At 45.1% G+C, this 64,795-nt stretch overlaps 1 protein-coding gene across 3 annotated transcripts; it reads left to right on the top strand.

Annotated features, from left to right (window-relative positions):
- Nucleotides 1-6,006: 6,006 nt before the first annotated feature.
- On the top strand, nt 6,007-34,795 carry FGD2 (FYVE, RhoGEF and PH domain containing 2). 3 transcript variants are annotated; one of them, XR_013230399.1, is made up of 16 exons: nt 6,007-6,264; nt 10,246-10,567; nt 11,851-11,931; nt 13,431-13,579; nt 15,471-15,627; nt 16,189-16,327; nt 16,894-16,952; nt 17,040-17,186; nt 19,905-19,997; nt 21,622-21,701; nt 21,790-21,820; nt 22,894-22,986; nt 23,297-23,431; nt 23,681-23,827; nt 29,050-29,189; nt 30,256-30,391. XR_013230399.1 is itself a non-coding variant. In XM_077334334.1 (16 exons), the coding sequence occupies exons 1-16, from the start codon at nt 6,197-6,199 to the stop codon at nt 30,466-30,468; spliced, it is 2,058 nt and encodes a 685-aa protein (XP_077190449.1). In that variant the 5' UTR covers nt 6,007-6,196; the 3' UTR covers nt 30,469-34,795. The 3 variants fall into 3 exon arrangements, 2 of the variants coding, with proteins under 2 accessions (XP_077190449.1, XP_077190450.1); XM_077334334.1 differs by having other exon boundaries at nt 29,046-29,189; nt 30,256-34,795; XM_077334335.1 differs by lacking the exon at nt 6,007-6,264 and adding an exon at nt 8,258-8,672 and having other exon boundaries at nt 29,046-29,189; nt 30,256-34,795.
- The last annotated feature ends 30,000 nt before the right edge of the window (nt 34,796-64,795 follow it).

Genomic DNA, 64,795 nt, shown 5'->3' with positions numbered 1-64,795 from the left:
GCGTTCCATGCAGTGGGCTGTCGGCGCTCTCTAGCGGCCGTCTCCGCCGAGTAGCTGGCGTTGGTTTGCCCGGCTCGTTTCGAGCTAATGAACCATTGCGATTGCTGAGCAGCAGCAAATGTTACATGCACTTTGTGCTCCAAAATGCAAAGGAAGATGGAGGCAAGAAGAAACACATGTTAATGCAACCAATAAATAAATACATTATTCAGCGTGCAAGCACTTGTGGGGGGGAAAGGCATTTGGTTGAGGCCAGGCGAGGGAGAGTGGGTCTCTCCAGGTATAGGCCCCATAGGCTGGACATCGCCATAATATTCCCCCCCCCCGGGTGTGAGTACGACGATGGCTGCAACTATAGAATGGGGGGGGGGAGGGGAGTGGGTTTTGCCGGCAAAATGGGTTTGTATGTTTTATGCGGGTTTTAAATTCCCAGGCATGGCCTGGGAGTGGCGGTAAACAAATATAATAAGCATAAATAAAGCAATAGTGGAAAAATTCACTCTGTTCACTGCAATGAATGCATGAAGGTGTTTGCACTCGCACAATGCATGGAAGAACTGGCTGTTGGCAAGGCAAGTAATCAGTAAAATAATACGAAGATCAGAACTGGCATACTCTAACAATTAAAGGATAGGGGGAAACCGCACAGATTATCTAAATACAGCAAAGCTTCAAACACTAGCAAAAATTATTAAGCCCAGCATTCTCAGATGCAGATCATGTACAATAATTTTGCAATTTGCACCAGAACTAATTCAAAAACACTTATCTCACATCCCAACTCACACAACATGTATATCAGGGATATACATGTTAAAGAAAGCCCTCCTGGCACTGGCAATAACGTTTTGGTGGAAATAAAAAAACTAGTACGTTTTGATCTGCAGTTTGGAAAACACTTTTTGTCAGTTGCTAGGGTTGCCTGGTCCTCCCTGGCCAATAACAGGTGATGGAGTCTGCAAGGATGCCAGACCCAGGTTGAGAAGGCCCTGGAGATTTGGAGATAGAACCTGGGGAAGACAGGGGGCCATTCCGCACCAGGATCTATGTAGCAAACTGGTTTCGGAACGATAAAACGCCATTTTAAATAGTGGAATTCGTCATTATGCATACCTGCCTTTGTAGTGGAATCCAGTTGTGTTTCTATTGTTTCCCACAGGTTTCCGGTCTCGGCAAAAATCGCTAGCCAGGAAGCGATATTGCCGAGCTTTGTCCCGCCCCTGGCCGTCAATCAAATGAGCAGCGAATGGGCAGCCGTTATCATGCTCCCGAAAAGCCCCTTTCCCTTTAAGGAAGGTTAAAAAAAAAAACACGTTGCAACGAATCTGCGTTGATTCGTTGCAACGGAGAGACCCATCTAGCTAGCAGGTGGTGTTTGAGCTGCCGTTTCATCGTTGCCACGCTCCCCCTGAGTGAAACCCCCCCCCCCCGCACGGGCGCGATTTTCGGCCGAAAATAGAGTGAAAAATAAAGGGAAAATAAACCAGCAAACAGAGCGGTGTGTTGCTTGGTGCTTGGTGACTTAAAACAGCTCTGGGGAGGGACTGCAGCTGGGGAAGCCTCGCTGGGTAAACGAAGGCTCGCCGGTGCGTTGATCTCCGCTGGCTCCGAGAAAAAAAAATGGCGAGCGCTTCGCCGGAAGATCAGAGGAGAGAGCCAGGGGGAGGGACTTTGCAGAAACTGCAACAACGGTAATGCACAGAACTTTCCCGCTAGTGTTGCAGATTGGTTGCAAGAGTGTAGCGCTTTCCAGAGGGTGAATCCACTTTTTGGGATTTCCCTGAAAGTGCTACAACGAAGCGCTTTTTGCGGATCGGTTTCAGGAGTGTGGCAGATTGTCAACGACGTTGTGCATAACAGCAAATTAGTAGCAATTTCAATTTGCAACCATTGTGTAATTTTGAACGAGTGCGGAATGGCCCAGGGAATTCAGTGGGGTGCAGTGCTGTAGAGCAGGGGTAGTCAAACTGCAGCCCTCCAGATGTCTGTGGACTACAATTCCCATGGACATTCGCTGGCAGGGGATCATGGGAATTGTAGTCGTTGCACATCTGGAGGACCACAGTTTGACTACCCTTGTTTTAGAGTCTACCCTCCAAAGCATCCCTTTTCTCTAGGTGAACTGATCTCTGCTGGAATACATGATGGAAGTAGAATGGGTCTTTGCTTTGTACAAACCCATTACAAGTGCCTCCATGGTTGTAGCAGCCCCTTCCAAATGGCTTTGACAAAATGCTGTATGTACAACTGAATATAACGGGGGAGGGTGGTGTTAAGCCTCAGAAGTTCTTAAAAAAACAGCTCTCTTTATTAGAAGCAACAGCAATCAACTCCAACTATACCAAACAAGAAACAAAGGACAAACCCCCAACTTCTACATTCAGATGGGCTGCCAAGAATCCTGACTGGCCCTTAATAGAGCCTTCACACTGGTCTATAAACTTCTTGAGTTTATCTAGTGTCTATTGGTAGCTTTCTCAAACCCTGTTTTGCATAATATCTCTTGTACCAATACTTGGTCCACATACATTGCCGGAGGAGCAAAGCAGGATAATTGCTTTAGTCCCTGCCTTGTTTATAGATTTTCTGGAGATGCCACTGGATACAGTATAGATGGCCCTTTGCTCTGGTTTAGCAAGGCTATACTTGGGTTTTTAATAATTATCAAGATGCACTTGCTTAATGAAAGATGGAAATTTAAATTCAGGGATGGGCGGCCCAGCTCTAAGATCCTGGCACCACTTGAGTCCTCAGTAATACCACTAACATTCAAACAGCACAGAACAGAATGCTAACAATGTATTTGTGATGGTCACATAAGGAGCAGCCAGTCAGTGCAGGATGACTGCTGCTTGCCTCCCCCCCCCCCAAACAGAACAAAGAATTATGTAGAGGACAGTTGTGGGCCCAATTGGAATCCTGTAATCACCACATTGCTGGAAGTTCCACAAATGACAATCCTTTCCCATAGTCATACACCCTTTTAAAAGAAACTAACACAGGGATGGAAACATGGACTTCCATTTGGTCCTGCACACTTGGGGAAACAACGGCCATGGAAAGATCAGGACTGAAGAAGGAGAAGTCTTAGGAAGAACAATGCATTAAGGAGCAACTTTTTTTTTCCTTTGCAGGGTGACCCGATGCTAAGACAGCAACAGGATAATATACAACAGAACATTTCACAGAAGGCATTCCTGTCATCTCCCTGTTAGTTTCCTAGGGAAAAGCATTAAAGTGAGAAAAATAGCAAGTAGGGATTTGAATCTTACCAAAGGGGACAAAACTGTTCCATGTAGTGTTCTGAAATGTTTTCTGTAAACCGCCCAGAGCCGTAGGGAAGGGCGGTATAAAAATCTAAATAAATAAATAAATAAAACTCAGCTTTTGGTCAACAATAAATGGTCATAAGCTAAATAAATGGAGGAAGTAGGACTAGAACCCACAATTCAAACACTACAGATTAGCTCCCTAACTACACACCTAGCTGGACATTAGAATAGTTAAAAAATTGGGGCCTTCTACTGGCTTGATTGTCAAAACCATGGTAAAAGGTTATCTGCTTAGGTATCCAGTATTGCCCAGATGGCAGGCTCCTCTGCCTCTGTCACCAGACCCTTGTATGCGTCAGGCCGGGAGGAACTGCGAGCCGCACTGTGCGTGGCTCGCAGTTCCTGGAGCTGGGAATCGGAGGGACCAATCGGCGGGCGCTTCGCGCCCGCCGATTGGTCCCTCCGATTGTCTGTCGTGAGGAAGGGTCCAATCCGGACCCTTCCTCATCACGGACTAATCCCACCTCTACACCCCTTAGCCATTTATATAGTCGGTTTAAAGATTATTACTAGAAAGCCCTGAATAGAGTCACAGTGGAGATTTTGCACCATCAGCTGCAGTCAATTGGGATGGGTCATTCATGCTTATTGATTGCCCCATATTTCAATCATTTTTCTTTGCACCTTTTCATGTTGCCATCCTTCTGGTGCATTTAGGAGGTTCGCTACTGCTGCCTATTGCTGTTCATCCCAGCAACGTTTGGTTTTATTCTCCTTGCTGTGATGTAGCCAGCGTGCTTTCCCATACACCAGAAGTATGGATGCTTGATCATATGCATGTTTGGCGTACACTGTTCTGATGGACTGTGTTGTAAAAGCTCATAAATGCTATGTAAACATGTAAAGGACTGTGAAGGGTTAATGTTCACAGAGCTAGAGAGCCTTGAGTGGCAGGCTGCTCAAAGGGATTCGATTGGTTAGTGTCAGTTGAGCTGAAAGACTTGGGAAATGCCTGCTGAAGAGAACACAGTTTAGCTCTAACTGAGAATGGGAACAGTTTAACACTGACTGAGGACTGGGAAGGTTGGCAAGGAACAGTGGGAAAATCAGTGAAGACCCCCATTTGGCTGAAGAAAAGGGATAGATCTTCTAGTTAGAGAAGTTATTCCCTACCCTATGCAAAAGGGAGATAGCTCAAAGAGAGGAATAATCCCTGGGTCGAGTCTGCACTATGCTTTTTATCTTCTCCCTGCCCGAATAAACCCCTCTCCTCTGCACTGAATTCAATTTCCATTTGGGGCACTTTAAATTTTCCCTCTGCAACATGCATAATTGATCTGCGATGACCCTACCTTTCCCCCACGATATCCAGGAGTGGATATAAGTCACTATATTTGAAGATCTGGCTTTTAAAGCCCCCAGTAGAGTGTAGATCTTCTGTGTTTTGCTGGATTAACTTCTTGGAATGCTGATGTAGAGAAGCAGTCTGTCCCAGATTGGTTGGGCATCAGTTCAAAGACTTCCTGGCTCCTGGTTGCAAGGCTTCCCTCCCAAGACTTATTTTTGCCCTGTTTTAAAGTGACTGCACTCCAGAACCCCACACTTCTCTCAGCAGAGATTTGCCTCATTCTCTGTGAGGCTGCTGCTGGTCCCCTCCCTTTATTAAACGAAAGAAACAAGCAGCCTCAGCTTCCCTGGTTTGCTCTGGCTAATAAAGCACTCTTTAATAGCTGGACTTCACCCGACCCCCCCCCCCCACACACACACTTGTTCAGGAAAAGAAAAATAAACAAGTAACTTCACGACCACCACTCTCCTCCCTGCTCTGAGCTTCCCCAATAAAGTGCAGATCTCTGTTTCAATTTGGGGGGGGGGGGTATGAAGGAGGAAGGCCCGGGTTCAGATCGATCTGAATTCAGCAGGATCAACAATAGAAAAAACAAAGGAAGTGCTTTGGTGTGTTTAGAGAAGGAATATAATACTGTGACAGGGTGGGACAGACATGAACCTAAACAAAAGAAGAAAATAGAAAAAAGGGCTGCTCAGCCAGAAAGGAAAGAAATTGAGGGGAAATCCTGCATCTGAATGAGGGACTGTCACCTGGTTTCCATAACTGTATTCACCACTGGCACAGATTCAACTATCACAGATTCAGTATTGTGGTTGGCAACTTTACATGGCTGTTTGCAAAATTATATTCAGATGGTAATTCAAGGACATCCTTATAAAATCTTATAATTGTAGAATTTCTACTGTTTATTATTTTTATTTTATTTCTTCAATTTATTGACTGCCACTCCTGGCGGATTACATATGTTCCACTAAAAACCCATTAAAACCCCATTAAAAGGACTATAAAGTTAAAGTTAAAAATTACATATATCACTTTTAAAATGTGTGCTTTGCAATTGTATTAACACAATAAATCTGTAAGATAGATCTGAATTCTTTCTACTTTGCTGGTGTGACAGCGCAGTCATGCCTTGCATGAATCCTCTGCTATACTGAGATCTGAACCAGTCTTTTAAATATTTAGTCCTGCTCTCTATCTATTGGTATATAATCCCTCAAAGCAACATAAAATGAACCTAAGCATCCTTCTAAATCCAATAGTTTCAGTGGATTTAGAAAAATATAGGATTGTACAGTAAATCAGTTGTAAAACTCTGTAAAGGCTGTTCTTTTCACTATCTGTACTTCCTCTTTGCTTTTCCTTTTATAGTGTATCCAAATATTTGCAAAGGGTCTGCCCCGAACCACAGAGAAGACAATAACTTGCAAGTTCCTCAGAACTTTGAGTGGCTCTGTCAAGTTATTTTTGTATTTTTCAGAAAGATCGCAAGCAAAATAACTGCTAGACTTTACATGTGGATCCTTCACGTGAAACTTGCAGATTCAGGTTCAGCTCAACGGGATTCAGACTGATGGAGGAGAAGCAGAGCCATCCACCGATCTCTGTGGTTAAGCTTGTCGGTGTATTTGAGAACTCCAGGTACAAGGGGATGTTTTGAGGTGCTTTGTACAACTGCAAATTGGGTTAAGAGCAGAAATTGTGTGGGCAACGAGGCTGCTGTCATATTAATGAAGCATGTGAAATTGCAATTTATTAAATTTTGATATGCTTCTGACAAATGCCCTTGGATTCTTCATTTGACTACAAGTGATCCTAAATTGGGTGACCATAAAGCTCATTGAGGACTAACTTCGTCTTACCCAAAACAATGGCTTTGGTCAAAATTGGAGACTCTGATGGCTGCTTTTTAACAATAAAAAACTTCTTTGCATGTTCTGATAGGCATAGCACTTGGCATATCCAATATTAAATCTAACTTCCTGATTCCAGACATTGTATGTTTATTATTTATTGGGCTATATTTACATGCATTGATGCTGTTTACAAGTTCTCTGTGACCAGGCCAAGCATAATTAGCATGCTAGGTTGTTATATGAGCTAAGCAGAGGGTAAATAAGGTCTTCCACAAAGCAGAGGGTCTTCCACAAATGTTATCTGCCTTGAGTTTAGTGCTGATTTTTAAATAAAATTGCAGAGGTCCCAATGGCTCAGAGAAAGAGGTGACTGCTGCTGGAGGACTGGGGCAGGGAAAGTGTGGGGGTAGCTTGCCATTTGGAAGCCCTGCTGTTGGTGCACTTAATCTGCAGTCACATCAGCAATAGGAATCCATAAAAGCCTTTCCCCATGTGAAAGACACATGAAAACTCTACTAGTTGATCAGATTGGCTTTTCCATTTCTTTGTTTTAGCAAGCTATTCTCTCTCTACATGTGTCCCCTTGCCCAACTGATCTGGAGTTTTGGGCTGGGTTCTTATCAGTACCCTGATGACATCAGTACCCTGATGGCCATCCATCTGCACTGCCAGATTCTTTGGCCAGATGTCTGGAGGCTGTGGTATACTGGCTCAAGTGGAGTTGGCTGAAATTGAACCCAGCTAAGATGGGTCAACATGCCATGGGTGAGGTAGTGCAACTCCCAGCACTTGACAGGGTCCAATTGACCCCATTGACCACTGTCAAGAACTTGGGTGTGATTCCCTATCTATGGAGGCTGAGATCACCAATATTGCCTGCCAGGAATTCTACCACGTTTGCCAGGCTTGACAACCTGCACCTTATTTGTTGACACTTGATACAGCCACCATGATCCATGCAATAGTTACCTCCAGATTACGCTACTGTAATTTGCTTTATGCAGGGCTGCCTTTGCAGCTGCTACAGAAACTTCAACTGGTCCAGTCTGTGGCTGCTCAGGTCCTTACTGGGACCCAAAGGAGAGCACATATTTGCCCTGTGCAATCACAGCTGCACTGGCTCCAGATTGGAGACCAGATCAAATTCAAGGTTTTGGTGTTAACCTTTAAAGCCCTAAAGGTCGTGTCTCATCCACTATGCCCCTCAAAGAGTGCAGATCCAGTGACCAGAAGTCGCTCAGGGTCCCTGGCCCCAAAGCGGTGAAATTGGCCTGGTGGAATGTTCTACCTAATGAGATCAGGGATCTTAACCAATTCTGCAGAGCCTGTAAGACAGAGCTCTTCCTCCAGGCCTACTGTTGAGGCCTAAAAGAATATGCTAGTCTTGAAAGTCCACCCCTTAGGCCAACTAAGAACTCTGTATGGCCCATCTAAAGTAACCTTGTAAAGAGGAGACAGATGTAGATTTCTGAATTGATGGGGTTAATTATTTAATTTTAATTATTAGTTTAAAATTTTTTAAATCTAAAGTAAAAATTAATTAATTATGTATTTTAAACCTTCCTGTAAGCTGCCCTGAGTCTCTGGGGAAGGGTGGGGGTATAAATTCAAAGAGAAATATGTAAATAAAGTGTATAAATAAATGTAGCCATTACACTAGTTAGACCTGCTGCTGTCATATAATGCTTCTGTTTACCTTGAGTTGTAGTTTATTTTTGAAAGGTGAAACTGTTTAGTAAGAGGAAATAGAAGCTGACCTTTGGACGGATAGGGAAGCTTTAGGCATGTTATGGAGGAACAGAAAAAAGGATTCAGCTTTCGACTGCAACTTTCAATATGAACACAGAAATGCGGAAACTTCTTTCTCTGCTTAGGTTTTGGTATCTGTAGGCCAACCTTGTCTAAAAGAAATACAAATAGATGATCCTGCAGCACTTCAGTAGAGAAGGGGCGGTAAGCCATGTTTCTGAGAGACACTAGCAAAGGCATACAGTGGATCGATGAGTGGGTTCCTCCTGCACACTGTTCACACATGCATGGACAAAGCCTTTGTAATGCTCAGTGCATACATATGTAAATGCTTGCTGTTTGGGAACAATTGCTGCTGAATACTTAAGGCTAGAACATTTCTGTGGCGATCTGAGAAGTCCTTGTTTCTATTACATTTTAGACAAATTGGAAGTCTAATCAGAGGTAAGTACAGAACTAGAATCATAAGTGTGCAAGAGAATCTTTTCCTCCCTTTCTTTATTCATTTTACTACTTAATTGCACAGTGGAGAAACAGAGCTCTTAAGGCTGCTAACTGGCCAGAATAAAATGGCTTCATTTGCTCATGTACTTATCACTGCAGCTTAAATGCTCAGAAAAAAGTGGATGTAAGTTTTTACAGCATGAACATAGATATTATCCCTGGCAGATGACTACACAGTGATAGTGCCACGTTGACCACTTCAGCTACCACACTGGCCACAGTGGATTGAAATGGCTTAGTTTTGTATTTCCTCATGTCCACCCATTTGTGTGTCTGTGTATGTGAGTTGAGATTGTCCTAACTTTACGCCTTAATTCTGAATTTAATAGAGTTACATAATAATATATCCATGCATAAGGATGACTATAATAGGTGAATGCTAAAAAGGATCAATGTTATTACATAACTAGAAATAAAGCCCGCTGTCCTTAGAATACAGAGGGCGCTAGTACCTGAAGGCCGGGGGTGCTGTCGCAGGCTGGAGGATCGGGGTGTGCGGCAGGGCGACGGCCGGGGGAAGAGGGCAGCAAGGCGTTGCGGCGGCGGCGGTTCGGTTCTGCGGCGTTTGCGGCAAGGGCAGGTCCTGGGGTGTAGCCAGCGGCAAGGGCAGGTCCTGGGGCGACTGCAGCGAGGTGCGGCAGAGGCGGCGGGGCGGCTCAGCATTGTTCGTGGGTGTGGCCCCACCCTGTAGCCATCGGCACGACCAGGGCCCGGAGGTGATGTGAGCCAAGCGAGGGCCGGCTCAGCGTCGTTGGCGGGTGCGGCCCCGCCCTTTTGCCATCTGTGCGGGCAGGGGCGGCGGCGGCGGCGAGGGCACGGAGGGAATCGGAGTGGCGCGTGGGCAGGCGGCCTTGGTGGCATGGCGTCAGCAGCGGGGAGGCGACGAAAGCGGTGGGGAAGCGGGCGATGGGGCAAATGGTAAGCGACTGGGGTCCGGGAAAGGACGTGTGGGCCGGTGTGGGAAGGGCTCGTTTGCGGGGCAGGGAGACCCGTTTGGGGAGGCGCAGGGGGGGTAGGGGCGAGTGTGGAGGTCGGGGAAGGGGTGTCAGTGGGCGGAGGGAAAGGAGGTTTCCGTCAGCCCAGCGGCATGTGGGGAGGCTCCTCCATGGCAGCCATGCTGGCGCCCGTGGCCGACTCACTGTGCTGCGGGCGGTGAGGCGACAATGGCAGCCTCGGAAGAGTGGAGAGTTGGAGGCGTGGGGCAAGTGGCCAATGGGGAGGCGCACTTTGCCTGGCCCGCGAAGCGGCACCTGATTCGCTCCTCCAAGTTTTTATCCCGGACAGCGCCCGCCCACTCTCCTCCCACTTACCCCTTACTCTTTTATTTAATACCGCGGAGTGGTTTAAAGATAATATATGCATGCATAAGGATTACTATAATAGGTGAATGCTAAAAAGGATCCCACTGTTACTTTGACTCTCATGGGAATTATTGCTTGGAAATGTGTTTTCTTCTGCAGAAATAGAATTAATAGAGATGATTTCTGAAACAGTTTTGCCTTTCTTTGGCCAGGGCTTACCAGAATCCTGAAAAAGAAGATCCTCATGTTCAGTCAAGACTCCATCTGGCAGCACCACATCCCAAGGTGTCTTCCTTGTATCCTCCTGCAGCAGGTGGAAAAGCCATAAGTGAAGTTAAAGGCTCATCAGTACAACACAGCCAGATGTCCTCTTGTCTGGAGCCAGTGAGGGTGCTGCCACAAGGCCACAGAGGGTTCTCTGTCAAATCTCTCAACTCTTTCCGAGGCAAGATCATTCACAGCAACTGGAGATCTCACCCGAGTGCAGATTCTCAGCCAAATATTAGGACATATTCTGACGCCTGCAGAAATCAGGTAACTCAGTACCAGATTATTGAAGAAGTGCAGATGGCGGATACTTGCCAACAACTATTGTGTTGGTACATGAAACCCCAGTACTCATCAAGAGGAGACAGGCAGCTGCCTCACTGCTGAATATTTATTTTATTTTTTTTAAATTTTATTTATATACCTTCCTTCCTTATGACTCAGGGTTGTCTACGTTGGAACTTTCATGAAAACCGTATAGTATAAAAGATGTATTGGTTTGAAAATATACAATATATTTAAGCACTGGAACTTGTGTCAAAATAGAAATAGTTCACAAAAACAACATTCAACAAATAGGACAGTTTACTTCAGTTTTTCTGCACTGTACCTCTGTTCTTTTCTGTGAGTGCAGTTTGATGATGGGAGGGACCTCTGGGCTCTAGTTGGTGAAATTGACCGAAAGCCTGGTGGAAGAGCTGCAGTTTGCAGGCCCTGCAGAATTGTTTTAACTCTGGCAGGGCCCTGTTGTCATCTGGGAACTTGTTGGGGGCCAGGTATGAGAAAGCCCTGGCCCTGGTCGAGGACAGTCGAGCTTCCATGGGGCCAGGAATCACCAATTTGTTGTTGTTTCCAAGCACAATGCTCTTTGGGGGGGGGGGGTGTAGGTGGAGAGTTGATTCCTCAGGTACTCAGGGCCCAGACCGTGTATAGCCTTGAAGGTGATTACTAGAACCTAAAGCCTGATCCAGTAGTCAACTGGTAGCTAGTGCAGCTGTTGGAATGCTGGCTGGATGTGGGCCCTCCAAGGTATTCCTGTAAGAACTCTGGCTGTTGTATTCTGCACCAGTTGAAATTTCCAGGTCAGGGTTAAGGGTAGGCCCACACAGAGTGAGTTGCAGAAATACAGCCTAGAGGTGACCATTGCCTAGATCACTGTGGCTAGGTGTTCTGGGGCCAGGTAGGTTTTTAGTAGCTTAGCTTGGCTTTCCTACCAAATCACAGGACTTTGAAGGACTGAGCTTCATTCGCCTCTACTTGAGCCAACCCGTCACTGCTTCCAGACATCTGGCCAAAGAGTCTGGGGGTGAGTCAGGGTGGCCTCCATTCATTCGTTTGTTTGTTAGTTTGTTTGTTCATTCACTCAACAGTAGATAAAACCCCACAATAAACCCCCTTAAAAGAACAGAAATCCAACAGTAACAATAAAACCCAGAAAACCAGAAAGATTGGCAGCGGACTAAACTCCCAACCCCAGCCCTGCTCACAGAGAATGTACATTGCTAATACGCAGCATGATCAAAATTGTTTTATTTACATTATACATGCAGGACTCAGAAGAGAAAAAAATAGCTTTCGAGCTCCTAGAAACAGAGAAGGCCTATGTCAACCGCCTTCATCTTCTGGATCAGGTAATTTGCCAGTGAAATGTCTCTGTCAAAAAAATTAAAACTAAAGAATATGTTTCCTTACTGAATTCCTCATTAAGATATCCTTAATTGTCCCTTGAGGAATTTTGTGCTACTGCTGGACAGTTGTGAATTTGTTGTTGTTCCCTTATTGTATGGTTGGTTATTTTAACATAATCCCTTAAGTGAAAAGCTTTGCTTTAGTTTTACTTTTCACTTGTGGTGTCCTGAAATGCAGCAAAAGGAAAGAAACCAAGAAAGTAATTATCATTTATTTTTCATATTTCATAGTCATCTGTAGGAATCACTATGGCGATACCATCAGACTAACAATACATGTAAAGAATGAATTTTGCAGCATTAGAGGTTTTAGATATCAGGAGTCCCTACTAGAATTGTCAGATATCTCCTGGCCACCCATGGGAGGATTGGGTTGCCAGCTGCAGGTTAAAAACTCCCGAAGATTTGGGAGTAAGCCTGGAGAGGACAGGGACTTCAGTAGAATAGAGTGCCTTAGAATCCACCCTCCAAATATCAATTTTATCCCAGGAAACTGATCTTTGCACTTTGTACTGTAGAGATGATCAGTAATTTTGGGAGATTCCCAGGCCTCACCTGGGGCCGTAGTCTTCAGATAGGTCCTGATTTTAATCCCCTCCCCATTTTGTTTATTTATAATTACCTAAAATAGACCTGAATATATGATAGAGGAATTTGCAATTTTAGGAGACTTCCTAAGTGAGAGGGGTAACTAGCAAGATTCTTCCACCTATGTATATGAGGGGGAGGATCCTAATCAGAAATTTCAGGCAGAGGCAAACTTTGAAATTAACCAAAAACAAATGTTATTAAAAAAACAGTTCCTAACAGGCTCACACTAAAGTAAACAAGCAGTCCCACCATTTGTACTAATTTGTACAAACTTGTACTAATGTCTGCCTTCCCTGACTGGCTACTTCCTCCCCGAGAAACAGCACTTTAGCCTTGCAGCTGCCTTGCAACTGACCTGGCAGGTCATTTTGTCATGCCAGGCTAGACCAGGCTTAAGCTATTGTTGGTTGATGTCCCTGTGCAGTAGTGGTGGGCAATGGATATATCTGTGTCAGGATGAGGCCCAGCAAACAAAGAACTGCTAAGAGGTGGCTGAATAGCTGCCTTGTAGTACTCATCAGGAAGCTGGAACTAAAGTACAGTCTGTGAAATGAATAGTTCTGGGAAAACTCAGTTTTGCAAGTGAAATGCTGCTCAAGGATTCTTAAAACACGAAATGAAGATATTTGAGAGATGTGAGGCGACTGCCAGCTTTCCTGAAAATGCCATTCTATCAGCTCTGTCTGTCATGAGATTTTAAGAGCCTGCATCTTGCTGGCCTTGCTGGAGATACCCTATTTTAAAATAGGGAATCATTTATACTGAGAGGCCCAACCTGGGGAATAATATAAAAGCGAAGGATTGTTAGCTGAGCCTTTACTTGATACTTGTCTGGGAATGTAATTTTCCAGGTATTTTTTTTGGAGCTGATGAATGAAGCCAGAGGTGGAAAAACTATCCCCGAAGATGTGGTGAAAATGATATTCTCCAATATCTCATCCATCTACCAGTTCCATTCCCAGTTCTTTTTGCCGGAACTGCAGAAACGTATGGAGAACTGGTGAGTGATGAGCATCAAGCTCCCCAGATTACCTCAAGAGGGAAGTAAAACAGGACTGGTAAACGGGAGGCATGTTGTAAGACTGGAAATCCACACTCTTGAGGATGTTTGCTGAGGACATTTTGAGCTAGACATTTGTTTAGCAACTTTTATTTCAAAACGTATTCATCTATTTCTTTAATTCACTGATAATCTCTCTTTTATGCTGAAAATCAAAGTGGATTACAGGGATATAAAAACAATGCAATAAATACCAGTATATTACATACATTAGATGCACACACACTAGATCAGACCATTAACAATAAAATAAAAACAGTACAAGACATGCAATAAAGTGCTGTAAGATGTGGTAGAAAAAAGAAAACTGCCTAAAATTCTCACAGCCAAGAAAAATCCAGTCTCAATTACTCAATTACAGTAAAGGTGTTCTCCTGCACACCTCCCTCCTGTACTTGCACCTGTACTTTGGGTTTGGGTATTATATCTATTATTATATCTATATGAGCAGAGTTTTTTAGAAAATTTTGATTTGAAATGCCCTGGATTTATACAGTTGTTCACCACCCTGGGTCTGCTTTATGTATTATGGGGAGGCATGGGGCAAGCTGCTTCCTCCCTTCCCACTACCAGTTTGACTAGTGTACCTCTTAACAAAAACAAGCACTTTCCCAGAAAACAAAATAGCTCATGCAAACACAGAACCTGTGGATGTATAGAATTAAAACCCACTAATGATGCAATGTCTGGTAGAAACTGGAAATGTTGTACACAAAAACGTTATAATGCTGTTTGGATTGAAGGTACTCTGTTGGCTGATACACATGTCTGCTGGATCACTCTCTCCCCTTGCTGCTCTTAGAGAAGTGAGGCACAGAGATAATGAGGTACCAGAATAATTAACAGACTAGAAGATTTCCCCCTACTCTCAATTTTCAGAAACTATTCTGTTTGATTAGAAGCATTTACAACACTTACAGACATGCTTTGAATTGGATGTTGATTAATAAAATTTAAATGACATATCTGTCTTGTTCCATTATGAACAAGAATGAAATAGTCATTCTATAGCTTATATTTTATGATACAGAAAAAAACTGATTGGTATAAAGCAGCTTGGTGTAGTAGTTAAGAGCAGTGGCGTTGAATCTGGTGAGCTGGGTTGGATTTCCCCTCCTTTGCATGCAGCCAGCTGGATGACCTTGGGCTAGTCATAGTCCTGATAGTGCTGTTCTTACACAGCAGTCCTGTCAGAGCTCTCTCAGCCCCACCTCCCAGAGTGTCTGTTGTGTGGCGAGGAAATGAAGGTAATTGTAAGTTGCTTTGAGATTCCTTTGGTGTAAAGTAGGGTATAAAAACTAACTCTTTCTATATCTTTTATTGTGAGCAGATGCAAGAATGGCATTGTACAAACAAACAGTCATCAGTATCAGTATATAGTATATAACTCTCTAAAATAAGTGTATTTAATTATAAGAGTTTTGCAATTATCTTGTGATTATTGTTGTCCATTCTTGAGAAGATGCTTCCATAAAATACACTATAACTATTAGAAGTATCATGTTGTACTTACCAACTTGGCTTCTGGGAAAAGGCCCAATTTTGAGACTGTTCATTCAACTTGCTAGTTTTCATTTTGTGGAAGATGTTAATAAACAAGGACATTTTGTGTTGTGATGCATTCTTCAAAATGTGGGTGGCTGCCTACTAGGAGCTGGGCTGCATCCAACAACAACTCTTGCAGATGTCACAAAACAATGCTAGTTGTGCCTAGCCAAAGCTGGTTAATGGAGACATATGGAGATCTCTCCAAGGCAGCTTTGCTAGCCCATTTGGGCTGCATTTCCAGGGATGTGAGTAGCAGACTTCTTCTCTTGGGCTCTGATTGCAGGGATTCAAATTCCAGGATTGGGGACATCATCCAGAAGGTAGCTCCTTTCCTGAAGATGTATAGTGAATATGTGAAGAACTTTGACAAGGCAGTGGAGCTGATTGCTACATGGTCTGAGAAGTCCTTGCCATTCCAGGAGCTCATCTCAAACATCCAGGTTCAGTGGCCTCACAGCTTCTAATACAGTAGCATTTTTACCTAGACTTTCCTATCAGAGAAGAAATCCAGGGATATCATGATGTGTAGATATATGTATGCAGCAAAGGACATAGGCATTTTGGCATGCTATGCAAAGCAATGAAATGCTCATGCCCATGCCACATTTTCTTCATCCATTTTGCATAACCATACAACTGACTTCCTTCATCTAGTCTTGTGAGCCAGCCATTCCCTCCTTTAATATTTGACTCTATCCTTTTTGTTTTATAACTCTTGGGGAAACCCCGGGTGTCCGTAAGTTGATTCAGCTTACTCCTTATGTCACACGTTAGGTCATGGCACTGGTATCCCACTGTCTTCCTTCCATTTGGCCTCAAACTGCTTTCCCAAAGCTGTGGAAAATCTTGCACCAAGGCATTGTCCCTTTCATCAGTTACACTATCAACACTTCCTAGCCAGTAATCTAGGGCTGCTAAATGGTGAGGTTGGCCATTACATTTGTGTGACTGGGTACCATGGTTTTTCTTTCTTTTTCTTGTATCTTTATGGTGCTCTCCAGAGACGAGAGATATCTGCCAACTTAACTTTGCAGCATCATATGCTGGAGCCAGTACAAAGAATTCCCAGATATGAACTCCTGCTGAAGGATTATATTCGAAAGCTACCTCCAGCATCACTGGACAAGGAGGATGCACAGAGTAAGAGTCCCATTTGGTCCTTTCTAAATGCAAAGAAGGAAGGTGCCATTTTGTCTGTGAGGCTAAAGGGGATTTTCCTTTCACAGATGGTTATTTAGGTGACATTCCTATTCATCCTAATTAATTCCAGAGCTTTGGGGCAAATGCTGTCTTCACAGCATGTCCCTTCATCCTCCTTCTAAATTTCATTCATGTACTATTAATATTTGAAGATTAAGAGGTATGGGAGTAACAAGCTCACCTATTATAAGAAGGTTGCTATATTTGATCTACCTAAGAGCTTTTTCATTTAAGAACTCTGAAAATGGTAGAAATTCCATCAAATGCAGCTTTCTGCACCACACAGCATTGCATGGAGGAGAAAAATCCTTCTCTCACTGAACATAATCTTGGCTTACCTTTACTGTTTCATCCTAGTTATGTAGATAGGGAAACCCTGAACCCTTGAAAAGGAGCATCACTTCACTGCTGTTACAGCAGCCTGCTCGAAATGTGCCTAAGAGTTGTTTAAGCTTATTGTGTGGAAGTGCCCTGAATTCTCTGCTGGTTTGTTTGTTTTTTGGTAGAAGCTCTAGAAATGATTTTCACTGCTGCCAAGCACTCAAATGCTGCCATTGAAGAAATGGTAAGTGCCTAGTTCCCTTGCCTACAGATCAAGAACTTAATGGTTGAGTTCCAATGTCAACTATCTTTTTCTTGGGTGACTCTTCAGGAACGTCTCCAGAACCTTTGGCATGTTTACCACAGACTGGGGCTTGAAGATGACATCATTGACCCTTCAAATGAACTAATTAAGGAGGGGCCTGTTCAAAAAATTTCCTTACGCCACAACAGTACATCAGAGAAATACTTGTTCTTGGTAAGGTATTTGGGATGGTGGAAATGTAGGTAGCATGTTGGACATCTGCATTCTTTTGCATAGTCCAGAAGAGCTTGATGATAAAAATTAATCCCATTTTAACCTTATCTTTCATCTAGGGAGCTCAGGGTGACATACATGGCTCTTTCTTCCTCTACTTGGCCTTCACAATAACACAGTGATGTAGGTTAGGATAAGGAAGAGTGATTGGCCCAAAGTCACCTAGTGAGCTTCATGAATGAATGGGGAGATAAATTTAGGTCTTCTGCAATGGCTCTCTTTAAAAGTAAAAAAGGAACATATAAAATAGCATGGGGTAATGTAAGAGCATGTAAAACCTGATCCTAGAATATCCACTCATGTACAAGGTATGATTTCTACAACCCAAACTCTGTACCAGCCTTGTGATATGCAATAAGACTGTCCTTATTTTCTGCCCAGAACTGCAAAAACAGAGGAATTCTTAGTATTTGGCAGGCCTCAATACATGAATGTCAAACCATACTCAGTGTGTTGGGTAACAAGTTGTATAGGCTTGCACTACTCTGAAGCAGTCCTGATAGCAATTTCTAATGTTCAGGTCACAACTGTGTATGTGTTATATGCTGTCATTTCCAATATGGCAGTCCTATGAATTATTAATTAATTAATTAATTATGTTTATGTACTGCCCTCCCTGAAGGCTCGGGGCAGTTTACATGAAACAGAAACGATACAGAGAAAGTATCTGACTCCCACACAGCCTTTCATTAGCCTTGCTCAAGTCTTGCAGATTGAAGGTCATGGCTTCCTTTAGGAGTCTATCCACACGCAGGAGCATGGCAACTTTGCCAGAAAAAGGCAAGTAACTTTATCCCAATTGCAGCATGTATTGTTTGCTTTATGAACTCATGAAGCTATACTATACTGCATCATACCATTGATCTCTAAAAGAAGGTATTGCCTACTCTGTCTGGTAGCTGGTCTGCAGGGCCTCAAGTGGAAGTGTTTAATGTCACCTGATATCAGGTTCTTTTAACTGGGGATGCTGGGCATTCTGAAGAGATGTTCTACCACAGCCACAGCCTTGCTGTGGGGCATTCTCAGTTGATTTTTATATTGTTGTTGTTATGTGCGAAGTCGTGTCCGACCCATCGCGACCCCATGGACAATGATCCTCCAGGCCTTCCTGTCCTCTACCATTCCCCGGAGTCCATTTTTATATTAAATTTTTATATTAAATCAGCTTAAAACCTTGCGACATAGAATACTAAGATAAATTTAACAGAGTTATTATAATTCAGCCTTGTTTAAGGAATTCACCATCTGCTTACATGTGCTGCATGCCTTTATACAAAATGTTGTGACATTGCACATTATTTCTGAAGAAGGATCAGAGAGAAGCAAAGAGATGTTGAACTGGCCAGATCTTCCTGGGGAAAGCTTGCTAATACTGGCATGGGAGACCAAGGGCCATTCCGCACGACTTCAATGTAGCAGAAGGCTTGCAAATTGTAAACGCTACTAATTTGCAGTTCCGCAAAACGTCGCACACTATCTGCCACACTCCTGAAACAGTCCTGCAAAAAGCGATTCGTTGTAGCGCTTAAAGGGAAATCGGGAAAAGTGGATTCACCCTCCGAAAAGCGCTACACTCTTGCAAACAATCTGCAACAGTAGCAAAAAAGACCTGTGCGTTCCCATTGTTGTGGTTCCAACAAAGTCCCTCCCCCGGCTCTCTCTTCCGAACTTCCCGCGAAGTGATCGCCATTTTTTTTTCTTGGAGCGAGCAGAAAGCAACAAACCAGCGAGCCTTCATTCACCCCACGAGGCTTCTCTGGCTACAGTGCTTTAAAGCTCCCCTAAGTCCCCAAGCACAACCCCGTTAGCAAGTTCCCTTTATTTTTGGCCGAAAATCACGCCCGTGCGGGGGGGGGATTTTTCTTTTCACTCAGGGGAGCGTGGTAACAATGAATCACCAGCTCACACGCCAGCTGCCAGCTAGATGGGTTAGGAAGAATCAAGGCATATTCGTTGCAACGTGTTTTTTTTTTTTTAACCATGTTCTTAAAGGGAAAGAGGCTTTCCCGGGGCATGATAACAACCACCCATTGGCTGTACGTTTGATTGACGGCCAGGGGTGGGACAAAGCACAGAAAAAATCGCTTCCTTTCTAGCAATTTTTGCGAGACCGGAAACCTGTGGGAAACTAATGAAACGCTACTGAATTCCACTAAAAAGGCAGGTATGCGTAACGCCAAGATTGCACTTTTTAAAATAGCGTTTCCGCTTTGCGGGACCAATTGGGAACATTGGTCCTTGTGCGGAAAGGCCCCAAGAGTATACCAGAAGGAGATGAAGCTAGCTGTATGGAATGGAAGTACTAAGATAGTGTCAGAGGAGTGTGCCTTTATAAGGTCCTCCTGATGGTGCAAGTGGAATTTTTGATAGGGTAGTACTTTAAACCTAGCCTAGATGTTCTTTCATGATCACAGAAGATGAAGTGATGCTTTGACCACATTCCTTCCTGACTCTTTGAGGGTTTACAGTAGCTTTCTCTATGTCCTTGTTTGAAAAATAGTTCACATGCCTTTGTTTTCAGAGGGAGGGGTTATTTGAGGCACACAGTTGTATCACTGTCCATTTCATATTGACCAGTTTTAGATTAGATCCTGGAAGATCAATTTGTCCAGTTTTGTTCAAAGATAACTTTTCCTTTCCACGTGTTGTCTTTCTCAGTTTAATAACCTGCTGCTGTACTGTATGCCAAAAGTCATTCATGTGGGTGCAGAATTTCAGGTGCGCAGTCGGATTTGTGTGGAGGACATGAAGGTCAGAGACTTTTATTGTTTATTTATTCTGCATGTCATGGCACATTCCTCTCCTGCACATTTCTGGATTAAAAGATGGCAGCTGTTCATTTAAAAAAGGAAAACAGGATGTAAAACAACCAAAGAATTTGATTTGATCTTAGAAGGAGTAGTAGGCTATGCCCACATATGTATAAATACGTTGAGAGACTTTATGTATCTATTTAGGTTTGTGTTTGGAATCTATTTAGGAAATATATTTATTTTATTTAGAAGACCTTTATGCTGACTCTTCAGAGACAAGTAAAAAAACATTCCATAAAATTGTAACATCATGATAAATTATCAATAAGAAACCCAAACATTAATTTAATTATGGTAGAGTGTTTCTTTGTATTACAAGATAAATTGAGTTGTATCATTATACTGCTAGAAGGTTTCCTGAAAGAAATTTAAAACTTGGATGAGAGGGATGGGATGACTGTGATCAATGGGTACATGGGTTATGAATGACTTACTAACAAATTAACTTGTGGGAATTGTCAGGATTTAAATTTTGTGCTATGTAAATAGTAAACACTTTGTGCATTCTTTCACTCTGTGCTCAGTTGCCAATTAAGCATTATGGACTCACGCCTTACTCTAGTCCTTCAGCAGCACAATTTTTGTCCTTAACTGTTTGGGATGGCATATTGGTGAAATCAATGAGAGGTCAAAACAAGCTGATATCAAAGGGCACTTGAGGATTTAAAAAAGGGTTTTGGATCTACATGATGTTGTCAATAGCTGATATTTGCATTAGACATTTGTTTGGTTACTAAACCTTTGGAAAAACACAAAACCTGGGCTGCTCCAGTTACAGGAATCATGGTGAAGAAGGGATATTTCTGAAGGCATCCAATTGGCCACTGTAGGAAATAGGATGCTGAACTAAATGGACCTTTGGTCTGATCCAACATGATTCATCTTACTTTGGAGGGAGGCATATTTATTGGGCCAAATGTCTGTATACTCCTTTGTAGTTATTAAACAATTTATTTTTAAAAACTACACTGAGGAAGGGGATAGTGATGTCGTAATTGGCAGAAGGACATGCCAGATGGTGGTGCTCTGCCCTTTGGCTCCAAAAAGAAGAACAGATTTCCCCTGACCTTACCCTGGAGAGACATTTATGTGTCTATGCTAAATGCACATCCGTAATGGGCTCACTGATAAAGCTACAGGCACTGCAGGAGCTTCCAATGTTCAGCAGGGCCTGCAAAACGGTGCTCTTCCACCAGGTCTATGGTTGAGGATGGCATGGCAAGGAAGATCTGTATGGCTCCCTTTCCAGGATAGAGCGGTGTGAATGGAGGCTTGCGGTCTCCATCTGCGCCTCTCTTCTAACCCCCCTCATTAAGATTTTTATTGGGGGAATGATAGTGATTCAAGTTTTTTCACCATATCTCCTTTTTGTTATTGTGATTAGTTGGATCTGTGTTATGTTTTTATGTATGGGGATTTTAATGGGGGTTTCTACTGGGATTTTATTCAGATTGTTGTAACCCTCCACATAATGATGATGATGATGATGATGATGATTTTGTAGATACCCTAAACAGGAAAATGTTTTCTCTAACGTCCATGCTTTCCCTTATCCGATTCAGGTTCGAGAACTAAATGATGTGGAATTTCCTCATGCTTTCCTTGTGTCAGGGAAGCAGCGGACTCTGGAACTGCAAGCTGGGTAACTACTGAGCAGGGATTTTCCCCTTTCTAGTAGAGGCAGCTTAGAACTAATTTTCTGTAACCCGTGACTTCTTTTTGCTCTGTAGGTCCCAGGAGGAGATGAATGACTGGATAAAGGTAACTTGTCTTGCAGCACCTTTTGACTGCCTGAGCCCCAGGCGATGAGAAGACAATGCTCTGAATTCCTGTATTACAGGAAGAAACTCTTTCTCTAATACAACTGCCATATTGACTCTGTTGTCAGCCTTAGATCAAGGTCCAGCATTTGATGCTACCTCTTGGCGTTATATGACTTTGACCTCTCCTGTGGCCTTTGTCCAGCCATCATTGATTATTTATTTTCAGTACAGCCAGAAAAAGTGCTTGCTACTTATACCTGGTCTCTTTGCCAGCTATATTAAGGTTGGCTACTCTTGCTCTAAGATTCCTGCTTGGGGATTTTCACAAATGAGCCCCAAGCTCAAACTACAGACGGTAGACCACTTTATTTAAAGCCAGCTCTGCCTCAATCATGTATAATCTTGTTGAGTGTGTTGGCATTATTGGAACACTGAGGGGATGCCAGCACAAAATGGCTGCCATGGAGAGTGCTGCTAACCAGAATATGGCTGCCATTTTGGTCTGGAGCCAATCACAAGATACTGAGTAAAGAGTCCCAATAGCTGTTTATAAATGGGTGCTGCCTGCAGACTCAAAAGTGATGCCTCCTGGGCTTTTCTTGAAGTAGCTCCTGTTCAATTGAGGTGCAGGAAATCCTGGACTGGGGAAACAACCAAATGGGAATAAGGAAATGCATTGGTCAACACCACAGTGCACCATACTGGGGAATCACTCTTGTGTATGTGTGTGTAGTGGGGGGGGGTGTCTGATTTTAAAAGCAAATAGGCTACAGCAGGGGGATAATCCATTCTCCCATTTGTGGATTAACTCCCTGCAGCCCTTCTTCTCAGATAAGTTTCTTTTACCCATGCTCACTTCCACCATCAAAACCTGGCAGAAGGAGTGACACTGGGGGGGGGGGGGGTCAGTCTATAGAAAAATAAGCTAGTTGTATATGTATGTGAAGGAGAAGGATTTATCACTTCATCCCTTAAAACCAGACCTCTACTCCCCACAATACATGATTGGGGGCAGACCAGGATTTAAACAATGGCTATCACATGTAGCTTGAGACTAAACTTCTTTTTCAGGCTTTCCAGTCTGCTATTGACAAGAAGGAGAAGAGGAATGAGAGCTTCAAGTTAGCCATCCAAGGGTCAGAAGGAGAGCCCCAAGACTTCAGTGTAATCCTCCTATTCACCCATTATCCTGGAGCTGTTTTCATGCATTTACTGCCTCAAGGGCCTTGTTGAATTTTTTGAAACTGATAAAACTTGTAGATTTGTAAAGATAATTACAGAAAATGAAAAGGACTAGAAATAATGTGATGAATGAGGGAGTAGACTAGGGGAGGGGTTGGACATGCAGGAAAGGCGTGATCCTGGAAAGCTTTTGATGATGCTACCTGGACAGAAGTGTTTGTCATGCAACCTTCTGATTTTTGTCATGGAAGTCATCACAAGGATTTCTTGATTCCTACTCTCTTTCCCTCAGCACTGCCAGTCTGAGGAGCTGGGCAAGCGGGCTCCACAGTGGGTGAGAGACAAGCTGGTAACCATGTGCATGCGTTGCAAGGAGCCGTTCAATACTATCACACGTAGAAGACACCACTGTCGGGCCTGTGGCTATGTGAGTAAACTTGCATGCCTCCTTATGGTAGGGTCACCATGACACAAAACTTTATGTGGTCCTGAAGGGCCTGTCTTGAGAACTGGCAACAAGGACAGTGGTGGATGGCTCAGCAATATTTGGGTGGTGGAGAGAGGTGTTGTCAGTTCCCAAATTTTGCTTTTGTTTGAGGATTGTTAAACAGGGATGGGATTTCCTTTCCAAACCCATCTTTTAGTATCCCTTTTCTCCCCTCTTTCCTGGAGGCAGGTTGTATGTGCACGGTGCTCTGATTACAAGACTGAACTTCAGTATGACAGGAATGGACCCAAACGTGTCTGTGTGAACTGTTACATTTTCCTGACAGGAAATTTACTGCCTGATGAGTGCCATGAGAAGAGCAAAGGGATTCTAGAGGTGAGAGAAAGGCAGAGGTGAGATGCCTCCTTCTTCCTTTGCTCAGTGGACAGTCCATCTCAATCATGTGTGTAATTTTTACTTCAGTGTTCACTTAATTGCCCTCAACTTGTGATGGATTTCATTATTCTAAAACTTTAGAGAAGTTTCACAGTTTATGTGGCAGCTAGGCTGCACCAATGTTCTTCAGCCTGAACACATAAAATATTAAGAGGAAATGCACATTCCTAAACATACAGTGCACACATTGGAGACTCAAGGTGAATCGTGGCTTCCAAGCATATCCCTGAGTGTGTATGTATCTTTTCCTCCCACCCACCCAACTGAAAGAGGGAAGAGAGAGAGACTCTGTCCATGGTGCTGGAAGATTTGTAGATGTCTAGAACAGCCTAGATCTCCCTCCCACTATGTTTTTGCCCAGTAAGAAGATATTTTTTGTATAGGGTTTTTACTTATACTTCCTATTCAACAGGGTCTTTATATGGATAAAGGGAGATGGCCCCGAGGACACTGTATCGAGTTCTTTAGAAGAAGTCATAAAATATAACATAAAATTGTTAAATTGCTTGGCTTATCCACAAAAAATTGTTGTTGTTATGTGCGAAGTCGTGTCCGACCCATCGCGACCCCATGGACAATGATCCTCCAGGCCTTCCTGTCCTCTACCATTCCCCGGAGTCCATTTAAGTTTGCACCTACTGCTTCAGTGACTCCATCCATCCACCTCATTCTCTGTCGTCCCCTTCTTCTTTTGCCCTCGATCTCTCCCAGCATTAGGCTCTTCTCCAGGGAGTCCTTCCTTCTCATGAGGTGGCCAAAATATTTGAGTTTCATCTTCAGGATCTGGCCTTCTAAAGAGCAGTCAGGGCTGATCTCCTCTAGGACTGACTGATTTGTTTGCCTTGCAGTCCAAGGGACTCGCAAGAGTCTTCTCCAGCACCAGAGTTCAAAAGCCTCAATTCTTTGACGCTCGGCCTTCCTTATGGTCCAACTTTCGCAGCCATACATTGCAACTGGGAAGACCATAGCCTTGACTAAACGCACTTTTGTTGGCAGGGTGATGTCTCTGCTTTTTAGGATGCTGTCTAGATTTGCCATAGCTTTCCTCCCCAGGAGCAAGCGTCTTTTAATTTCTTTGCTGCAGTCCCCATCTGCAGTGATCTTGGAGCCCAGGAAAATAAAATCTGTCACTATCTCCATTTCTTCCCCTTCTATTTGCCAGGAATTGAGAGGGCCGGATGCCATGATCTTTGTTTTCTTGATGTTGAGTTTCAAGCCAACTTTGGCACTCTCCTCCTTCACCCGCATCAACAGGCTCTTTAGTTCCTCTTCACTTTCTGCCATTAGAGTGGTATCATCTGCATATCTGAGGTTGTTGATATTTCTCCCTGCAATCTTGATCCCAATTTGTGACTCCTCTAATCCCGCATTTCTCATGATGTGCTCTGCATACAAGTTAAATAGGCAAGGCGACAGTATACAGCCTTGCCGAACTCCTTTCTCAATTTTGAACCAATCAGTGATTCCATGTTCAGTTCTCACTGTTGCTTCTTGACCTGCATATAAATTTCTCAAGAGACAAATAAGATGCTCTGGTATTCCCATCTCTTTAAGAACTTGCCACAATTTGTTGTGCTCCACACAATCAAAGGCTTTAGCATAGTCAATGAAGCAGAAGTAGACGTTCTTCTGGTACTCCCTAGCTTTCTCCATGATCCAGCGTATGTTGGCAATTTGATCTCTAGTTCCTCTGCCTCTTCGAAATCCTGCCTGTACTTCTGGAAGTTCTCGGTCCACATATTGCTGGAGCCTAGCTTGTAGGATTTTGAGCATAACTTTGCTAGCATGAGAAATTAGTGCGATGGTGCGGTAGTTTGAACATTCTTTGGCATTGCCCTTCTTTGGGATTGGAATGTAAACTGACCTTTTCCAATCCTGTGGCCATTGTTGAGTTTTCCAAATTTGCTGGCATATTGAGTGTAGTACTTTTACTGCATCGTCCTTTAAGATTTTGAATAGTTCAACTGGAATGCTGTCACTACCACTAGCTTTATTGTTGCTCAGACTTCCTAAGGCCCATTTGACTTCACATTCCAGGATGTCTGGCTCCAGGTCAGTAACTACCCCATTGTGGTCATCAGGGATGTTAAGCTCGCTCTTGTATAGTTCTTCTGTATAATTTTGCCACCTTTGTTTGATCTCTTCTGCTTCTGTGAGGTCCCTACCATTTTGGTCCCTTATCATACCCATCTTTGCATGAAACGTTCTCTTCATATCTCCAATTTTCTTGAAAAGATCTCTGGTCCTCCCCATTCTATTGTTTTCTTCTATTTGTTTGCACTGTTCATTTAAGAAGGCATTCTTATCTCTTCTAGCTTTTCTCTGGAATTCTGCATTCAATTGGGTGTATCTTTCTCTTTCTCCCTTGCCTTTCACTTCCCTTCTCTCCTTAGCTATTTGTAAAGCTTCCTCAGACAGCCATTTTGATTTCTTGCATTTCTTTTTCTTTGGGATGGTTTTAGTTGCTACCTCTTGTACAATGTTGCGAACCTCCGTCCATAGTTCTTCAGGCACTCTGTCTATCAGATCTAATTCCTTAAATCTATTTGTCACCTCCACTGTGTATTCGTCAGGGATATGATTTAGTTCATACCTGAGTGGCCTAGTGCTTTTCCCTACTTTCTTCAATTTAAGCCTAAATTTTGCAACAAGAAGTTCATGATCTGAACCACAATCAGCTCCTGGTCTTGTTTTTATTGACTGGATAGAACTTTTCCATCTTTGGCTGCAGAGCACATAGTCAATCTGATTTCTGTGTTGACCGTCTGGTGATGTCCATGTGTAGAGTCGTCTCTTGGGTTGCTGGAAAAGAGTGTTTGCTATGACCATTGTATTCTCTTGACAAAATTCTACCAGCCTGTGCCCTGCTTCATTTTGTACTCCAAGGCCAAACTTGCCTGTTATCCCGGTTATCTTTTGGCTTCCTACTTTAGCATTCCAATCCCCCATGATGATAAGCACATCATTTTTGGGCGTTGCTTCTAGAAGGTGTTGTAGGGCTTCATAGAACTGATCAACTTCATCCTCTTCAGCAGCAGTGGTTGGGGCGTAGACCTGGATCACTGTGATGTTGAATGGTTTGCCTTGGATTCGAACTGAGATCATTCTGTCATTTTGGGGATTGTATCCCAAGACTGCTTTTCCTACTCTCTTATTGATTATGAATGCTACTCCATTTCTTCTGCGAGATTCTTGTCCACAGTAGTATACCTGATGGTCATCTGAATTAAATTCACCCATTCCTGTCCATTTTAGTTCACTGATTCCTAAAATGTCGATGTTCAGTCTTCTCATTTCTTGTTTAACCACGTCCAGCTTGCCTTGATTCATGGATCTGACGTTCCAGGTTCCTATGGAATAAAAATCTTTACAGCATCGGACTGTCTTTTCGCCACCAGTTACTTCCACAACTGAGCGTCCTTTCGGCTTTGGCCCAGCCGCTTCATTCATTCTGGCGCTACTCGTACTAGCCGTCTGCTCATCCCCAGTAGCATATTGGACACCTTCCGACCTGAGGGGCTCATCTTCCGGCGTCATATCGTTATGCCTATTGGAACTGTCCATAGAGTTTTCATGGCAAAGATACTGGAGTGGTTTGCCATTGCCTTCTCCAGTGGATCACCTTTTGTCAGAGCTCTCAGCTATGACCTGTCCGTCTTGGGTGGCCCTGCACGGCATAGCTCATAGCTTCACTGAACTACGCAAGCCCCCTTGCCACAACAAGGCAGCGATCCTTGAAGGGGGCCACAAAAAATATGCCCTTGTAAAGGATATACACAATACCAAAAGAAACCATTTTGGAGGAAAGCCTCTGAAATCAGGACAGAGCAATGTAAAGCACATAAGGTGCATGCATGCTACCAACAGTGTAGTCTACCCCATTAATCCTTTCTCCATGGAATGGCAAGGGCTGCTTCCACCTGGGAATTATTCTCCATTGAGATCTCATATCACTGAAGGATTCGGAAGCATAGAGAACAACACTGGACCTCCACTTGGGGTTACTTTCTATACTTTATCTCCATTTTCCATTTCTTTTCCTATTGCTGGTGTACTTTTTGCCAGCCCTGAGCAAAATTGGTAGGAGATAGAAGGGGTTATACAGGCCATCTAGTTCAACCCCCTGCACAATTCAGGATCGGCCTAAACCATCCATGATAAATATTTGTCCAGCTACTGCTTGAAAGCTGTCAGTGAGGGTGAACTCGCCACCTCTTTAGGCAGCCTATTCCACTGCTGAATTATTCTGACTGTGTAAGTTTCCCCCCCTGATATCTAGCTGATATTCTAGATGTAGCTTAAGCTCATGGCTGCAGTTCCTATCCTCTGCTGCCAACAGGAACCATTCCCTGTTCTCTTCTAAGTGACCATCTTTCAGATACTTAAAGAGAGCAATCCCCTCCCAGCCTCCTCTTCTCCAGGCTGAACATTTCCAAGTCCCTCACCCTTTCCTCTTAGGGCTTGGTCCCTAGGTCCTCATTGCTCTCTTCTATATCTTCTCAGTTTTGTCCATATCCTTTCTTTAAGTGAGGCACACAGTACTCCAGGTGTGGTCTGACCAGTGCAGTATACAGAAGGACTATTACATCTCACAATTTGATGTGATTCTTCTGTATATGAGCTGTATATGAGCTATAGTTTTTTGATGCCATGGTGACTGCCCACTAGACCCAGCTCCACATCCAGGCAAAAAGCCCACTGATGATGGGGAGCAGGAGATGATGGGTAGTAGAGAAAATTGAGAGAAAATGGTTCCAATGTGAGCTGGAGAGCTCAGAAAACCCACACGGTGACCAAATTCATTTTGAGCACAGTTTTCCAGGAAGGATTGTTCTGGAGAAGATTTGGGAAATGCACTTAGGGGCAGTAGGAAACCCAGAAAGTGGACAGTTGCATGATGTTGTCCTGTATGACCTGTGGGAGGGTGGAAATGTTAAGCTAAAGGTCCAGCCTGACTCACTATACAATTGCGCCACAGATTTGAAAAGGATTGGCTACAGCTTATGAGCCTTTCTCTGTCTTGCTGTTCCCCCCAACAGCAAGGTGACGGATTTGGTAGTTTAGCTCTGTCATTTCTGCTGAATCAGAGCAGGGCCAAGAGAAGCCTCTGGGCTGGGGAGCAATAGCAGCATGGTTGTGTTGCTTGTGTCTTTGGCAGAAAGAATCTGCAGAAATATCTGGGCAGAGTCTGATGTGCAGCTTTCTCCAGCTGCTGGATAAGAATGGAAAGGGGAGCATGCGGGGCTGGTTTGTGATCCCTCAAGGTGACCCTCTTGTGCTATACATTTACGCTGCACCTCAGGTATGTTTTTGTTTGTTTTGCCTTTTGAAGGTAGTGTGGTGGGAGCTCAAAAGCCTTGGGGCCTGACAGTCCAATGCTAAGCAGGTTTACCCAGAATCATACTCAGGTGACTTACTCCCTGGAAAGTGTTCTCTGGAGTTGCAGTTTATACTTACAGCTTCTGCTATGCCTGATTCATTCCTGTAAGGAGAAAGAAATTTATTCCTGTGGTAAAACTTGTTATCAGGCCCAGGCTTAATCTATGTGGTGGAATGGCTCAAGTGTAGGATCACAATCTGGGAGGCCTGGACTCAGATCCTCATTCTGCCGCAAAGCCTGGTGCCTGACCTCCAATCACCCACACCTACCCCACTGGGCTGTTGAGTAGGGAGTGCAATGTCTACTGTGCCCAGCTCCTTAAAGGTAGGGTGGGATAAGAATGAGAGATAGATGTGATATGCTGGGTCTCTCCTTCCCTTGATTTGTTCACTTTTTAGTGACATGAATCATTGAAAAAGTATACAGTCAAGAGGAGGAAAGGAGGGTATTCATTGGTGGTGTTGCCACTCATAATTGTACCCCAGCAGTGCTTGCCTGAATGGGGAGTCCACAGCCTTTGTTTCACCATGAGGAGGAGCACAAGGGGGGGGGGGGTGAATGACAAAGGGTTAAATAGCTCTTCCCTTCCCCCACCATTTCTCTCCAACTTTCAGTCTCCCAGGGCTGGTTTGGTTAGGAGAAAGTTGTGTGTGTCAATATATAATCTTTTAGTTGGGCCTCAGGCACTGCCAAAGTAGCCTGTCTTGGCCATCTCATGGCAAAACATGGGGTTGGGAGGACGCAGATCAGTTTTGGCACACATGAAAATACCTGTGTTTTAAAAATTATACAGGAATCCTGTGACACCTTAAAATATTAACAAACTTTATTCCAGCAGAAGCTTTTGTGAGCCTGAGTTCACTTCATCAGATGCATAGGCATGTCCATAAAAAGCAGCAAATAGTATACTGTTGAATTCCTACAACTGACTGTCATGGCTGCCCCTCTGGAATTCTTACCTATGTCTGAGCCTCTTGTTTTCCCTCAGGATGTCAAGGCTCACACCTCCATCCCCCTGCTAGGCTACCAAGTCAGGGATATACCTCAGAACGACACCCGCCATGTCTTCCAGCTCATCCAGTCCAAGCAGATTCACACATTGATGGCAGAGACAGAAGAACTGAAACAGCGATGGATGAAAGCCATAGCACAGGCAGCCCATGGTGAAGAGGAAGAGGACTCATTCGATGAACTGGAGTAATTGGGACCTTGTCATGAGGCTCTTCCTAGCTTGGGGAAAGGGCATGGATGCAGACCTTGTTACATAAGAAACGTCAAATAACCTTACTAGCATTCTCTCTCTCTCTCTCTCTCTCTCTCAAGTTATTATTATTATTGTTGAATTTATTCCCTGCCACTCCTGGAACTGGCTTGTGGCGGGTTACAGTAGCCCTTTGTAAAAAATCCCAATAAAACCCCATTAAAAATAGAACGTAACAACAATAACAATATAGAACAATACAGAACATGGTGGAATTAACACAGAGACACCTGTCCCCCTAAAGTCACTAATAATGGGGTCGTAGGAGGGACATCGATGTCACTTGGCCCGGGTGCTATCTAGCACAAGGGGGGGGGGCCAAATCAATCTTCCTCACTGCCCTGGCCTCAACTGTAGACCTGGCAGAACAGCTCCGTTTTGCAGGCCTTGCAGAATACTGAAAGTTCCCACAGAGCCCGCAGCTTGACCAGGACTTCATTCCACCAGGTAGGGGCCAGGACCGAAAAGGCCCTGGCCCTGGTTGAGGCCAGGTGTGCTTCTCTAGGTCGGGAATAACCAGCAAGTCAGTACTCACAGAGCATAAAGCCTTGCGGGTGGCATAGTGGGACAGGCGGTCCCTCCGGTATATGGGGCCAAGCCACAAAGACTGTTTATGCACTGGAGGCTTCATGCCAGGCTGCAGGCTGGAGTTTTAGTTGTAGCAGGTTGCCTCACCCCTTCCTGCACCCACATGTGGGAGCATTTGGCCTAGTGCACCTCATCCGCCCCCGATTTCTACTCCTGTACGGAAGCTGGGGGAGTGAAGCTCCCAGTGCGTAAACAGTAAGAGCCTTAAAGTTCAAGACCAAAATCTTGAACTGGATCCAGGCAGCAACTGGCAACCAGTGCAACTGCCTCAGAACAGGCTGGATGTGGGCCCTCCACGATGTTCCTGTGAGGACCCTACCAGCTGCAATTTCCAGGTCAAGAAGCTTCCAGCTCACCTTTGATATCTCTTGCCTATTCTGTGCAATACATATATTTATAATGTTTTGCAGCAGTAATTGGTCAACCATTTTGGAGTTTCTTGTAGCATTCCTGCATAACTCAGATTTCCATAGTCTGCTTATAAACCTTTTGTGTGTAATTGTGTGGTATGCATCACCCAAGTCCTATGCTCTAACTAACCTTGTACTTAATAATTTAAAAAATATATACTTTGTGGCATAAGTACTCCTGTCCCATGAAAAAGACAAGCTCCTCCCAGCTTTCTTACAAATAGGCTCCAAGTATGTTAGAGTGCTTTCGCAAGAAATTCTTATTTTCCTTTGTGATGATGGTGCACCAACTTACATGATATACATAATATGATGGTTCTATTGAAGCTACTCCTTGCATCATTTTCTGATGCAAGTGAGGCCATGCTCAAAGGAGGGTGGGCCACATCGGCTGTTCCTCTATAGCAAATATAATAGCAGTTGATCTTAAAGAATGCATCTTAAAGTGGTTAGCTGTTCTCAGAAAGGAAAAAATGCATATTCAACAGATCATTTTGTTGTGTCGCATTGGTACAGAAAATGGCTATGCCAAACATTTCAAGCATCTTAAAAAAATTATAAAAGGCCTTGCTTGCAATTTTTGTGTTACTCATGTAGAGCCCTGAGAACATTTTGGCTTCCTGTAGTTATAACAAATCTACAGTTTCCTATTATTTATGGTCTACCTTTCTGCTGGGGACTCTAGATTACGCATCTTGAGTCTGCCGGGGAACACAGGTTATGTGTAGTAATGTCAGTATAATCAACAACAGGGCCTGCAAGATGGAGCTCTTCCGTATGGTTGAGGCCAGGGCAGAGTTCTAGTAGTCCAACTAAGGATCCCCCCCCCCAAAGTCTATTAGATCTGCTCCCACCGTCACCAAAAGACAACTTGCCCACCAAGCTGAACAAGGGGGGTGGGACTGGAAGTTGTGACTACTGCTGCCTTTATTGCTGTTAAGTCTGGGAAGATTTTATTCTGGTTTTATTGTGTTTTTAATGTTTTATGATGTAAACCACCAGGAGCAGTTGTCTATAAATTGAATAATAAAAAATATATACGTATATACACAATATGGGGCATTCAGCAGCTGACATATTAAAATTTTAGAAATCTGGAACTACCAGAAAAAATGGAAGCACAGCATAAGTATAACTATGACATATTAAGCAGTACAAAAATAACTTAATAGGATTCTACTCAAAATAAGCTAGATGCAGCAGTATAGACCACAGTCTCAGTTGTTTACCCCAGTAAATTTGTGAACCATTTGTACAGTGTAACACTATTACCTGCATGGAAAAGCCTCCTTGATCAGTTTTATTTTGCATAGTTTTCAGAAGGCCAGAAGAGTGGGAGCTTTCCTGATCTCTCAGGCAGGCCATTCCACAAGAAGAGCTGGGATTTTATACCCTGCTTTTCACTACCCGAAGGAGTCCCAAAGCACTTGCAAACACCTTTCCCTTCCTCTCCTCACAACAGACACCCTGAGAAGAAGGCAAAGCTGAGACAGTCCTAAGAGAACTGCTGTATGAGAAAAGCTCTATGAAAACTGACCAACCCAATGTCACCCAGCTGGCTGCATGTGAAGGAGTGGGGAATCAAACCCAGTTCTCCAGATTAGAGTCTGCCACTCTTAACCACTACACCATGCTGGCTGTCAAGTTAGGAGCCATAAGGGAGAAAGCACGTGTGCAGGAAGTTGTTGATTTTGCCCATTTGCAGGCTGGCTTTTTCAGAAGTCCCTGAGGACATGAGCGAAGTTGACGTGGCAGAGCATAGGGAGAGAGGTGGCCCACCCAATAAAAGAAGCCAAGTTCATGGATGGCTTTATATATGATAGCCTAAACCTTAAACTGATATTGATATCAAATGGGCACATCTGCACATCTGCAGAATGGAAGTAATATGAATGATCCACCTAGCTCCTGTTAATACTCAAGCCATGGCATTATGGATCAGCTGGAGTTTCCAAGATGATTTTTAGGGGAAACAACATATAGAACATTACAGTCAAATAGTCTTTTTTTTCTGTTTTTTTTGATGGCCCCCGCATTCCATTGATTTTCCCCTTTCTTTATTGTTTGAACTGTTGATGGCCATAATATTTCATGTAGCCCTACTCCGAAATTTTCCCTATCCAATGCTAGATCTTTATGCAAAGGGTCGATCATCCCGTCGGTCAACATTGTCACCATTGCTGCATGAGAATAAAGTTTTAAATTTGGCAGAGCTAGGCCACCTCTCGCCTTAACGTCTTGCATTACCCTTGCTGCTATTCTATGTCTTTTATGTGCCCGTATGAAGTTGTAAAGCTCCGATTGCCATCTATTTAATTGCTTATCTCCTAGGGCTATGGGCAGAGATTGGAACAGAAAATTGAGCTTTGGTAGTATATTCATTTTCAGTGTCGCCATTCGGGCCGACCACGAAAGCATCAGCTTATACCATCTCTCCAAATCCCCTTGTATAAGTTTCCATTCTCTTTCATAGTTGTTTTTCTTCAATATTGTAAGGTCTTTATCCAGATATATTCCTAAATATTTTATCACTCTGGGCCCACAGTCAAATAGTTTTGCTGTTACAGTAGTGTGGATTTCAGTGGCCAGATAGGTTACAAGCTGTTGATATAAAGCCCTTTTTGCAGCTTCACTAATACAGCTGGAACCAATATAATCCCGAGGCTTTTGAGTCAGCAAAGACCAGTAGAATGCTACCAAATTAATCAGCGTACTCTTCACGTCCCCCTTTTGCATTCTTTGTAACTTATTCTGAATTTTTTGCTCTTAAAACACCTTTTCTATACTTTATTCTTTTTGTATATAATCTACAGTGGCTTGTAAGTGAAACATGTTTTGTAAAGCTTTATGTCTCCCTATATTGCTGAACAATTAAGAATCGATATAAGAACCAAGTGTGCATTGAATGTTCCAGAGCCTCCAGACAGAACCCCGCCCATGCTTTGCCTGCAGTGATGGGAGAGTTTTTAAAGGAAGTGTGCTGCCATACTACAGCTGACCGTGACAGACCCATGATCAGCTGTAATGTGGGGCCCTCACTCCGTTTAAACACTTTCCCCCATATGTCTTTGCAAGCTGGTGGGGAATGTTTAATTGGACCGGCCCCCGGTTCCGGCTGTCACGTTCAGCTGTTACGTGGTCCATGATCCCTTTAAGTATCCCCCCCTTCAACTGCACAGGCTGGGTGGGGAAAGTATTGAAAGGCACTGCAGGTGGTCTAGAGCCCTTTGTATTTTATGTTCAACAGGCTTTACTGTTAGTGATTAAATATCAGAAAGACATTTTCTTCTAGTTGATTTTGGATCTCCTTTTTTTTAGATCAAACATATTTGGAATTGATATATTCCTGTAGGCTCCTGTTAGTCTCTTGTTGGTATGTGGTAGAAGAAACAACCCTGGGACACCTCAGCAGACGTTTTTTTTAGCATTCTCTGCAATGTGTCTTCTGAACACCAGAGTGCAGTATAAGATATGAAATATACAGACAAAGCCAATAACTGGTTAGCATTAGCAAGCATGAACAGGCCTAGGTTTCCGCATGAAAAGCAAATGTCTGAAATAGAAGGGAGAAGTCTGGTGGGAGATAAACTATGGGGAGGGGGGTGGTGGAAGAAAGGATTTTGCTTCACGTTAACACTTTGTGGACTCAGGGAACCGTTGGGGATGAGTTGTAAGAGATGTTTTGGGGGATTTTGTGAGAAAAAAGGGGTATGCCAGCAATACTCCTCCTCTGCCTGCTCCTCCAGTTCCACAATAATTTATTGGGGAAAGCAGGTTGACAGGCGCTAATCAGGTGCTGAATAGAAGATGTGCTTACTCTCAGAGTGGCCAGGAGAAGCAAGGACCTTTGGCAATGCACCATAGGCCACACAGAGGCTGACTCCCTGTCAGTGATACGCCTGCTGCAGGAGACAAGCAAGGGACAGAGGCCTCCCTCCCATTTGCTCACCTCAGCTGGTGGATGGCAGAGTTGTGAAGATCGCCATAGGCAACAGGCAACGTATTGCTGCTGTGACAGCCACATGGGGCAAAAAAGGTTGACTCCACTGTAATGTGCACATTCATGCCAACACTTGTCATTGCTTCCTTCCACATTTTGCTCTCAGTGCTGGTGGAAGGGAGAGAGGGAGGGTGGGTGCAAGGGGAACATGTCCACCATTTTAAACCAGAAATAGATACATTGCTACAGCTTAACAATATGCCTATGACTGAGGGGAAACCATGCAAACAAAAACCCAGTAGTGGTACTGGGAGTAGTGGGTATGGGGGGGGGGAGTATTAAAAGGGAATTGAGGAAGAAATGGAGACTAATATGAGTGGGAAGATATCAGCACCTGAGGTTACAGAGATCAGTTCCCTTGAAGGAAATGGGAGCCTCAGAGGGGGGCATCCCACTCACAGTGAGCTCTCTCCCCTCTCCAAATGCCACCCTCCCCATGGTCCACAGCAACTTACTCAGACTAAGTAAGAGAGTGACTGGCCCCAGGTCATTCCCTGAACCTCATGGGCACATGAGGATATGGATTGTGGTCTCCCAGATTCTGTTCTGACACTGACCACTAAACTACATTGATGACTACATTTATTAGAGTTACCAATTAAAAGGTAAGGTTCCCAATGTTGAAAGAGAAGGGCTTTGCGATGCCACAGACTCCAGAGGGGGGCTATCAGAGAGTCAGAAAGACAGATAGGCACACAGAAGATCCTTCCTGACTTTATTTTATTGCTGTCCCTTTGATATGTAGATTGATCCTCTCAGGGGACTTCCTTCCTTCTTTCCTCCTCCTTCATCTCTCTCTCTCACATTGCCACATTTTCCATCTTTGGCAGGATGAATTCTTGCATCTTTCTGCATCCTAGTTAGTGAAAACACATTAGAACATTAGAACTCTATCTGTCTACTACCCTATCTAGAAATGGATTTCCTATAATAAATTAGTTAAATTCCATTGAAAAGAAAAAAGGAAGTCTCCATTTTGTTTGTCGTTTTCTTACCTGCAAAGACACACAAGGAACACATGGCTCCTACTGTAGCATTTAGCCATTGTACATTCTGCTAATTATGCAATACTTCCCCTTGATATTCCAGCTCTGAAATCCAACTTTTAGCTTTGGTCCTCAAAAGGACTGTCCAGACCCTTTGTAGGACTGCCACCTTTCGGTCTGGCAGGGATCTTGTATTTTAAGAGTAGCAGAGCAGTCAGTTAGTCAGTCATTAAGTATGCCTTTTCCCAGTACTGTAATAGGGCTGGGAAGTTTCTGCCTGGCATTATAAGGAAAAGAACTTTGTCTAGGGTTGCCAGTTCTGGGCTGGGAAATTTTTTGGAGATTTAGGGTAAAGCTTGGGGAGGGGGGCTGGGGGGGACATAGGTATAATGCCATAATGTCCACTCTCCACTGCTGCCATTTTCTCCAGTGGAGAATGGCTACCCCTCCAAGCCACTGGAACTTGGAGTACCAAATCTGTCTCCATGAACTAATTGATGGTATTTATGTGCTGCCCATGCTTCAGTGAATCCTTAGGGCATTTTATAAAAAAGATAAGACAAAAATAGTCAGACGTTCTAAAAAAAAAAAAAAGAACCCCTACATAGTGGAACAGGAGTTCCGTGACCCATCCGGGGCTTGTCTTATGCCCCTGCTGTCACAGCTATGGGGAAAAGTAACAAATGCCAGTCAAGGATGAATGTGAGCCTCAACATCAGCTCTGCCCACTTAATCGGCACCTTCACCTTCCTTGTCTTTCTTCCATCCTCTTTCTTAGTCACAACAATCCCTGACCTTACCCAAACAAAGTAGTAAAATATGTGTTCTCTTAGCATCAGGAAAGCCTGCTTATTTGTTGTGGCACTGCAGGGGAAGCACCCCAAGCTTGGCCTTGCTTCCTGCTAAACGTCATCCCGCATGTCGGAGAAGAACAAAACAAGGGCCAGGCTGTCATTATCCCAATCACAAAATGGGCCTCTGATCCTAATAATAGACTTCCTGTTTTCCTCAGGCTAATAAACTTGAGAAATTGCTTCCTGGTCAAAGGTTGCCCTGCTTCTATTTTTATTACCATTCTAGAGTTTCACATCATAGGCTCTAATTTCTTGCCACAAGCTGTCTCCCTCATAAGTCTCATTTTCACAAAGCAGAGATGAAGGGGATACCAATACATGCATGATGTTACCCTCCCCCCCCCCCCAAAAAAAAAGAGTTCCATTACTAAATGCTTAGATTCACAGCCCAGGCGTCTCTTGAGACACTGGGAAGTCAGTGGTAGAAATGTGAGCAACCTTGAGCTACTGGATATGACAGAGAATACATTAAAAAACAGATACAATGAATAAGCTTTGAATCTAGATGAAAGCTAAATGAATATCCACTTTTCGTTCAAGACAGTTGCAGGGATAAACTGTTTTTTTAAAATGCTGTTTAATCAAGACTGATCATCTACAAACAGGTGACACCACTCCAGATTCCCATGTAACAAATCTCCATTTGATGGGTTCACCTGCTGCATTTGCACCTGGGTTCTTATTTTGTCCTCACAGCAGTTCTGTGAAGTAGGTTTGCCTGAGACAATGATCACCGAGACCATATAAATATCATGATCAACTGGTTTATAAATCATGGATTTGCTGTCACTTTAGTTTGCTGTGACAACTGAAATCAAAATGGAATTTCAGATCAGGAATTGTCTATGAACCATAATTTGCTGTGATTATGGCTTTTTTTTGCCCTATCAAGTTGCAGTTGACTTATGGGGGCCCAGTAGGGTTTTCAGAGCAGGAGATGTTTGCCATTGCCTGCCTCTGCATAGCAGCCCTGGTGTTTCTTTTTGGTCTCCCATCCAAGCCCTGACCAGAGCTGATCCTGCTCAGTTTCTGAGATCTGACAAGATGGGGATAGATTGAACAGGCTTCCTAGGAAGGTGGTGGGTTCTCCATCTTTGGAAATGTTTAAACAGAGGCTGGATAGCCATCTGACAGAGAGGCTGATTCTGTGAAGGTTCAAGGGGGTGGCAGGTTACAGTGGATGAGTGATAGGGTTGTGAGTGTCCTGCATAGTGCAGGGGGTTGGACTAGATGACCCATGCGATCCCTTCCAACTCTATGATTCTATGATTCGATGATTGAACTAGCCAGCTCAGGGCTTATTACGATTCACAAACAAGGGTGTGTTGAATAGCTCCATCTCATATGACAGCCTAACCACAAAGATGGCAGAATAGGGAAGATGTTCTTCCTGCTTAGTCAGGTGAAGAGACAAGAATCACCCACAATTCACAAATCAGACTTGTTGCTTGCATCCAGTAGACAAGCCTGTTGCACCAACTACAATGTCAACAAAACAAAGTAGCCCCAAGTAGCGTTTTGGCTGAGCAGGGATTTGAACCCAGGTTTTCACAGTTCAAATACCACACCCTTTCCAGAATGCAATCCTGGCTCTGACGAAAGCAAATTCTGTCATCCAATGCTCCAAAAGTTGGGTTAGAGGTTGCTATATGATGCTTCAGAGCAGGAGATACGTCTAGTTGTCCCTGGTTGCTAAACAGCCTTCGTTCCCAGGGACTGTCTCAGTGCTTTTTAAAAACAAATGCTCTGCTTTTCCATGGAACATAAAACTCCCAGATGCAATGAATTCCAAAGAATAAACATTGCTATATAGAAGAGACTCTGAGCATTTCCAGAGAAGTCATTTTGATCGAGGCAGGCTGAGGTCTGATTGGGAAACTGCTGAAATGTCCTCAGGGATATATCACATGTGAGGGAGGGGAGGATCCCTCCCAAGCACACTTTATGATATGGAGTGAGAGCAAATATTGAGAGTAGGTGAAAGGGTAAGAATGTGTGATGTGTCAAGGATGAGGCCTGAGTCATCTTGATCTCTCACTGAACTTTGCTACTTCTGTGGACGCTCATCAGCAGGCTGTCAGGCCAATCAGAAAATGCAGCTCTTTTCCTGGATAAGAAGGGAGTCGTGGTTCCTCCTATGGCATTTTGCAGCCAAAGGACTAAAAGTTCTGTGTGCCATCTGACTTCTCTTCCCTGAATTTCCAAAAATCATTAAATGAAGCTCAGGAGATATATGCAGCTGGGTTCGGTACTAGAAAACAGCTTCTTTCATAGGGGCCAGTGCTGCTTGCTTATAAGCTGAGAAGAACCTTCAGCCTCTCAGCAGTCAAGGGCCGTTGCCCTCGGAGACGTCATGACTGGATCAGAGGAAGATATCAGAGGAAGATATGCCTCCAGAGCATCCCTTTGCCACTGTCTTGCTGTGAGGGGTGGAAATACTTTTCATGAAGTTGAAGGGGACTAGGGGGTAGTAATACAAGAGAGGTAGCATGGAAGGAGGAAAGGATAGTCATAAGCTTTTGCTATCTACTGCAAGGATCTAACATTCAGCAAAGGTTAGAGAACTGAGACCTCTTTCCTTGTTGGGCAGAAACTGAAAACCCCAAAGAGAAGTTCAATAACTTCCTATTCTGAAGAATGAAGAAGGACCGGAGGCAATTTACTGGAATTTCCCCCTCCCTTCCCTCTTTCTCCCCACGCCTTTTCTTGTAACTCTGACCAAAATATATTATGAAACTCACATAGCAAGGGAGAGTCACAGTGAGGAAGTTCCAGCTGCCTGCCCATTGATAAATCCCTGGTGAGGGAGGGGGAGTCTGCTCTGTGTTGCTTCTTCAGCAAGCACGTGGCCTTGATCTCTTTCCTTCCGGTCAAGCCATCACTCTTTCCACCCCAGGACAAGCAGGACTGATTTCCATATGAGTTTGGAGGACTTTTTTCTGTTTGTGAAGATACCACCACCACCACTACAGAATTTCTCCTATTTTCCAAGGAATGCTTGCAATAACCATGTAGGATGGGAGAATTCAGTTTATTCAGGTACAGGGTAAAATAAATTATGGATAGATTAAATGTGCAGATGATAGGATAGTCATAAACCACTTTACCATATGCACAAATTGTTTTATGCCTAGTATGAGCTGTGCAACATCAAGATAATTAATTTTTGCCAGATCAGTACATAAAAATATACATTGTATAATCGAGGGACGGGATCAATTTGCATGGATTGGAATGATCCCAGAATATTCCTGGACTTCTGAAATTCTCATTAGAAAAAAATGAAATTCACTGCTGAAGTATGTAGCTAGTTTTGAATGATGTGGATCTGCACATGTAAGGACCATAGGCTAAAAGGTGTAGGTGTCACTAGGATTCTTGCACTTGCACATAGTGTACAGATATCTGTCTTGCGTGCATGCCTATTTAACTGTTTGTGTAAATACATGTGCCATTGTTGTGTCTTTGTAGCATACCTAGTTAATGCTGTGTTGTGTTTTCCGGAAATTAATTTTTTGCTGGTGTTTTCTCAGATCAGGAGGTGGCGCTATGTTCTCCATCTCTGTGCCTCAGGGATATGGAGCAAGCCCTTGAGCTACAGCAGTGCTTCAGGATCCTGAGCACTTGCCCTCCTATCAGAGCATGCAACCTGGGGAGCAATTCAAGTTCTAAGCCAAAAGACTTATGATTGTCTCAGATCCTCAGTTCAAGCTCTGAGAACCAGAACCAGTGAAAATGCTGGAACCTTATGGGAAAAGAAATGGCTAGTTGTGGCAGAAAGTGGGCTTCAGAGGGGCAGCCCCATATCTGCAACATAACAAACCTCTGGGGAGAGTCCAGCTTGGGTGTACACAGAGTGTCAGGTCAAGGATACTTGGTCAAAGTTTGGGTTTTACAGATAGACCCATCAAACAAAACAAAATCACCCTAGGTGTGGTTTTTCTGCAAACGATTATATGCTGCATTAGCGCAAGCTTCTGACCAGGATTCCTCAGGACATTTCATACTGCTCTGTGTACTGTTTCCTTAGTACAATTGAACTGCCGCATAAGCATTCTGCATTCTTTGTTATTGCAAGGCCTTCCTGCATTAAAAGCGGGACTTATTTACCTTCCATCTGGCCAGTACCTAATGGGAAGTAATTCAATATCCACAGACCTTGGAAGAGAGCATCCCATGTGGAATGTCTTCATCCTGACTTGTGTTTCAGCCGGGAGCACCGGCTCTGACTCTGTGGTTGCCAGATGTCCTTCCTCAGAAGGGACCACACTTCCTTCCCATTGAGCCTCATTTGAGACGAGAGTGCCATGAAGCCTTATAACTGCAAACATCACAACTCCAAAGCCTCCCTTATTTCTGACATGTTAATCTTTCTGCAAGTAGAACACAGAGGCCACCAGACTCTGCTATTTCAGATCCTCTCCATTGGCATCACTAGGCCACGCGTCCTTCCATCAGTCTGCCATGGCATGGCCAAGCCTGGTGCTTCAAGAGGAACCAGTTTCCCAATTGCCCACGGCTGCTTCCATTCCTATGGGATAGCTAAGAGGTGGCTCATCTCATAATCAGTGGTCAATCTTCACTGGCAGGGTTGCATGGCTGCTGGTCCTGCTGCTATGTAGGGCTCCTGTCCTTTATCAGGTGGTGCCAGGAGGTGGGAACATGAGCATTTTCAAACATGCTGGGTCAGCCTCACAGGCTCCACAGGCTTCCTAAGCAGCTCAGCTCCCCATGATTCCAAACCCCAAAACTGCTACCTTGCTCTTGCTATATGATTTTCCTGGCAACAAGAGCAAACTACTGGTTCCCCTACACAAGTAATTAAAATTGTCATTCTGTTGTTTTTTCTTCCTCAGTGAGGCTGCCCTGCTGCTGGGGTATGCTGTCTGTAGATCTGTTGATTTCATGTCTAATTGTCCAAATGGCCCAGAATAATTCAGATGACTCTTGATGCGTGCACATGTGAGCCACCCATCATTCCTTGGTTGTCCATTCTGGTGTGTGCAGAACACCATAAAAATTAACCAAGGTTTAAAGAGGGTTTTTTGTGTGTGTGGCAGAACCACCACAGGCAACCAGCATGCTACCCTTCAGACCTCACCCTGCTCCTGGATCCCCGGGGGAAATGGGGCCTGGGCCTCAGAAAGAGCTAATCTTCACTCTCCAGGGGTACAAAAGCCCGGTTGTCAGGGACAACTAGGAATCCATATCCTTGCATTCCACTGGAGGCAAGGAGCTTCCTGCAGTCATCAAGATGAGAGGACAGAGCTGCTTGGGTAAAAAACAGCGAAGAACATCAGGAAGTTGGGTAAGAGTGAGGGATTCTGGGGAACAGAAGGCTGTGAAGGGCTACTTCAGGGGTATAGCGGGCATGTGGAGAGTGACCCAAGAGCTAACATCTAGCTCAGCCTTTCTCAACTTTTTTACCATTGAGAAATCCCTGAAACATTCTTCAGGCTTTGAGAAACCTCAAAAGAGGTGCAATTGTGCACAATATAACTGTAAATTCCCAACCGGGGGGGGGGGTCCTTCCTAACCCCTCCAGACCCATCATTGGCCATTTTGGGAGGAGGGGCAGGTAGAAATTACCATATATGGTCATATTACCTGATAAATGTTTAACAAATTATATATATATAATTTGTTAAACATTTATCAGGTAATATGACCATATATGGTAATTTCTACCATATTACAATTAACTGCACCTGTGGGAGAATCTTGGTGTCAAGAAGGGCATCCCCTGGAAAAATGATGCAATACTACACAAGGATTGTGTAAGGCCAGCGATGCTGGGGGAGTCCCAGCTTCTATTGCTACTGCTGCATGCTGAAACGTGACAGAAGGTGATTAAGGTGTGCTCATTTAGGAAGTAAGGCTGGGAAAGTCAGGCTGTTCCAGCCCTTGTCTTTCAGTGCTGAGCACAGAAGTCTAAATGAGCAGTTCTCACACTGTGGGAAGCGGGGCTCATTTTGAAACTTACTGCATATTTGGGGATCCACTTCGAACTTTGATGTATCTTTTGGGACCCGACAGCAAAGTAAATCACAGGAAATAATTCTGTGTGTGTGTGTGTGTGTGCATGCACGCACCCAAAGTTCTGTAAAGAGGCAGCTGACGTATGGCGACTCCTGCAAGGGATTTTCAAGTCAAGTGAGAAGCAAAGGTGGTTTGCAATTGCTTTCCTCTATGTGCGCTATAGGAAATCTACCACATGGAAGAACACAAGGATTCTTCTCCCCACCCCCGTTTGAGCAAAGCAGGAGGCAGCAAGGGTGAAGACCTTGCATAGGTCTGCCACTAAACTGCAGCCTCCATGGCTCCTTGTTGTACGAGAGCGGGGAGAGCTGGGGACTATCTTGTATGTGACTAAGTATCACACGTTGCTTGGTCCAAATTGGGGGAGTCACCAGGGAAGTGCAATTCACAGATTTAGCACACACGTACACAAATATCCGGATTGCAAAGTAACTCCAGGACAGAAGCAACACAGCACAGGCTTCCACATGAGGATTGGATTTTATGGTTTCCCTGTTGCTGGTGTGGCTGCAGATAAAGCCAGAGTCACAATGACATAGCAACAGAATGATGATCTAGTGCCAATGTGTTAAAAAAAACCCTAAAAACTAAAAGTACCCCAATGGCATCTGCTGGGATTCCACATTAGTGCTTTACTGGGCAGAGAATTCAATTCCCTGGGAATCTCAGTTAGTAGAAATGCAAAGGTTTCTAGTCCTTTGGGGGGTTATAAAACACTTGAAATTGGGTAGACAGTGTTTGGGGGGATCCCAGAAAACAAGTACTGCCCAACAAGATGTCTGCGGGGTGTATCTTCATTGCACTGCATAGATGCCCTTCACCGTGACCTGCCAAGCAGGATTATATAAAACAGCAAACACTGCAGAATAAATTAGGTTGGAACCTAGCACCACCATCCATCTACACATGGCGGTGAGCTGGGGGCCTGCTGGATGCCGGGACCCTCCCCCCTTTGCCTGGGAGTGGGCTGCTGTCCCCCAGGCCGCCCCTGTAGCTGGGATATCCCCCCCCCCCCGAGTCCCCGCGCCTCCTCCTCTTCTTCCCGGGCGAGGCGGAGGGCCTTCGGAGCTCGCGCTGCGGTGGGTGGGGAAGGCGCGGGAGACGGCTGGTTTTCGCGCTGACTGCAGCGCGAGCCTTTCAGGTCCCCGCTGGAGGAAACTGGCTGAGCTGCAGCGAGTTGCCTTGGCAGCTCCTTTGACAGCCCGTTTGACGCGGTAAGAGTAATGCAGAAGTTCCTGCTCGGCGTGGAAAGCAGGCTCTAAAAATATCCCCGCGCAAGAAGCTTCCCGAGGAGGAGGCGGCGGCCGCGTGGCAGCATCTCTAATGAGCGCGCCAGCGAGCGAGGAGTTCATCCAAGGACAGGAGAACATTCCGGGCCTCCTCCTCCGCCGCCGCCGCCGCCGCCTCCCCCTCCTCTCCGCTGCTGCATTAGCAGGTGCTGCCGCTGCTGCCTGCCTCGCCGGCCGCCTGGGTGCAGCCCCTTCCAGGGACGCCGGCGGCACTGCTGGACGGACGGAGGGAGGCTGGGCCGGGTCGAGATGGAAACAAGACCAGGAGCCATGGAGGGAGGAGAGGCAGAGCCGGCCGCCCTCCATAGGAAGCTGCTAGATTATTTGCATGGCAGACAACAAGCCAACTGCAAGCCACGGAAAGGTGGCAGCAAAGAAGTAGGCTGGCCGTAAGGAGGATATCGGCGCTAGGCGGATGGGGCGCCCCCCCCCCGAATGCCCGGTCTCAAGAAGGGCCCTCTGTAGGTGGCTGGGTGGGGGGCTGTTGCGGAGGCGGGCACCTCCCACCCCCGCATCTGAAGCTGGTTTTGCCTGCAGAATTTAGTATCCTGAAAACCTTAGCACTTCCTTCCTTCCTTCCTTCCTTCCTTCCTTCCTAAGCAAGCTTCTATCCCTTGAAAAGAGGCATTCAGTGACTGGGATGCAAGATTTTTATGGGTTCAAGCATGGACTTCAGCCCTGGCTGTAGCTCTTTGCCCCTCCTTCGGATTAACAAAAAGAATTTAGCCAAAGAAGGCAAAAAATGCATGTGGTCTCAATGCATATAATTGACCGCACTTGCAGAATCCAGTGTTCCTTGGTGTCTAATTTGTATTTTTGTTTGGTAACAGTAAAATACGCATGATCACAACCTAAAGATACTTTACAATTGGCGGTCAGGTGTATTAAAGGAACAACTGTTCTGGATCACTAAACTGACCTTTCTTTGGGTCATGATCAAGATCCTGAGTCCTTGTTGGAAGGAGCAGTCAGTGACCTTCATGCTTTCTTTAATTTCCCTTTCTCACAATAATTTCCTTGTGACCATAACCCAAGGACATTCCTCCCTGCCCCCCTCGGTGTTGAATACTACTATTGTTAATATTATAAACATCTACAGCTGTAAACTACAGTGAGGAAGTACCCACCATACATTCTGAGAGCTTATTTCCATGTTTCTTCATACAACTGTCATGGTCTTCTCTGTGATTCATATATCTTATGAGCCAATCGCTCTTAGCATTTGCTCATCAAGGAGGTAGAACTTTGTTTTTCTATTTCAATGGGATAATCTGCGGGAGTGTCTTCTAGATGTGATGGGATAAGACTAGAGGAAGGAAGATTCCTTGCTCCACCATGGAATCAGGTTTTCTCTCAATCGGTGTCATGCTTGGGGAACTCCCTTCTGCATGACGCCTACCTTGTTCTTTCACTTGGGAGGCTTCCACAGAAGGACAAAAATAGTTCTGTTACAGGAAGCTTACAAAGCAGCGTGAAATGGAATTTTCACATGCTACTTTCATGCTTCTTTTATAGAGGTAATGGGTTTTATTGTGATACTATAACTTGATTCTGTAATCGACTTTTGTCTCCATTATGTTTTAGAGAAAGGTAGGATAAAAATTGAAGAGACAAATACAGATGGGACCCTATCAGTTGGGAGCAGAAAACAATATGCTGTGGGCAGATGGGGTAGAACAGAAAAAGAAAGCAGTTGTGCCTACCTTGATATTATATTTGGCTGATATACCTCTGTTGTAAAGCTAATTTTATCCTAGTCATCCATTTGTCTTGTTTCCCCCTGCTTTATTTTAGAAAGATTGCAGTCAAAGTGTAACTGCAAACCATGTGAAAGAAAAAGCCCACACATATATATATATATATATATAACCGGTGACGCCCTCTAGCGTTTTCATGGCAGACTCAATACAGGGTGGTTTGCCAGTGCCTTCCCCAGTCATTACCATTTACCCCCCAGCAGCAAGCTGGGTACTCATTTTACCGACCTCGGAAGGATGGAAGGCTGAGTCAACCTTGAGCCGGCTGCTGGGATCGAACTCCCAGCCTCATGGGCAGAGCTTTCAGACGGCTGCCTTACCACTCTGCGCCACAAGAGGCTCATCTTTAAACAGACTAAATAATTCGTTAAGCCCCCTAGAGGTGGGCTTTGTCCGTGATGAGGAAGGGTCCGGGTTGGACCCTTCCTCACGACAGACAATCGGAGGGACCAATCGGGACCAATCGGCAGGCGCGAAGCGCCTGCCGATTGGTCCCTCCGATTCCCAGCCTGAGCAACTGTGAGCGTCAGACCGCCGCCCGAGGGAACCCTCAGCAGTCGCGCGAAGCGCGGCTGCTGGGGGTTCCCTCCCTGCTGGACTCACGTGCCTTCTCCCCTTTCAAAACCCCTTTTTATAAAGGGGCTTTGAAACTAGTATATATATATATGAGCTCGTGGCGGTTCACAATAGAACAATAAATACCAGTATAGCCCCCTTAAAATGTTGGACATTAATCTTGATGACCCCACTGAAATTACCTTGCCTCAGCCCCCACACAGTTGCTATTTTCTTCATGACATCGGCAGCCTTCTTCAGGCCTTTTAACAAAAATGGTAATTGCTAGTGAGCTATAGCCATTATTAAGTATCTGTCTATTGCCATGATCCTCTGAATTCCCAGCTTTCATTCTCAAAAGTTTCTAGTCTTTTTCATTACAGACATGTCATAGGACTGCAGACATTTAAACGTTGCTGGCCTTTTTCATTTCATTCCCTTTATGTTTCTGCAACAAAAAGGTCTGATTTTTAAAACAGTGACAACAAGGAGTTTAAAGGAGCTAGTAGATTATGACAATAGATGGATACACTGTTATAATGCTACAGAGCAATAGCAGTTTTTTAAAAAAAACTGGAAAAAGTGCTCTGGTAGTATGGCAGTTGATGGGGGAAGGTCTATACAATATATCTGTGTGGATGCCACACAGCGTTGCCAGTGCAGAGGGCTCCGGGTTTTGTGCCAGTGAGGATAAGCAAAGGAAGAATCTTTGCCATGTGGATGCAGCCTCACTGAGGGGGCCCTGCCGTTCGACAACAGGTAGAGCCAGGCTGCATTTGATTCCAAAATGGGACACCAATCTAGCAGTATTTCAACAAAGGTGGATTCACTGGTGTCTCTGTCATTCTTGCTCTCTGTCAGCATATACAGTGCCAGCGCCTGACCTTGAGGAATCACACAAAGGGGCCTTGGATCCCACCCAGATGGCAAGGGGGAAGCTGCTTTCTTTCTCTTCCTGTAATAACATCACCACTTGGCAGAGCAGTACAGAGGCAAGGGGGATTCTCTCCGGAAAGCTGCCTTTCTCCGTGGAAGCCCCAGAGCCCTTTGTGTCAGCACGCTGAATGGGCTCTTCTCAAGTTTTGTCCCTGGCACATCAAAGAGCCTCCTCATTTAGAGGCAGCTCTCTGCCACCCACAGCACCAAAGGCAGCTGGAGACAGCCCCAGGATGTCTGTTCAGTTCTTGCCTGCCTGGGATGTAACCGTGGCTCGCCTTTCATGGGGAGCAAGCCCCCCTCCCCAAGACTGACAGCTCCATTCAGCAGTTTCCATATATATTCAACCTGGTTACAACCAAGGCTGTCACTCTATTCCCATGGAAGGTGCCGCCTCAGAGGGCTCTGCGCTCCCACCTCCATGCCAGCATTCCCTGTAGTGCAAAGGGCGGGAAGGGCTGGATGCCATTCATGAATCCCCTGTGCATTTATTTTGATTTTTGCTGGCCCCGACCTGTCCATTGTATATCAGGACTTCGTTATTTCATTCACTCACACAATAACCATGTGGCTTGCGACATTCTCATTGTACAGGAGGGGAAGGGAGGCCAAGATACGGAGGCGCTCAGGGAGGCCAGAGACAAGATGCACCTCATTCATGCCGTCCACATCTGAGCCCAGAGTTGGTTCCACTTTGTCTGACTCAGTCTCCCCTCTGACTTTTGACAGAAGAACAGAGATTCCCACCAGGAGATTCATCTTGTTGCATTTCTATACAGGAAGATGACCTTTGCTTTTAGCTTAACAGGGAATGTTTAGCAATAGCAAATGAAGCTTCTGTAATGGTGCCAATGTTTAGATGATGGCTAGATGACATAAGACATTGGTGGCTGGAAGCAGCTAGATGCTTCACCTACTTGGATGGGGCTCACACAGAAACGTTTCAATCATTGCAATGTAGCCCCGGAAGGAAGCAGCTTTATAGCTGTTTGGTGAGAAAGAGTCTTGGGAGGAGGGAGAGGAAGATGCTTTTAGAGGAAGCTGAGACTGCTTTGGAGGCTGGTGCTGTGCATTTGGGTGCTTCTGTACAAAGTTTGGATTTATAAGTAAACAAATATTGCTAAAACAACATAGATCTTCCCTATTTTTTTTTTACGAGGAAGGGTCTCTGGAAAGATGCTGCAGTTTAGATCCCATGGAGGATTCTTGGGGACTGAGTTGGGAGTAATTTCTGCCAGCTTCCACTACTTCTGCAGACAGCTGGAACCCCACCAGTGGTCAATGCTTCTCCCGCGGTCTCTCCCCCCCCCATAAGCAGCACCTCCTGTTTCCTAACTGCAGTGGGAGAGGGGAGGCAGGGAAATACTGCGCCATGTGAGCAGAAGTCCCTCTCGTCTATGGAAACCTCCACTGGGTCCAAGCCTGTGTCTGTAACTTTCTACCAATTGTGGAAATGTGGCAGCATGAATCAACCTTATGACTCCCATACAAAATGTGCAATCCAATGTTACGGGGTGGGAAAGGGAGCTCTACTATCATATGCTGCATGAGAACATTGAGGATATTAACTTCAAAATCATGTTTCTCTGCCACATCAAAAGGTCATAAACGCTTTTCTTCCTAATATCATACATCCTCAAATTCTCCAGTACGTTTATGGAATTTCAAAGTTCAGTAAGTTGTCAGATCCAGTTCCCAAGTACATATGCTGGTCTGCTGCTCAAATAAGTACAGTTGGCAGGTGTTCAAACACAATTTATATCAGAAATGGGTGCATGTTGTAAAAAACAGGTAATGTAACTATTCAAATTATAGCTGGAAGGAATGAACGTTTGCTGTTGACACTAAATCTGGCCCCATTTGTAGTGCAGACAGATGTGGGGCAGATGTGTAGCAAACTGGATAATATTGGTCTAATGCATATCAGACCTATTGAGCCAATCTGCAAGACAAACCAGACCTTAGAGAATTCATCATTAGTTGTAGTACGGTTTTAGAAATACTTCTTTCCTCTATGTGAGCACAATAACTATCCTTGTTTGTACATACATGTGCATGTGTGGCTAATGTATTCACATTCATTTCTGTATTACCATGTCTTCTGATTTTACTCGAAAGAATGGGTTTAGTGTACATACCTCCCATGTAGAAATGTAAAGTAGGGAATATTAACTTTTTGTTTCTGTCATGTGTTTATAATGAGTATTTCTATCTGTGTACATGCACTTTCAGTAAATATGGTCAAGATTTGATTGGTTGTTGTATTGATGATGAACACTCTGTGTGAGCACATACTTGAGTAGTTAACATACAGGTGAATATAATATGTTAATATGGAGGAATATATCTGTTCACTGTGCTATTTTGTGTTGTGTCTGTGTCTGAATTTATATTCAGTCCAGGTGCATGGGAGCCCTGGGTGCTAGAGATGTGCGCTTATGCTTCATCTATATGGATAGTGAAACAAGTGATCATAGTTTTATTTTGGTAAGATTTCTGTGGCAGGGGAAACAGATCCTGTAATCCCCATGAGCCCTTTATCATAGCAGGTTCCAAAGAATTGCTTGAACTAAGATCAAGGAACACCCGAGCTCCTATAAGTTCCAATTGTGTTGTAATTGCCAGTTATGACTATGACACCAATTCATCAATGAAAGGTATCCCCTGTACAAGCACCAGGTCATGTCTGACCCTTGGGGTGACACCCTCTAGCGTTTTCTTGGCAGACTCAATACGGGGTGGTTTGCCAGTGCCTTCCCCAGTCATTACCGTTTACTCCCCAGCAAGCTGGGTATTCATTTTACCGACCTCGGAAGGATGGAAGGCTGAATCATCCTTGAGCCAGCTGCTGGGATTGAACTCCCAGCCTCATGGGCAGACAGCTTCAGACAGCATGTCTGCTGCCTTACCACTTTGTGCCACAAGAGGCTCTTATCAATGATAGGATTGAGTATTTGCTGAGTCATTTGTAAGAAATTCACTAAACAGCTGCATGTTCAGCAGAATTGCATTTGGTTGAGACCAGGCATAACCAACAGTGAAAGAAGGGCCCCTGCTCCCCCCTCGCCCCCCCCACCCCAGAACTCCACCAGAGCGCTCTGGACCTGTTGTGCCACTGCACTGTTGCATTGTTGTACTGTTATATTATATTGTTATACTGTTACAACCACTGTTATTAATATTATTGTATGATTATTAATGAAGACTGTTTCATGTATGATTCATAAGTTCAATGTAAACCGCCCTGAGCCTCTGCGGAGGGCAGTATATAAATATAATAAATAAATACATAAATCCATTCATGCATACACACAGTTGGCTATCACACATGGGCATTGTTTAATCCTCATGCACTTTAGCAAAGGACTCTGGGAGCTGCATTTTCCCTCTGCAAGCAGCTAGCACCATGTCCCTGCCCCATGATCATTCATACTTCATGACACTCCCCAATGTCTCTGGCATCGTCTTGGCAACTCAGTAGGTACTTCAAATGTTTTAAAAAAACCCGTCACAATGTGTGTTTTGTTGATGAATTCGAACAAGTAGAATCCCCCAAACTTGTACTGTAATGGGTTTACTGCTTTCCGTAATTATTTTCATGTTAAAAGTTGAGAGTTGTTGTTCCACTGTGAATCTGTTGTAGTGTTTTGTTATAATCTGTTATGATCAATTTTGGAGCCACTGTTATGTTTGTTGTCACTAGATTATGATGTATACTCATGACATTTTATGTAAACTGCCCTGAGCCTTATGGGAGGACAGTATAGAAATGCAAGAAGATAAATAAATAGATAAATAGATATCTTGCCCTCTTAAAAATGTTGTTCTGTTTTTCTAAATACATGGGAAGGAGAATGGATGGATTTTGTTTTGTTACCACTCTCCCTACTGCACCCTGAGGGCTACGTACACATCCATAGAAAAGCTGGTGCTGCACATAGCAGGAAAACGGGAGCTAGAATGGTCACAGGGATGTTTCTAAGTACTTCACTGCACCAGAGCAAAATGTTGAGTAAGGGAGCAGCCCTGAGGTAATCTTTGCTATTATTCCCCATTACCCGAGAGGGTTTTGCAATGTAAATCCAGGGCAATTCAGATACTTTCATCAGTTCAGCAACAAATGGTTGGAGGAAGTGACACCCAAACAGCCCACCCCACTGCCTTGTCAGTATCACTGGATGCAATCACCCACCCCCCAAATTTGTGACTTGGTGTGCACCCTAGCTTCATCTCCGTGGTGCCCCAGGGCTCCATTCTACACATACGCTCCCACCTGGATCCAGAACAACCTGGCTCATCAGGATGCTGCTTCAGCCATTAAGAGCTCCTGAGGAGTTTGGGGCATCTGCTGCAACAGTGAACTAATCCTGGGATCAGCTACCCAGAATCTCTGGCACTGAAAAGGACAAGTTCCTTTGACAAGCCATGAAGGTTGCAGCATCTCTGCAAGGAACTGCTCTTACCTCTTTAGGCAGAGGCTCCTCTAATAGGTGAGGGGAACCAGAAAGACCCACAGGAAGAGTCTCAGATTCACAGGTACTGCTCAAAGTGCTTTCTAGCCCTTCTCCCACCAACACCATCCATGAACATAAAACAGAAAGACAGAAATAAATGTGTGGATATCAGGTTTCTGATGTGAACAACGGCTAAGTCAGATTTTAAAAGCCACTTGTACTGGCTTTCCGAATTGATTGATTGCCATGCAGGAAGGCTGATTTGTATAACAGAGTTTCACTCTTTCAGCTCCTTGCAAGACAAGTGTGATTTTGATCTCCGTATGGTGCCTTTGCCCTCAGCCCAGCGATTCTGAACCAGAAACCTCTCCCAGCACTCCTCCTCTGCATCAGGTCTGCAGCCCTCGTGGGAAGAGGAGGGGTGGGGGAAAGGGCTCCATTAAAGTGCAGGCAAACTGCAACGATAGCAAAATAAGCTCCAGGCTGCCAACCATTCTGCAGCTCAGGGGAGCTTTTTGCTCATGGTCTGCTTCTCATGCTGCGCCTTGTAAATAATGAATGGGCACTTGGTGCCATTCCCCTTCTGTTACACCTGGCTCTGCTCTGGGGTCCAGATACAGACCTCCAACTGGTGTTCTAGCTTGTCTTAGCTCTGCATGGTTTTATTATTGATATAGGTATAGGTATGATTTCAGTGACCCTACACACACACACACACACACACACACACACACACACACTCAGCCTTGTGGGGCTTTCCCTTGAAGGTCAGATGACAGGACTGGAGGCAATGATGCCTCCATGTGCCCCATCATGTGTGGTGCTTCTGCAGGGCTGTCCTGGACATCTGCTGAAAAGAGGGGCCTCCATTTAAAGGGCAACACCACATTTAGCAGGAAGGCAATATCCACAGGACTGCCTCTGTGCAGGATCTGCCGTGTGCATGGTTCTACAGCTATATGCAGAATACCCTACAGGGAGCATCAGAGGAGATGTGGAGTTAGCACATTTAGATCAGGAACTTCCTGGTATTTCCCCAGGACTCCCCCAGTGTCCTGATTGGCTCGATTGGTGACTTTCTACTCCTTCAAACATACTTCATCCCTGCTTGCCTCCAGAAGAGACTGAATGAACAACAGGATACTCTCCCTTCTCTCTTTCAATACAAAGTTGTTTCTTAATAAAACTATCTTATTTTTTTAAGCAGCCTGGTGCTGTACACCTCTTTGCATATTGAAACTCTGATAATAGCCTTGACTGTGCCTGTCAAGCTGCCTGTGTTAGGCTATTTTAGTTTACAGAGCAAATCTTAAAACCTGTGCCCATTTAGTTGACAGTAAGTCCCATTGTGCTCAATGAGACTGACCTCCGAAGGGATGTGCCTGACACTGCAGCTCTCTTCCTGTATAAGATGCGGGCTAAGCAGCTGTTCTTCATCTGTTGCAAGTATTTCGACTTCAAAGGGCTCATGTTCCTTAGTCTATGGGTCCAGGTGATATGGCCCAGTGGATTGAGCACCAGAACAGGAGTTGGCATTTTGTTGTACATTTTTTGTTATATATTTATCAAAAACTATTTTGCGGGGGGTGGGGGTGGGGGGGGGGGAGGAGAGCTGTCTCCAGTGAGGATAAAAGTGGGCTATATATGCCTAAGTAAATAAGAAGGAGAACCCAGTGTCCCGACACACCACACTGGGGAAGTTACAGCCTTGTGTGCTGTACAGCATACAGCTATACAGCGTCAGTGTTTCTAGCCCCTCTGCCACTACAGGAGATAAGTAAACACTGATATGCTTCTCTGGGCTGAACTTCAAACCAGTGCACACTCCTGCTGTGCTGCTGATCCTGGGTGCATTGTGGTGCCAGCTGTGCCGCCGGCAAGGAGAGCCGCTCCCAAGGAGGCCTCTGACTTCTACGGCACGGCATTGTCAAGATGTGATAAAGGAATCTCAGTGCGGCCGTGGATTGGACTTTATTCCATGCAATGGGCTAGATACCAACACAGAGGGGAAAACAGCAGCACAAATTGCAATGATTTCTAAGCCAAATAACAAGGAGGTGGCGTAGTGGTGGTTTCTCATAGCGCCAGGGGAAGATTCTGTCTGTTTGTGTATTTGCTTTCATCCAGGAATCTCTGAAATGTGCTCGCTGCTCTTTGGAAGCCTGAAGCATGAGTCACTGCTGTGGCTCGAACGTGACTCACTCCTGCCATTCTTCAGGTAGGACATGATCGGACTGCCAAGTCTGGGGAGAAATCCCAGCATTGCTGCCATCTGACTTCACATCAGCAACACTTGCGGGGGAGGAGAGAGAGAGAGAGAGAGAGAGGCAAGGAGGAATGAACCAGAGGGAAGGGAAAGCATTACACACAGGAAAGAAACCCCTCCTACTGATGTGGTGCTTGGGCTGATTTAGACGGAGGAGAGAGCCAGACAAACACATCAGCCTTTACTCACAGAACAGAAAGTCTGAATGCCCAGAAATGGACCCATGTTCCAGAAGGGACATTCGTCATCCAGCACACAGCAGGAATGACACTGGGTTCACTCTGCTTTGCAAGCTGCTTCCCCAAACTGGGTGATCTGCAAGGAGAAAAGCCACTGGGAAGGGCAGTTCAGAGAAGGGAAATGGCAGGCAAGCAGGAGAAGGCCCACTCATCTAACCCCCCTCCCCACTCTGTCTCTCTCTCTCTGTCTCTCTCTCTGTGTCTCTCTGTCTCTGTCTCTGTCTCTGTCTCTGTCTCTCTCTCTCTCTCTCTCTCTCTCAGTCACCCCCTCCTGAACTAGCTCTGTTATTTAAAGAGGAAACATTGGGCTTCAACTAGGTGGATTTGCAGATTTGTATTGTGGTCTGACAGCCTGAAATAAACTGTTGTGGGTCTCTGATCTCAAACTCCAAGGCTGCTCCTAAAGTTAATTATTGGTTGTTACTTTCTGCCCCTCAAGCAAGGAGGGAACATTCCTGGAGGAGGAATCTAGTGGCTGGGACTTAATCCTCTGGTTAGGATGCGCATATTAAACCACTCTCCTCTGCTGACCATCAGAAGCTCTTGCAAAGGGGAAGAAGGGGCTGCTGACAACCCCAAAGGCCTCCTTTAGCACCCCATGTTCTGCACAGAGACAGTTAAGAATCACAGATGTAGGTCAACTGCAGAAAACCTCCCAAAATAGGATGCCATTGAGGCAAGGTGGTGGGTAATGGACACAGCCATCCCGCTGCTGAATCAGAGGAGCATTTGCTGTCTGGAGCTGCTGCAGCTAACAAAGGTATTGCCAAGAGGCTGTGTTTCCCCCTCTGCTGACAGTTTCCCTCCAGAAACTTCCTGCCTGCAGTCATAATTATCTTTGGCTATTAAGGGAATCCTCAGGGCTCAGAGTAGGTTCAGTCCCAGCAAGTGGCTTACCTCCCTCCTTGTGCTCTGGATGTGTCAGGTGCTGGTTTATGTAAGGAGAGGGCCTTTATTGTGCCAGGCTGCAAGCTGAGGCACTCAAACACCCACCCAGTGGCTAAGGCCAGGAAATCTGCAGAAACACATTAGAGACAAGCAGCAATTTGGGTAAAATTGGCCCATCCCAATCTGTATGTAGTGCTACCTTTGCCTGCAAAAAACAACAGGATTCTCCCTCTGAGACAATCAAGCAAAAAAGGAAAATACCCTCTCAACTCGGGACCACGATAATCCTCTCCTCCTGCCAACAGATTGAAAGGATTAGTCTGCAGGCAACATTAATATTACAGGAAGCGCTCCAGGCACTGCTATTGGCAAGCATGTCACTTACTCCAGTTTTGGCGTGAGGAGTAGAGGATGCACAGAGAAGTTCAGCAATGGCCCTTCATTTTCTCCTGGAACGAACACCAAAACAGCACCCAGTGCTGTTATCATGCAGTCCATCATTCAAGCTATCCACAGCTGTGCCCCCAATTTCAGACAGGTGGGGGAGGGAAGTGCTTACACAGCATTACCACTTTAAGCATTAAAAGATGGGAGGCAGCAATCTGCCTCAGGGATGTGCCCCTCAGGGCTGTCTTGTCCCACAGCTGGCTGTCCCTTTTGTAGCCAAGGTGAATTATGTCTGCAGCTATGCTTTGAAGCAGGGTGGGTTGGGGAGGGACCTGAAGAGGCCTTCTGTCTTCCATAATGTATAAGACCTTGACATTGGAATGGAAGACTCAGCAAACATTTATGTATGTCTGTTGATATCTAAGGATGGGGACAATCTAGTATAGCAGAGATCCTTTCATAAATGGTTTGAAGTAAAGTAAAAGAAGAGCCTCTTGTGGCGCAGAGTGGTAAGGCAGCAGAAATGCTGTCTGAAGCTGTCTGTCCATGAGGTTGGGAGTTCAATCCCAGCAGCCGGCACAAGGTTGACTCAGCCTTCCATCCTTCCGAGGTCGGTAAAATAAGTACCCAGCTTGCTGGGGGGTAAATTGTAATGACTGGGGAAGGAACTGGCAAACCACCCCATATTGAGTCTTCAATGAAAACTCTAGAGGGCGTCACTCCAAGGGTCAGACATGACTCGGTGCTTGCACAGGGGATACCTTTACCTTTACCTTTAAAAGAACAAAGTTTGACTCCAGTGGCATCTTTAAGACCATTAAAGTTTTATTCGAGATACTAGTAAAATAGCCCATTGTATAAAGGAGACAATGGGCGCTAGCAGACGGGGGCAGGCGAGGGGCGGAAGGCTACCTGTTAGAGGAGGCTGCCAGCGGCTCCTGACGGGTGCTCCTTAGTGGCTCGGCGGCGCTTGGCGGGGTTGTTTTTCTCTTTCGGTGGCTCCTCGGAGGGGTGTGTCTTTCTGTGCCGATAAGGGCAGGGAGGGCCCGGCAGCCGCGGTGTGCACACGCGCGCTTTTCATGGGTTGTTTTTTTTTTTCTTTCTGTCGGTGGCTCCTGGGACCTGTGTCTTTCTGTGCTGGCCGGCAGCCGCGCTGTGCGCACGCGCGCTTGTAGGGTTTTTTTTTTTTTTTTGTCGGTGGCTCCTGGGAGCTGTCTCTCTCTGTGCTGATGAGGGCAGGAAGGGCCCGGCAGGCGCGCTGTGCGCACGCTCGCTTTTCGGGGTTTTTTTTTTTCCCCTGTCGGTAGCTCCTGGGAGCTGAGTCTTTCTGTGCCAATGACGACAGGGAGGGCCCGGCAGGCACGCTGTGCGCACGCGCGCTTGTGTTTTTTTTTTTTTTTTTGTCGGTGGCTCCTGGGAGCTGTGTCTCTCTGTGATGAGGGCAGGGAGGGCCCGGCAGCCGCGCTGTGCGCACGCGCGCTTGCCGGGTTTTTTTTTTCCCCGGTGGCTCCTCGGAGGTATGTTGCGCACTTGTCGGCGGTTGTTGTTGTTTTTTTTTCCGGTGGCTCCTCGTCGGCGCTTGTAGGATGTTTTCGGGGGCCCCCCCTTTCGGTTGCTCCTCAGAGGTCTGAGGTCATGGAGCCCCTGGCAGCCGCACTCCGCGCGGCTGCCAGGGGTTCCCCGGCTGGCGGCTTGACGCGGTGAGAGGCGCTTCGCGCCTCTCGCCGCATCAAGCCGCCGGCCAGGGAGGCCCGGCAGCCGCGCTCTGCGCGGCTGCCGTGGCTCCCTTGAGGGCAGCAAAGAAGCAACTGTGAGCCGCGCTGCGCGCGGCTCACAGTTGCTCGGGGCTGGGAATCGGAGGGACCAATCGGCAGGCGCTTTGCGCCTGCCGATTGGTCCCTCCGATTGTCTGTCCAGAGGAAGGGTCCAATCCGGACCCTTCCTCATCCCGGACACATCCCGCCTCACAACACCTTACGGTTTTATTTAGTCCGTGGCACCCGCGGCGCCACGGGCGGTGTTAAGATAAGCTTTCGTGTGCATGCACACTCCTTCACTTTGTTGGTCTTAAAGGTGCCACTTGACTCAAACGTTGTTCTGCTGCTTCAGACCAATACAGCTACACAGCTGAATCTGAGGTAAATTACATTTTAGAAGATTGATTTGGAAGATTCCTATTCCTCTGTGTGAACAACTGTAGGCCTCTGCATACCGTACCAGCCAACTCTGACCCTTTCTGGGAGATTGTGGAGCTGACCTACATGAAGCTGAAAAAGGCCTATAATGCAGATTATGGAAATATTGGAGAGTTTTAAATGACCAAAACACGCTCCTGTGGAAGCCTTCTCAGCACTGTAGCTAAGGGAGCCCTCATCACAGTCAGAAAGGGGCAGGTCACTCCAGGCTAACTGTAATTCAAGGGGAAAAATAGGTTGTACTGGCAGGTAGGAGAAAGAAGAAGAACAAGGTGCAAAGTTCCAATAAACCTATCTCCTTGCCTTTCGTTACTTTTTCTCCTGCCTGTAATTCAAGACATTGAATCTGATCTTGTTATTGAGTCAGAAGTGATTAAAGCTGACCTGTAATTTCTGTGCAGTCATGTGTTTTCTTACAAGTTACAAATTCATGGTGTCAAGAAGAGAGAATCCTCAGGAGGAACATTGGGTAGAGTATGTAGCCGGCTACTGTCCTCTTATTTCTGCTGCTGCTACTGCATGTGGACTCAGTACCTGCAGCCAGTTAGCTCCTCAGCTGAGGAGGAACACTGAGGTTATTTGTGTGTTTAGCTCCCATTCAGTTGACATGACAACAGGCATAATAAGAGAGTATGTTGGTTGGATCTCCAAAGAATCCAGCTTGTTGGACAGGCCTCAACCAGCAAACATCCAATACGTTGTTCCATTCAAATGTACATTGCAACATCAATGGCTGGTACTGCCAGAAGTGGGTTGACAAGTGATATAAGGCAAACAAGCTGTGATTTAGATACACGCTGAAAGAATGATATGGCTGCTTCAGAGAGTGTTGGACTTCCTATGGTGCCACTCAACTCAGGCCCTCAGTATGCCAGTTGGCAATGTGCTTGTCCTTGCCAGCCTGGTGTTAGCACATGGCAGTACACTGCCCCCCCCCCATCTCTGCCCAAGCCAGGCTGCAGCTGCCTTTGTCAACAGTGATTGAAAACCAAACCGGCTAGCATGCTTTCTCTGTGATCTTGTTAATTAAGAAATACATTTAATTAGCAGCACCCCAGCTGTGACTCAGCTAATAATCATGATATAAACATGAGAGAGACTCAACCATCTCCATCAGGGCACCTTAAAGTTAAAGCCAGGCAGGAGCATGGGCACACATTGGTGACTCCAGGGTGAAAAGCCCAGTGCCTATGAATCTTCCCAGAGAGAGAAAAGAAAGGCTGGGCTCCAGATCTCTCCCTGGCACTGCTCCTTTGTCTCTTGAGCCATGCTACAGAGAGGAAACGTTGGGGGTGTTCAGGGCTGAAAGGGACATTAAGACCAGAGCTCCAGATGGGAAATGCTTGAATTTAAAAATGCTAGTTGGGAAAATGTTGCTGGTTTGTTTGCAGCATTTAGTTGACTAATAAGTTATGTTAATCAATTAAAAACTTCTGATCATTTTTTTGGTAGCAGATTTATTTTGAAAGCTGCATTTTTTCAACATAAGTACTTAAAAATGCAGATTATATCCTAGCTGTAAGAAAAAAATTGGCTCTCATAGGGGGCTGCCAACTGCTAGGAAGAAAAATGCCCTGTCCCTTTAATAAAGGCTTAATGGGATATTATACATCAGATAATGCTATTTACTCTAGTAAAGGTCTAAGATGTTTTACTCCAGGCCTTTTGGTAACCACATAGTCAAGGCTCCTTCTTGCAATAATAATCAGAAGTAGTAACTTTAAGTAGTGCTTTGTTGTCTTTTGATGGATTGAGTCTTCTGTTCTGGTGGTTCATTAAATAACGCAGCATTTGGCACTGTCCAAGAAGAGGCATACCCCCACTCTTTCACACAAGTGGGAATTCCTCTTCAAAGAGTTCCTGTTATAACATGGGTGGGTCTTTGAAAATAAGCCACGTTTTCCAGCACCATGCAAGTTATTCATATGCAAGTTCATGTGGATTTAACCAGTAAATCAATTCAAATGCCTAGGACTTATTGGTGGAGATTTATTTTTGGCTCAAGAATTTTAAAACAAACTTTCAGCATCAATGTTCCAGAAAAGGAAACATGTCATAGAGTTTTGCATACATTAATTTGTTGGAACATAAGGCTGAGGAGAATTATTATCCCCTTATTACAGCTGGAGGTCTAGGGTTGCCAACTTCAGCTTGGGAAATTCTTGGAGGTAGTACCTGAAGAGGGCTGACTTCACAGGGCAGAGGGACGTGAGGACAGAGTCCGCCCTCCAAAGCTGCCATTTTCTCTAAAGAAACTGAGTTCTGAAGACTGTAGAATAGCTGTAAGTCTGGGAGAAACCCTGGCCCCACCAGAAGCTCCATAACTCCAGCTAATGTCTGAAACGGTTGCGTGGGGCCTACTGATTTCTTTGGCATAAGCAATGTTTGAGTCAGGGATTTCCCGGATTGCAGACTAGCCACAGCTCATGTCAGAAGGTGGGCCTGATGGAAAGGCATGTGCTAAAGCAGCCACTTCTTTTGTAGTCTCCAAGTATTTCCCAGGCAAAAATACTTCCTCAACATGGTTAGGGAGACTGTTCAGCTTATTTCTTAGGTTCCATTTTGACAGTGCTTACTAATTGAGCTGAGAACTGTTTGACACAAGAGTGTTTTACTGGCAATCAGTTCAATTTACTGGCTTTCTGACAGGCACTTCAAGTAATGTTTTTACTGGCATCCAGTAAGAAGCTGGCAACTGCAATTCCAAGCATTCTTGTGGACACATTCACTTGTGTGAAGCAAGGAGAATCCTGACTGGGGACAAGGGGAAAGCCTGGCTTGATAAGGAGATGGGTGTGCAGAGTTTTGAGCCTACGTTGGGACAGAATATGTGTGGCTGGTGACAAGATCAGTAAAAACAGCCACCTTCATTTGGGGTGCCTTCATTTCCTTATTGTATGTGTGACAATAAACCTTTTCACATCACTGTGGTTGCTCATTATGAGGTGAGCCTTTGAGACACTAGGGACCCCTTGAACTATACATGATTCTTATCTTGGGTGGAGCCTCTGGACAATAATCATAATGTAGAAGTAACTCAAGATCAGGAAGAAAAGAGTTCTATATAACCGACTGAGGGCCAATAACTTGTCAGTTGGGCCCGCTGTCAGCCTGAGGATTTGCTTGCAATGGAGAACCCCCAGAATTTGCTTCTTAAAAATTCCTCTCCACTGTTATTGTTGTTGCTGACCGTCTATGTGTCATGCTTTGCTGGGAGTTTCTGTACCATGTGTTGTTTGGTCATGACTCAGAAATTCCAATCCAGTCATCAGTTCCTCAGTTCAGTTTTTCAGTGAGACACAAGCAGTTGCTTGTGGATTTGATTTTCCTCTCAAGCCATTTTACATTATGCCATGGGTGCAGTTACTCTGCTTGTTTCAGTGAGAGAGCTACTCTATATTTGTGACTGTTCCACAGAGGCTATTTCAAAACTAGGGTGACCAACCTCCAGGTGGTCACTGGAGATCTCTTGCTATTAAAACTGATCTGCAGGTGACAGAGATCAGTTCTCCTGGAGAAAATGGCTGCTTTGAACCTTATGGCATTATTCCCCCTTCAAAGTCCCCCCCCTGAAAACCCCTCCTTCCTCAGGCTCCACCCCCAAAATCTCCAGGTATTTTCCAACAGGCAAGACTATTAATCATAGAATCATAGAGTTGGAAGGGGCCATACAGGCCATCTAGTCCAACCCCCTGCTCAACGCAGGATCAGCCCTAAGCATCCTAAAGCATCCAAGAAAAGTGTGTATCCAACCTTTGCTTGAAGACTGCCAGTGAAGGGGAGCTCACCACCTCCTTAGGCAGCCTATTCCACTGCTGAACTACTCTGACTGTGAAAATTTTTTTCCTGATATCTAGCCTATATCGTTGTACTTGTAATTTAAACCTATTACTGCGTGTCCTTTCCTCTGCAGACAACTGAAACAGCATCCTGCCCTCCTCCAAGTGACAACCTTTCAAATACTTAAAGAGGGCTATCATGTCCCCTCTCAACCTCCTTTTCTCCAGGCTGAACATTCCCAAGTCCCTCAACCTATCTTCATAGGGCTTGGTCCCTTGGCCCCAGATCATCTTCGTCGCTCTCCTCTGTACCCTTTCAATTTTATTTACGTCCTTCTTGAAGTGAGGCCTCCAGAACTTCACACAGTACTCCAGGTGTGGTCTGTCCAGTGCCGTATACAATGGGACTATGACATCTTGTGATTTTGATGTGATGCCCCTGTTGATACAGCCCAAAATGGCATTTGCCTTTTTTACCGCTGCATCACACTGCCTGCTCATGTTTAGTTTACAGTCCACAAGTACCCCAAAGTCTCGTTCACACACAGTGTTACCTAGAAACCTATCCCCCATCCAGTAGGCATGCTTTTCATTTTTCTGACCCAGATGCAGAACTTTACATTTATCTTTATTAAATTGCATCTTGTTCTCATTTGCCCATTTTTCCATTGTGTTAAGATCTCGTTGAACTCTGTCTCTATCTTCCGGAGTATTTGCCAGTCCTCCCAATTTGGTGTCATCTGCAAACTTGATGAGTAGTCCCTCCACCCCCTCATCTAGATCATTAATAAATATGTTAAAAAGTACCGGGCCAAGCACCGAGCCCTGAGGTACCCCGCTACTCACCTCTCTCCAGTCTGATGAAACACCATTGACAACAACTCTTTGAGTGCGGTTCTCTAACCAATTCCCTATCCACTTAACTATCTGAAAATCCAGATTGCAGTCCATTAACTTATCCATCAGAACATCATGGGGAACCTTGTCAAAAGCTTTACTAAAATCCAAGTAAACGACATCAACCGAATTTCCCCGATCCAGCAAACCTGTTACTTGGTCAAAAAAGGAAACTAGGTTGGTCTGGGCAGGACCTGTTGGAGACAAATCCATGCTGACTTCCTTGGATCACCAAATTGTCCTCCAGATGTTTGCACATCGCTCCCTTTAATATCTGCTCCATTATCTTCCCCACAACAGAGGTCAGACTCACTGGTCTGTAATTTCCCGGGTCATCCTTCCTCCCTTTTTTGAAGATGGGAATAACGTTTGCTCTCTTCCAGTCCTCGGGGACATTAAAACATGGTGGTGGTGGCGGTGGCGGTGGCGGTGGCGGGAGCGTTTTTTCCTCCTGGAGCCATGGCTAGAAAGCAAATCTCCAGATCTTTCCATGAGGCAGATAATGGATTCTATGTGTACATATCTGGGGTTTCCAACTCTGGTTTGGGAAGTGCCTGGTGACATGGAAGTGGAGCCTCTGTGGAAAGGGCCTCTGTGAATGCCATAAACTCCATCCTCCAAAGCAGCCATTATACCAAGGAGAACTGATCTCTGTAGTCTGGTGATAAGTTGTAATTCTGGAGATCTTTGAGTCCCACCTGGGGGTTGGTAAATCTAAGTGTATCTACAAAAGTGCTGTCTGCATAAAGTAAGAATGTGTTGGCAAAGGTATGCATCATACAGGTGATACGACACTCCCTGCCCAGTACACATTTGGTCTTCCCCTCAGCACATTTGGTATGACATAAATTCAGTTTTGTTGCTGTGTGATGAGTGCAATATCCTTCACTGTCTTCTAAGGCCCATCTTACTTCACACAGATAAGTTAGTGGAGCCTTTGTGGGAGGAAAGGAAAGCTAGCTGTGCCGATTGATGTATTACAATCAAACAGCAGCGGCATGTTCACCTGTTATCCCAGTAGCAACACCCTGCATGAGCATTTCCACCGTCTCTGTGCATGTGGAATTCCCAACCAGGGTCTGCCAGGCAGTTGAGGAATTTGTGTCCAAATAAACCGTCATGTAAATGAGCCCTTATGTATATTTATAGGGAGCCTTCTTGCCAGCTGGAATCTAATAGGGTGTAAAATAAACTGTGAAACTGCCTGGAACATGAGGACTTACACCCTCTGCATTCCATCTGAGTGCCTGTGGCTGATGATGCTCCCCATGCTTCAGCCTCCCCTGCACCTGCAGAGAGCTCTGTAAACCAGGCACAGGAGTCAAAACATCCTAGGAATCAGGGGCAGTCCACCACCCAAGCAACCCCTGTGGCTGCTTGGGCTGCCACACTTTGATGAAAACAGTGACGTGAGAGAGGCAATGTACTTAGCTTTCTGACACTTGGGTGCAAAGTGAGCTCCGGGGCCACCATCAACACTGCTGCCAGAAGGCCATGAGGAAGGTCTGAGAGGCATGTCACCTCTGAAACCTGCCTGGGGGTAGAACATAACTTTGAGCCAGCATTTCTGGGAATCCTCATGCTGGGCACAGACTCTGTCCTTTTCTGCAGTAGAAATCTGGCCCGGTGCATCACCCATCATGTTGAGGGGCTAATTTCTGCTTCTGGACAACGTCAGCGCTGATCCAAGGCGGACGCAGGCCCTCATTTGCCCTGCGGCAAGGGAATGCAACCAGGCAAGGGCTGTG

Source organism: Paroedura picta, chromosome 4 (genome assembly GCF_049243985.1).
Source record: "Paroedura picta isolate Pp20150507F chromosome 4, Ppicta_v3.0, whole genome shotgun sequence".
NCBI lineage: Eukaryota > Metazoa > Chordata > Lepidosauria > Squamata > Gekkonidae > Paroedura > Paroedura picta.
The sequence above is the reverse complement of the archived record's forward strand: the minus strand, read 5'-3'. Positions and strand labels throughout refer to the sequence as shown.

What these genes read in the sequence shown, in the direction of transcription:
- FGD2 (XM_077334334.1), top strand. Translation starts at nt 6,197, where the DNA reads ATGGAGGAGAAGCAGAGCCATCCACCGATCTCTGTGGTTAAGCTTGTC. An exon ending in CAGAAACGTATGGAGAACTG is followed by an intron (nt 13,580 to 15,470) that starts GTGAGTGATGAG and finishes CTCTGATTGCAG; the next exon opens with GGATTCAAATTCCAGGATTG. An exon ending in CAGAGAAATACTTGTTCTTG is followed by an intron (nt 17,187 to 19,904) that starts GTAAGGTATTTG and finishes TGTCTTTCTCAG; the next exon opens with TTTAATAACCTGCTGCTGTA.